Here is a 72089-nt window from a genome sequence, read left to right as displayed (position 1 = left end):
GTACTGATGGAACACTGCACTGTTAGTGGATCAGTACTGATGGAACACTGCACTGTCAGATGATCAGTACTGATGGAACACTGTACTGTTAGAGGATCAGTAATGATGGAACACTGCACTGTCAGAGGATCAGTACTGATGGAACACTGTACTGTCAGAGGATCAGTACTGATGGAACACTGCACTGGTAGAGGATCAGTACTGATGGAACACTGCACTGTGACAGGATCAGTACTGATGGAACACTGCACTGTCAGAGGATCAGTCCTGATGGAACACTGCACTGTGACAGGATCTGTACTGATGGAACACGGCACTATCAGAGGATCAGTACTGATGGAACACTGCATGGTGAGAGGATCAGTACTGATGGAACACTGCACGGTCAGAGGATTAGTACTGATAGAGCACTGCACTGTCAGAGGATCAGTACTGATAGAACACTGCACTGTCAGAGGATCAGTGCTGATGGAACACTGCTCTGTCAGAGGAACAGTACTGATAGAACACTGCACTGTCAGAGGATCAGTACTGATGGAACACTGCACTGTCAGAGGATCAGTACTGATAGAACACTGCACTGTCAGAGGATCAGTACTGATAGAACACTGCACTGTCAGAGGATCAGTACTGATGGAACACTGCACTGTCAGAGGATCAGTACTGATAGAACACTGCACTGTCAGAGGATCAGCACTGATGGAACACTGCACTGTCAGAGGATCAGTACTGATGGAACACTGCACTGTCAGAGGATCAGTACTGATGGAACACTGCACTGTCAGATGATCCGAAGTGATAGAACACTGCACTGTCAGAGGATCAGTACTGAAGGAGCACTGCAATGTCAGAAGATCAGTACTGATGGAACGCTGCACTGTTAGAGGATCAGTACTGATGGAACACTGCACTGTCAGAGGATCATTACTGATGGAACACTCCACTGTTACAGGATCAGTTCTGATGGAACACTGCACTGTCAGAGGATCAGTACTGATGGAACACTGCACTGTTAGAGGATCAGTACTGATGGAACACTGCACAGTTGGAGGATCAGTATTGATGGAACACTGCACTGTTAGAGGATCAGTACTGATGGAACACTGCACTGTTAGAGGATCAGTACTGATGGAACACTGCACTGTCAGAGGATCAGTACTGATGGAACATGGCACTATCAGAGGATCAGTACTGATGGAACACTGCACTGTCAGTGGATCAGTACTGATGGGAAACTGCATTGTCAGAGGATCAGTACTGATGGAACACTGCACTGTTGGAGGATCAGTACTGATGGAACACTGCACTGTCAGAGGGTCAGTCCTGATGGAACACTGCACTGTCAGAGGATCAGTATTGATGGAACACTGCACTGTCAGAGGATCAGTATTGATGGAACACTGCACTGTTAGAGGATCAGTACTGATGGAACACTTCACTGTTAGAGGATCAGTACTGATGGAACACTGCACTGTTAGAGGATCAGTACTGATGGGACACTGCACTGTCAGAGGATCTGTACTGATGGAAAACGGCACTATCAGAGGATCAGTACTGATTGAAAACTGCACTATCAGAGGATCAGTACTGATGGAAAACTGCACTGTCAGAGGATCAGTACTGATTGAAAACTGCACTATCAGAGGATCAGTACTGATGGAACACTGCACTGTAAGAGGATCAGTACTGATGGAACACTGCACTGTCAGAGGATCAGTAGTGATGGAACACTGCAATGTCAGAGGATCTGTACTGATGGAACACTGCACTGTCAGAGGATCAGTACTGATGGAACACTGCACTGTCAGAGGATCAGTAGTGATGGAACACTGCACAGTCAGAGGCTCAGTCCTGATGGAACAATGCACTGTCAGAGGATCTGTACTGATGGAACACTGCACTGTCAGATGATCAGTACTGATGGAACACTGTACTGTTCGAGGATCAGTAATGATGGAACACTGAACTTTCAGATGATCAGTACTGATGGAACACTGCACTGTCAGAGGATCAGCACTGATGGAACACTGTACTATCAGAGGATCAGTGCTGATGGAACACTGCACTGTTAGAGGATCAGTACTGATGAAACACTGCACTCACAGAGGATCAGTACTGATGGAACACTGCACTGTTAGAGGATCAGTACTGATGGACCACTGCACTGTTGGAGGATCAGTACTGAAGGAACACTGCACTGTCAGAGGTTCATTAATGATGGAACACTGCACTGTCAGAGGGTAAGTACTGATAGAACACTGCACTGTGAGAGGATCAGTACTGATAGAACACTGCACTGTCAGCGGATCATTACTGATGGAACAATGCACTGTCAGAGGATCAGTACTGATGGAACACTGCACTGTCAGAGGATCAGTACTGATGGAACACTGCACTGTTAGTGGATCAGTACTGATGGAACACTGCACTGTCAGATGATCAGTACTGATGGAACACTGTACTGTTCGAGGATCAGTAATGATGGAACACTGCACTGTCAGATGATCAGTACTGATGGAACACTGCACTGTCAGAGGATCAGCACTGATGGAACACTGTACTATCAGAGGATCAGTACTGATGGAACACTGCACTGTTAGAGGATCAGTACTGATGAAACACTGCACTCACAGAGGATCAGTACTGATGGAGCTATGCACTGTTAGAGGATCAGTACTGATGGACCACTGCACTGTTGGAGGTTCAGTAATGATGGAACACTGCACTGTCAGAGGGTAAGTACTGATAGAACACTGCACTGTGAGAGGATCAGTACTGATTGAACACTGCACTGTCAGAGGATCAGTACTGATGGAACACTGCACTGTTAGTGGATCAGTACTGATGGAACACTGCACTGTCAGATGATCAGTACTGATGGAACACTGTACTGTTAGAGGATCAGTAATGATGGAACACTGCACTGTCAGAGGATCAGTACTGATGGAACACTGTACTGTCAGAGGATCAGTACTGATGGAACACTGCACTGGTAGAGGATCAGTACTGATGGAACACTGCACTGTGACAGGATCAGTACTGATGGAACACTGCACTGTCAGAGGATCAGTCCTGATGGAACACTGCACTGTGACAGTATCTGTACTGATGGAACACGGCACTGTCAGAGGATCAGTACTGATGGAACACTGCATGGTGAGAGGATCAGTAATGATGGAACACTGCACTGTCAGATGATCAGTACAGATAGAACACTGCACTGTCACAGCATCAGTACTGATGGAACACTGCACTGTCAGATGATCAGTACTGATAGAACACTGCACTGTCAGAGGATCAGTACCGATGGAACACTGCACGGTCAGAGGATTAGTACTGATAGAACACTGCACTGTCAGAGGATCAGTACTGATAGAACACTGCACTGTCAGAGGATCAGTACTGATGGAACACTGCACTGTCAGAGGAACAGTACTGATAGAACACTGCACTGTCAGAGGATCAGTACTGATGGAACACTGCACTGTCAGAGGATCAGTACTGATGGAACACTGCACTGTCAGAGGATCAGTACTGATGGAACACTGCACTGTCATAAGATCAGTCCTGATGGAATACTGCACTGGTAGAGGATCAGTACTGATGGAACACTGCGCTGTCAGAGGCTCAGTACTGATGGAACACTGCACTATCATAGGATCAGTACTGATGAAAGGCGGCACTGTTAGAGGATCAGTACTGATGGAACACAGCACTGTCATAGGATCAGTCCTGATGGAATACTGCACTGGTAGAGGATCAGTACTGATGGAACACTGCACAGTCAGAGGCTCTGTACTGATGGAACACTGCACTGTCAGAGGATCAGTACTTATGCAGCACTGTTCTGTCAGAGGATCAGTACTGATGGAGCACTGCACTCTCAGAGGATCAGTACTGAAGGAGCACTGCACTGTTAGAGGATCAGTCCTGATGGAGCAATGCACTGTCAGAGGATCAGTACTGATGGACCACTGCACTGTTAGAGGATCAGTACTGATGGAACACTGCACTTTTGGATGTTCAGTACTGAAGGAACATTGCACTGTCAGAGGTTCAGTACTGATGGAACCCTGCACTGTTGGAGGATCAGTACTGACGGAACACAGCAATGTCAGAGGATCAGTCATGATGGAATACTGCACTGGTAGAGGATCAGTACTGATGGAACACTGCACAGTCAGAGGCTCCGTACTGATGGAACAATGCACTGTCAGAGGATCTGGACTGATGGAACACTGCACAGTCAGAGGATCAGTACTTATGGAGCACTGCACTCTCAGAGGATCAGTACTGATGGAGCACTGCACTCTCAGAGGATCAGTACTGATGGAGCACTGCACTGTTAGAGGATCAGTCCTGATGGAGCACTGCACTGTTAGAGGATCAGTACTGATGGAACGCTGCACTGTTAGAGGATCAGTACTGATGGAACACTGCACTGTCAGAGGATCATTACTGATGGAACACTCCACTGTTACAGGATCAGTTCTGATGGAACACTGCACTGTCAGAGGATCAGTACTGATGGAACACTGCACTGTTAGAGGATCAGTACTGATGGAACACTGCACAGTTGGAGGATCAGTATTGATGGAACACTGCACTGTTAGAGGATCAGTACTGATGGAACACTGCACTGTTAGAGGATCAGTACTGATGGAACACTGCACTGTCAGAGGATCAGTACTGATGGAACATGGCACTATCAGAGGATCAGTACTGATGGAACACTGCACTGTCAGTGGATCAGTACTGATGGGACACTGCACTGTCAGAGGATCAGTACTGATGGAACACTGCACTGTCGGAGGATCAGTACTGATGGAACACTGCACTGTCAGAGGATCAGTCCTGATGGAACACTGCACTGTCAGAGGATCAGTATTGATGGAACACTGCACTGTCAGAGGATCAGTATTGATGGAACACTGCACTGTTAGAGGATCAGTACAGATGGAACACTTCACTGTTAGTGGATCAGTACTGATGGAACACTGCAGTGTCAGAGGATCAGTATTGATGGAACACTGCACTGTTAGAGGATCAGTACTGATGGAACACTGCACTGTCAGAGGATCAGTATTGATGGAACACTGCACTGTTAGATGATCAGTATTGATGGAACACTGCACTGTTAGAGGATCAGTACTGATGGAACACTGCACTGTCAGAGGATCAGTATTGATGGAACACTGCACTGTCAGAGGATCAGTATTGATGGAACACTGCACTGTTAGAGGATCAGTACAGATGGAACACTGCACTGTTAGAGGATCAGTACTGATTGAAAACTGCACTATCAGAGGATCGGTACTGATGGAAAACTGCACTGTCAGAGGATCAGTACTGATGGAACACTGCACTGTCAGAGGATCAGTAGTGATGGAACACTGCACTGTCAGAGGCTCAGTCCTGATGGAACACAGCAATGTCAGAGGATCAGTACTGATGTAACACTGCACTGTTAGAGGATCAGTACTGATGGAACACAGCAATGTGACAGGATCAGTACTGATGGAAAACTGCACTGTCAGAGGATCAGTACTGATGGAACACTGCACTGTGACAGGATCAGTACTGATGGAACACTGCACTCTCAGAGGATCAGTACTGATGGAACATTGCACTGTTAGAGGATCAGTACTGATGGAACACTGCACAGTTGGAGGATCAGTATTGATGGAACACTGCACTGTTAGAGGATCAGTACTGATGGAACACTGCACTGTTAGAGGATCAGTAATGATGGAACACTGCACTGTTAGAGGATCAGTACTGATGGAACACTGCACTGTCAGTGGATCAGTACTGATGGGACACTGCACTGTCAGAGGATCAGTACTGATGGAACACTGCACTGTCGGAGGATCAGTACTGATGGAACACTGCACTGTCAGAGGATCAGTCCTGATGGAACACTGCACTGTCAGAGGATCAGTATTGATGGAACACTGCACTGTCAGAGGATCAGTATTGATGGAACACTGCACTGTTAGAGGATCAGTACAGATGGAACACTTCACTGTTAGTGGATCAGTACTGATGGAACACTGCACTGTCAGAGGATCAGTATTGATGGAACACTGCACTGTTAGAGGATCAGTACTGATGGAACACTGCACTGTCAGAGGATCAGTATTGATGGAACACTGCACTGTTAGATGATCAGTACTGATGGAACACTGCACTGTTAGAGGATCAGTACTGATGGAACACTGCACTGTCAGAGGATCATTACTGATGGAACACTCCACTGTTACAGGATCAGTTCTGATGGAACACTGCACTGTCAGAGGATCAGTACTGATGGAACACTGCACTGTTAGTGGATCAGTACTGATGGAACACTGCACAGTTGGAGGATCAGTATTGATGGAACACTGCACTGTTAGAGGATCAGTACTGATGGAACACTGCACTGTTAGAGGATCAGTACTGATGGAACACTGCACTGTCAGAGGATCAGTACTGATGGAACATGGCACTATCAGAGGATCAGTACTGATGGAACACTGCAATGTCAGTGGATCAGTACTGATGGGACACTGCACTGTCAGAGGATCAGTACTGATGGAACAATGCACTGTCGGAGGATCAGTACTGATGGAACACTGCACTGTCAGAGGATCAGTCCTGATGGAACACTGCACTGTCAGAGGATCAGTATTGATGGAACACTGCACTGTCAGAGGATCAGTATTGATGGAACACTGCACTGTTAGAGGATCAGTACAGATGGAACACTTCACTGTTAGTGGATCAGTATTGATGGAACACTGCACTGTTAGAGGATCAGTACTGATGGAACACTGCACTGTCAGAGGATCAGTATTGATGGAACACTGCACTGTTAGATGATCAGTACTGATGGAACACTGCACTGTCAGAGGATCAGTATTGATGGAACACTGCACTGTCAGAGGATCAGTATTGATGGAACACTGCACTGTTAGAGGATCAGTACAGATGGAACACTGCACTGTTAGAGGATCAGTGCTGATGGAAAACGGCACTGTTAGAGGATCAGTCCTGATGGAACACTGCACTGTCAGAGGATCAGTACTGATGGAACACTGCACTGTCAGAGGATCAGTACTGATGGAACACTGCACTGTCAGAGGATCAGTACTGATGGAACACTGCACTGTCAGAGGATCAGTACTGATAGAACACTGCACTGTCAGAGGATCAGTACTGATGGAACACTGCACTGTCAGAGGATCAGTACTGATGGAACACTGCACTGTCAGAGGATCAGTATTGATGGAACACTGCACTGTTAGATGATCAGTACTGATGGAACACTGCACTGTCAGAGGATCAGTATTGATGGAACACTGCACTGTCAGAGGATCAGTACTGATGGAACACTTCACTATCAGAGGATCGGTACTGATGGAAAACTGCACTGTCAGAGGATCAGTACTGATGGAACACTGCACTGTCAGAGGATCAGTAGTGATGGAACACTGCACTGTCAGAGGCTCAGTCCTGATGGAACACAGCAATGTCAGAGGATCAGTACTGATGGAACACAGCAATGTGACAGGATCAGTACTGATGGAAAACTGCACTGTCAGAGGATCAGTACTGATGGAACACTGCACTCTCAGAGGATCAGTACTGATGGAACACTGCACTGTCAGACAATCAGTACTGATGGAACACTGCACTGTTAGAGGATCAGTACTGATGGGACACTGCACTCACAGAGGATCAGTAATGATGGAACACTGCACTGTTAGAGGATCAGTACTGATGGAACACAGCAATGTCAGAGGATCAGTACTGATGGAACACAGCAATGTGACAGCATCAGTACTGATGGAAAACTGCACTGTCAGAGGATCAGTACTGATGGAACACTGCAGTGTGACAGGATCAGTACTGATGGAACACTGCACTCTCAGAGGATCAGTACTGATGGAACACTGCACTGTCAGAGGATCAGTACTGATGGAACACTGCACTGTTAGAGGATCAGTACTGATGGAACACTGCACTGTCAGAGGATCAGTACTGATGGAACACTGCACTGTCAGAGGATCATAACTGATGGAACACTGCACTGTTAGAGGATCAGTACTGATGGGACACTGCACTGTCAGAGGATAGGTACTGATGGAACACTACACTGGAAGAGGATCAGTACTGATGGAACATTGCACTGTTAGAGGATCAGTACTGATGGAACACTGCACTGTCAGAGGGTCAGTACTGATGGAACACTGCACTGGAAGATGATCAGTACTGATGGAACACTGCACTGTCAGATGATCTGTACTGATGGAACACTGCACTGTCAGATGATCAGTACTGATGGAACACTGCACTCAGAGGATAAGTACTGATGGAACACTGCACTGTCAGAGGATCAATACTGATGGAACACTGCACTTTCAGATAGTCAGTACTGATGGAACACTGCACTGTTAGATGATCAGTACTGATGGAACACTGCACTGTCAGAGGATCAGTACTGATGGAACACTGCACTTTCAGTGGATCAGTACTGATGGAGCACTGCACTGTCAGAAAATCAGTACTGATGGAACACTGCACTGTTAGAGGATCAGTACTGATGGGACACTGCACTCACAGAGGATCAGTAATGATGGAACACTGCACTGTTGGAGGATCAGTAATGATGGAACACTGCACTGTCAGAGGATCTGTACTGATGGAACACTGCACTGTCAGAGGATCAGTACTGATGGAACACTGCACTGTCAGATGATCAGTACTGATGGATCTCTGCACTGTTGGAGGATCAGTACTGAAGGAACGCTGCACTGTTAGAGGATCAGTACTGATGTAACACTGCACTGTCAGAGGATCAGTACTGATGGAACACTGCACTGTTAGAGGATCAGTACTGATGGATCTCTGCACTGTCAGAGGATCAGTACTGAAGGAACGCTGCACTGTTAGAGGATCAGTACTGATGTAACACTGCACTGTCAGAGGATCAGTACTGATGGAACACTGCACTGTTAGAGGATCAGTACTGATGTAACACTGCACTGTCAGAGGGTCAGTACTGATGGAACGCTGCACTGTTAGAGGATCAGTACTGATGTAACACTGCACTGTCAGAGGATCAGTACTGATGGAACACTGCACTGTTAGAGGATCAGTACTGATGGAACACTGCACTGTTAGAGGATCAGTACTGATGAAACACTGCACTCACAGAGGATCAGTACTGATGGAGCTATGCACTGTTAGAGGATCAGTACTGATGGACCTCTGCACTGTTGGAGGATCAGTACTGAAGGAACACTGCACTGTCAGAGGTTCAGTAAAGATGGAACACTGCACTGTCAGAGGGTATGTACTGATGGAACACTGTACTGTTCGAGGATCAGTAATGATGGAACACTGCACTGTCAGATGATCAGTACTGATGGAACACTGCACTGTCAGAGGATCTGCACTGATGGAACACTGCACTGTTAGAGGATCAGTACTGATTGAACACTGCACTGTCAGAGGATCAGTACTGATGGAACACTGCACTGTCAGATGATCAGTACTGATGGAACACTGCACTGTCAGAGGATCAGTAATGATGGAACACTGCACTGTCAGAGGATCAGTAAAGATGGAACACTGCACTGTCAGAGGGTAAGTACTGATAGAACACTGCACTGTGAGAGGATCAGTACTGAAGGAACACTGCACTGTCAGAGGTTCAGTAAAGATGGAACACTGCACTGTCAGAGGGTAAGTACTGATAGAACACTGCACTGTGAGAGGATCAGTAATGATGGAACACTGCACTGTTAGAGGATCAGTACTGATGGAACACTGCACTGTTAGTTGATCAGTACTGATGGAACACTGCACTGTCAGATGATCAGTACTGATGGAACACTGCACTGTCAGAGGATCAGTAATGATGGAACACTGCACTGTCAGAGGATCAGTACTGATGGAACACTGTACTGTCAGAGGATCAGTACTGATGGAACACTGCACTGGTAGAGGATCAGTACTGATGGAACACTGCACTGTGACAGGATCAGTACTGATGGAACACTGCACTGTCAGAGGATCAGTCCTGATGGAACACTGCACTGTGACAGGATCTGTACTGATGGAACACGGCACTATCAGAGGATCAGTACTGATGGAACACTGCATGGTGAGAGGATCAGTACTGATGGAACACTGCACTGTCAGAGGGTCTGTACTGATGGAGCACTGCACAGTCAGATGATCAGTACAGATAGAACACTGCACTGTCACAGCATCAGTACTGATGGAACACTGCACTGTCAGATGATCAGTACTGATAGAACACTGCACTGTCAGAGGATCAGTACCGATGGAACACTGCACGGTCAGAGGATAAGTACTGATAGAACAGTGCACTGTCAGAGGATCAGTACTGATAGAACACTGCACTGTCAGAGGATCAGTACTGATGGAACACTGCACTGTCAGAGGAACAGTACTGATAGAACACTGCACTGTCAGAGGATCAGTACTGATGGAACACTGCACTGTCAGAGGATCAGTACTGATAGAACACTGCACTGTCAGAGGATCAGTACTGATAGAACACTGCACTGTCAGAGGATCAGTACTGATGAAAGGCGGCACTGTTAGAGGATCAGTACTGATGGAACACGGCACTATCATAGGATCAGTACTGATGAAAGGCGGCACTGTTAGAGGATCAGTACTGATGGAACACAGCACTGTCATAGGATCAGTCCTGATGGAATACTGCACTGGTAGAGGATCAGTACTGATGGAACACTGCACAGTCAGAGGCTCTGTACTGATGGAACACTGCACTGTCAGAGGATCAGTACTTATGCAGCACTGTTCTGTCAGAGGATCAGTACTGATGGAGCCCTGCATTCTCAGAGGATCAGTACTGAAGGAGCACTGCACTGTTAGAGGATCAGTCCTGATGGAGCACTGCACTGTCAGAGGATCAGTACTGATGGACCACTGCACTGTTAGAGGATCAGTACTGATGGAACACTGCACTTTTGGATGTTCAGTACTGAAGGAACATTGCACTGTCAGAGGTTCAGTACTGATGGAACCCTGCACTGTTGGAGGATCAGTACTGACGGAACACAGCAATGTCAGAGGATCAGTCCTGATGGACCACTGCACTCTCAGAGGATGAGTACTGATGGAACACGGCTCTCTCAGAGGATCAGTACTGATGGTGCACTGCACTGTCAGAGGATCAGTACTGATAGAACACTGCACTGTCAGAGGATCAGTACTGATGGAACACTGCAATGTCAGAGGATCAGTACTGATGATACACTGCACTGTCAGAGGATCAGTACTGATGGAACACAGCAATGTCAGAGGATCAGTACTGATGATGCACTGCACTGTCAGAGGATCAGTACTGATGGAACACAGCAATGTCAGAGGATCAGTACTGATGGAACACTGCACTGTCAGAGGATCAGTACTGATGGAACACTGCACAGTCAGAGGATCAGTACTGATAGAACACTGCACTGTCAGAGGATCAGTACTGACGGAACACTGCACTGTTAGAGGATCAGTACTGATGGACCACTGCAATGTCAGAGGATCAGTACTGATGGTACACTGCACTGTCTGAGGATCAGTACTGATGTAACACGGCACTATCAGAGGATCAGTACTGATGGAACACTGCAATGTTAGAGGATCAGTACTGATGGAACACTGCAATGTCAGAGGATCAGTACTGATGGAACACTGCACTGTCATAGGATCAGTCCTGATGGAATAATGCACTGTCCGAGGATCAGTACTGATGGAGCACTGCAATGTCAGAGGATCAGTACTGATGGAACACTGCACTGTCATAGGATCAGTCCTGATGGAATAATGCACTGTCAGAGGATCAGTCCTGATGGACCACTGAACTGTTAGAGGATCAGTACTGATGGAACACTGCACATTTGGATGATCAATACTGAAGGAACACGGCACTATCAGAGGATCAGTACTGATGGAACACTGCACTGTTAGAGGATCAGTACTGATGGAACACAGCACTGTCATAGGATCAGTCCTGATGGAATACTGCACTGGTAGAGGATCAGTACTGATGGAAAACTGCACAGTCAGAGGCTCAGTACTGATGGAAAACTGCACAGTCAGAGGATAGAACATAGAACATAGAACATAGAAAAATACAGCACAGAACAGGCCCTTCGGCCCACGATGTTGTGCCGATCCTTTGTCCTCTGTCAAGGACAATTTAATCTTATCTTTCTTTTGGGCCTCCTTATCTCGAGAGACAATGGATACGCGCCTGGAGGTGGTCAGTGGTTTGTGAAGCAGCGCCTGGAGTGGCTATAAAGGCCAATTCTGGAGTGACAGGCTGTTCCACAGGTGCTGCAGAGAAATTTGTTTGTTGGGGCTGTTGCACAGTTGGCTCTCCCCTTGCGCCTCTGTCTTTTTTCCTGCCAACTACTAAGTCTCTTCGACTCGCCACAATTTAGCCCTGTCTCTATGGATGCCCGCCAGCTCTGGCGAATGCTGGCAACTGACTCCCACGACTTGTGATCAATGTCACACGATTTCATGTCGCGTTTGCAGACGTCTTTATAACGGAGACATGGACGGCCGGTGGGTCTGATACCAGTGGCGAGCTCGCTGTACAATGTGTCTTTGGGGATCCTGCCATCTTCCATGCGGCTCACATGGCCAAGCCATCTCAAGCGCCGCTGACTCAGTAGTGTGTATAAGCTGGGGATGTTGGCCGCTTCAAGGACTTCTGTGTTGGAGATATAGTCCTGCCACCTGATGCCAAGTATTCTCCGAAGGCAGCGAAGATGGAATGAATTGAGACGTCGCTCTTGGCTGGCATACGTTGTCCAGGCCTCGCTGCCGTAGAGCAAGGTACTGAGGACACAGGCCTGATACACTCGGACTTTTGTGTTCCGTGTCAGTGCGCCATTTTCCCACACTCTCTTGGCCAGTCTGAACATAGCAGTGGAAGCCTTACCCATGCGCTTGTTGATTTCTGCATCTAGAGACAGGTTACTGGTGATAGTTGAGCCTAGGTAGGTGAACTCTTGAACCACTTCCAGAGCGTGGTCGCCAATATTGATGGATGGAGCATTTCTGACATCCTGCCCCATGATGTTCGTTTTCTTGAGGCTGATGGTTAGGCCAAATTCATTGCAGGCAGACGCAAACCTGTCGATGAGACTCTGCAGGCATTCTTCAGTGTGAGATGTTAAAGCAGCATCGTCAGCAAAGAGGAGTTCTCTGATGAGGACTTTCCGTACTTTGGACTTCGCTCTTAGACGGGCAAGGTTGAACAACCTGCCCCCTGATCTTGTGTGGAGGAAAATTCCTTCTTCAGAGGATTTGAACGCATGTGAAAGCAGCAGGGAGAAGAAAATCCCAAAAAGTGTGGGTGCGAGAACACAGCCCTGTTTCACACCACTCAGGATAGGAAAGGGCTCTGATGAGGAGCCACCATGTTGAATTGTGCCTTTCATATTGTCATGGAATGAGGTGATGATACTTAGTAGCTTTGGTGGACATCCGATCTTTTCTAGTAGTCTGAAGAGACCACGTCTGCTGACGAGGTCAAAGGCTTTGGTGAGATCAATGAAAGCAATGTAGAGGGGCATCTGTTGTTCACGGCATTTCTCCTGTATCTGACGAAGGGAGAACAGCATGTCAATAGTCGATCTCTCTGCACGAAAGCCACACTGTGCCTCAGGGTAGACGCGCTCGGCCAGCTTCTGGAGCCTGTTCAGAGCGACTCGAGCAAAGACTTTCCCCACTATGCTGAGCAGGGAGATTCCACGGTAGTTGTTGCAGTCACCGCGGTCACCTTTGTTTTTATAGAGGGTGATGATGTTGGCATCGCGCATGTCCTGGGGTACTGCTCCCTCGTCCCAGCACAGGCATAGCAGTTCATGTAGTGCTGAGAGTATAGCAGGCTTGGCACTCTTGATTATTTCAGGGGTAATGCTGTCCTTCCCAGGGGCTTTTCCGCTGGCTAGGGAATCAATGGCATCACTGAGTTCCGATTTGGTTGGCTGTATGTCCAGCTCATCCATGACTGGTAGAGGCTGGGCTGCATTGAGGGCAGTCTCAGTGACAGCATTCTCCCTGGAGTACAGTTCTAGGTAGTGCTCAACCCAGCGGTCCATCTGTTTGCGTTGGTCAGTGATTATGTCCCCCGATTTAGATTTGAGGGGGGTGATCTTCTTGATGGTTGGCCCAAGAGCTCTCTTCATGCCATCATACATTCCTCTGATGTTTCCGGTGTCTGAGGCCAGCTGAATATGGCTGCATAGGTGTTGCCAGTAGTCGTTTGCGCAACGCCTAGCTGTTCTTTGTGCAGTACTTCTGGCTGCTTTAAGTGCTGCGGATGTTAAATCGCTGGGGGCTTTCTTGTAGTTCAAAAGTGCAATGCGCTTAGCGGCTATGACAGGTTCCAGCTCTTCATTATGAGATTGAAACCAGTCTGCATTTCTCTTCGCACTTTTGCCGTAGGTGGTCAAAGCTGACTCATAGATGGCGTCTCTGATGTGGGCCCACTTGGTCTCAGCATCCCCTGTGGGAGTGTTTTGAAGGGCTGTTACAAGTGAATTTAGAAATTTTTGTAACAGCTGTGGGTGAGAAATTCTGCTCGTGTTGATGCGCGGGTAGCCCTTCTGCTTGGAATGATGCAACTTCTTTGGTCTGAGTCTAACCTTGCTGCACACCAGGGAGTGGTCGGTGTCGCAGTCCGCACTGTGGAAGCTGCGTGTGATTTGAACACTGTTTAAGGCGGCTCGCCTTGTGACAATGAGGTCTAGCTGGTGCCAACGACGTGATCTTGGGTGCCTCCATGAAACCTGGTGACAGGGTTTAGTGTGAAAGAACGAGTTGGTGATGCAGAGGTTATGATAGGTACACAACTCAAGCAGTCTCTGCCCGTTCTCATTCATCCTTCCAATGCCATAGCGCCCAAGGCAGGAGGGCCATGAGTCATGGTCGGCCCCAACCCTGGCATTAAAGTCCCCCAGCAGGAATAGGTGTTCGGTGTTGGGGATGCTGCTAATGATGTCATGGAGTTGTTCATAGAACTGGTCTTTAGCTTCAGGTGCGGAACAGAGTGTTGGAGCATAGATGCTGAGTAGGTGTACTGGACCAGAGGTGGTGAGCAGTCGGATGGACAGTATGCGTTCCGAGCCATTTGAGGGAGGCTCTATCATGCTGAGCAAGGAGTTTCTGATGGCGAAGCCCACTCCATGCTGTCTTGGTTCTTCAGGATCCCTGCCCTGCCAGAAGAAGGTGTAGTCTTGCTCTGCTAGAGAGCCACTCGCGGGGAGGCGAGTCTCCTGAAGTGCTGCAATGTCCACATTGAGTCTACTGAGCTCGTTGTTAATGATGGCGGTCTTCCGAGAATCGTTGATTTGTGTAAGGTCTTCCGACAGGCCAGGACACATAGTTCTGACGTTCCAGCTTGCAAAGCGAAGGGCTGGTACCTTCTTTCCTTTTTTCATGTTGTTTGGTGCGGTGTATCAGTCCACCTTTCGGGCAATGACCCTGAGCTCCAAGCACCCATTGAAGCAGGCAGACTGTGGCGGGACAGAACCTTATTGACCGGGGGCTGCCCGGTTTGAGGCGGGCGGTAGCTGTCCAGTGAGGTGCAATGACCTCTCCCACCGACAAAGGCAACCCGTGGCGCCCAGTTTCTACGCCAATTTATCTGGACTTATAACCCGTAACTGCTGCCTTCCGTGTTGTTTCAGTCGCTGTGAGGCAACTATGGAGTGACCTCTCCATGGCGCATGCCTGGGCAAATTTATGGAGGTTGAGAGTTGCCCAGTCGTCAAAACCCCCCTCTCGGCCTTTCTGGTGGGGTCCAAAGGAGTGCAGGACACGACGTTTGGCACCAGTTTGGCTGCAGGAACTGCCGGAAACATGCCAAAGGTGACACATGACCGCCTACGGGGTTCCGCTCCGGATTTTCTGTTAGGGTTTACTCCCTTAGCCTTGGTCTCTCCCGAGACGCCCACAAGGCAGTGGGGTTGTTGGGGCCCCTACACAGGTGTAGGATGGTGCCGGTGGGAGGAGGGGATGCAAGGGGGAGGGGTAGAGGGAGGGGGTGGGGGGGGGGTGCAGGGGAAGGGGGTGCGGGGGGGGGGGCGGGCTGGGACGGGGTTGTGAGGGGGTGAGCTGAGAGGGTGGAGCAGGGAAGGGGACGGGGGTGGGGGGGGTGGAAGGGGGGTAAAGGGGGGGGGGAGGGGGGGTGGAATCTGGTGCAGGTAATAAGCCATTTCCTCAGTGCCCACCATCGACGTCCGGAAAGTTCATCTACGTCCTTCGGGAGGTGAAGCATCATTTGGCAGACTTAGAGGTGATTACATTTGCTAAGGGTTTTTTTTTTGCAGTGGTTTAAATAAAGGCATGCAGCATTGCCGACAGTGCGCTGCAGATGCTCTCCGAGCCATCTCCCGCGGGCGCTTTGAAGTTGCGGCCGGGGGGGCCGCTCGTGGATGTTTTGGGTGTTCGGGGCACCTTTTCACAGGACTTCTCTCGGGTCCCGCAGCTCCTTTTCACCTCAATGGACTTACCCCATCTATACCCCATCATTCTCCTTTATCCATATACCTATCTAAAAGCCGTTTGAAAGTCCCTAAAGTTTCTGACTCAACAACTTCCCCAGGCAAGGCATTCCATGCCCCGACCACTCTCTGGGTAAAGAACCTTCCCCTGACATCCCCCTTATATCTCCCACCCTTCACCTTAAATTTATGACCCCTTGTAACGCTTTGCTCCACCCGGGGAAAAAGTTTCTGACTGTCTACCCTATCTATTCCCCTGATCATCTTATAAAGCTCTATCATGTCACCCCTCATCCTTCTCCGTTCTAATGAGAAGAGGCCTAGAATGTTCAGCCTTTCCTCGTAAGACTTATTCTCCATTCCAGGCAACATCCTGGTAAATCTCCTCTGCACCCTCTCCAAGGCTTCCACATCCTTCCTAAAATGAGGCGACCAGAACTGCACACAGTACTCCAAATGAGGCCTTACCAAGGTCCTGTACAGCTGCATCATCACCTCACGGCTCTTAAATTCAATCCCTCTGCTAATGAACGCTAACACCCCATATGCCTTCTTCACAGCCCTATCCACTTGAGTTGCAACTTTCAACGATCTATGCACATAGACCCCAAGGTCTCTCTGCTCCTCCACATGCCCAAGAACCCTACCGTTAACCCAGTATTTTGCATTCGTGTTTGTCCTTCCAAAATGGACGACCTCACACTTTTCAGGGTTAAACTCCATCTGCCACTTTTCAGCCCAGCACTGCAACCTATCCAAGTCCCTTTGCAGACGACAATAGCCCTCCTCGGTATCCACAACTCCACCAACCTTTGTATCATCTGCAAATTTACTGACCCACCCTTCGACTTCCTCATCCAAGTCGTTAATAAAAATCACAAACAGGAGAGGACCCAGAACTGATCCCTGTGGCACGCCACTGGTAACTGGGCTCCAGGCTGAGTATTTACCATCTAAGACCACTCTCTGCCTTCTATCAGTTAGCCAATTCTTAATCCAACTGGCCACATTCCCCACTATCCCATGCCTCCTGACTTTCTCCATAAGTCTACCATGGGGGACCTTATCAAATGCCTTACTAAAATCCATGTACACCACATCCACTGGTTTACCCTCATCCACTTGCTTGGTCACCTGCTCAAAGAATTCAATCAGGCTTGTGAGGCAAGACCTACCCCTCACAAAACCGTGCTGACTGTCCCGAATCAAGCAGTGTCTTTCCAGATGCTCAGAAATCCTATCCCTCAGCACCTTTTCCATCAACTTGCCTACCACCGAAGTAAGACTAACTGGCCTGTAATTCCCAGGGTTGTTCCTATTCCCTTTCTTGAACAGGGGCACAACATTTGCCACCCTCCAATCACCTGGTACCACCCCCGTCAGCAGAGAAGATGAAAAGATCATTGCCAGCGGCTCTGCAATTTCATCCCTTGCTTCCCATAACATCCTTGGATATACCCCGTCAGGCCCGGGAGACTTGTCTATCTTCAAGTTATTCAAAAACCCCAACACATCTTCCCTCCTAACGAGCACTTCCTCGAGCTTACCAGTCTGTTTCACACCGTCCTCTTCAGTAATACACCCCTTCTCATTCGTAAATACCGAAGAGAAGTACTCATTCAAAACCTCACTTATCTCTTCCGGCTCAACACACAGTCTCCCGCTATTGTCCTTGACCGGACCTATGGTCCCCCTAGTCATCCTCATATTTCTGACATACGCGTAAAAGGCCTTGGGGTTTTCTTTTATCCTACCCGCCAAGCATTTTTCATGCCCTCTCTTAGCTCTCCTAATCCCTTTCTTCAGATCCTTCCTGGCCATCTTGTATCCCTCCAGAGCTATGCCTGTGCCCTTTTTCCTCAACTTTATATACGCATCCTTCTTCTTCCTAACAAGACTCTCAACCTCTCTTGTCAACCACGGTTCCCTCACATGACCATCCCTTCCCTGTCTGACAGGGACATGCTTATCAATGGCCCCTACTATCTGCTCCTTGAAAAAGTTCCACATTTCGACCGTGCCCTTCCCTGCCAGCATATGCTCCCAACTTATGCTCCTCAGTTCCTGCCTGACAGCATCATATCTACCCTTCCCCCAATTGTAAACCTTGCCCTGTTGCACATACCTATCCCTCTCCATTACCACAGTGAATGCTACAGAATTGTGATCACTATCTCCAAAGTGCTCGCCCACCAACAGCTCTATCACTTGCCCTGGTTCATTACCTAGTACCAAATCCAATATTGCCTCCCCTCTGGTCGGGCAGTCTACATACTGAGTCAGAAAAGCTTCCTGGACATACTGCACAAACACTACCCCATCCAAACTATTCGATCTAAAGAGTTGCCAATCAATATTTGGGAAGTTGAAATCCCCCATAATTACTACCCTGTGACTTCTGCTCCTTTCCAAAATCTGTTTCCCAATCTGCTCTTCCACCTCCCTGCTGCTATTGGGGGGCCTATAGAAAACTCCCATCAAGGTGACTGCTCCTTTCCTGTTCCTGACCTCAACCCACAGTGCCTCAGTCGGCAGATCCTCCTCGAAAATTCTTTCAGCAGTTGTTACACTATTTCTAACTAACAATGCCACCCCCCCACCTCTTTTACCACCATTCCTAATCTTATGAAAACATCTATAACCAGGTACCTCCAAAAACCATTCCTCCCCCTCACCTATCCACGTTTCAGTGATGGCCACAACATCGTAGTCCCAAGTGCCCATCCACGCCTTCAATTCACTCACCTTATTCCTGATGCTTCTTGCGTTGAAGTATACGCACTTTAACCCTTCTCCGTGCCCATCTGTCCTCTGTGACAGTGCTACCTTCCCCAATACCTCACTACACTCTTTGTCTTTCTGAGTGGACCCACTGGTCCCTGGATTACAAGTCCGGTTCCCATCCCCCTCCCAAACTAGTTTAAACCCTCCCGAACAGTACTAGCAAACCTCCCTCCCAGGATATTGGTGCCCCTCTGGTTCAGATGCAGCCCGTCCTGTTTGAACAGGTCCCATCTTCCCCAGAATGCAGTCCAATTATCCAAGAACTGGAAGCCCTCCCTCCTACACCATTCCTGCAGCCACGTGTTCAGCTGTGCTCTCTCCCTATTCCTAGCCTCACTATCACGTGGCGCCGGCAACAAACCAGAGATAACAACTCTGTCCGTCCGAGCTTTCAGCTTCCAGCCTAACTCCCTAAACTCACTTCTAACATCTGTGCCACCCTTCCTTCCTACGTCGTTGGTGCCAATGTGCACCACGACCTCTGGCTGCTCCCCCTCCCCTTTAAGGATCCTGAAGACGCGATCACAAACATCACGGACCCTGGCACCAGGGAGGCAACAAACCATCCGTGTGTCTCGCCTGCGCCCACAGAACCGCCTGTCCGTACTCCTCACCATCGAGTCCCCGATGACTAGTGCTCTCCCATTCTCCCTCCTTCCCTTCTGAGCCACAGTGCAGGACCCCGTGCCAGAGGCCCGGTCACTGCAGCCTGCCCCCGATAGGCCGTCCCCCCCAACAGTATCTAAAACTGTATACTTGTTGTTGAGGGGAACGACCACAGGAGATCCCTGCACTGACCTCTTCCCACCTCTAACTGTTACCCAGCTGCCTTTGATTTGTGGAGTAACGACCTCCGTGTAGCTTCTATCTATCAACCCCTCAGCTTCCCGAATGATCCTCAGTTCATCCAGCTCCAGCTCCAATTCCCTAACACGGTCTGATAGGAGCTGGAGACGGATGCACTTCCAGCAGGTGAAGTCGGCAGGGCCACCGGAGGTTTCCCTCACCTCGAACATTCTGCAGGAGGAGCAATACACTACACTGGCTGCCATTTCTTTTATTCAATTAACCCTTAGTTAAGTACAACTATAGATATTAACAAAAACAGTAAATAGCTTACCTGCTCAGTCCTTTTTGGTTAGAGGAGGAGGGTAAAAAGGGTCTTATTATTAGGTTAGAGGAGGAGGATGGGTGGGAGACACTACATGTGTAGTGGCTCGGGTTTACTCAGCTCCGCACCTTTAAGGAAAATACCTACCCAGGAGTCCTCGCTGCCGACCAGCTTCCGGTTCCTCCGGCGCCAAAAGAAACTCAAAGACAAGGAAAACAGTAAGTAAAACAGTAAGTACTTACTTTTAAAACACAGCTCCTGATGCCTTCACTCACCCACCGAAGAGTCGCTACCTTCTCCTGCTGCTCCGCCGGGAAATGAGGCCGAGTCCACGGAGCTCCGCACCTTTAAGGAAAATACCTACCCAGGAGTCCTCGCTGCCGACCAGCTTCCGGTTCCTCCGGCGCCAAAAGAAACTTCTCCTGCTGCTCCGCCGGGAAATGAGGATCTGTACTGATAGAACACTGCACTGTCAGATGATCAGTACTTATGCAGCACTGTTCTGTTAGAGGATCAGTACTGAAGGAACATTGCACTGTCAGAGGTTCAGTACTCATGGAGCACTGCACTGCCTGAGGATCAGTACTGATGGAACACTGCACTGTTGGAGGATCAGTACTGATGAAACACTGCACTCACAGAGGATCAGTACTGATGGAGCTATGCACTGTTTAGAGGATCAGTACTGATGGACCACTGCACTGTTACAGGAAAAGTACTGATGGAACACTGCACTGTGGGAGGATCAGTACTGAAGGAACACTGCACTGTCAGAGGTTCAGTACTGATGGAACACTGCACTGTCAGAGGATCAGTACTGATGGGACACTGCACTGTTAGAGGATCAGTACTGATGGAACACTGCACTGTCAGAGGATCAGTACTGATGGAACACTGCACTGTCAGAGGATCAGTACTGAAGGAATACTGCACTGTGACAGGATCTGTACTGATTGAACACGGCACTATCAGAGGATCAGTACTGATGGAACACTGCATGGTGAGAGGATCAGTAATGATGGAACACTGCACTGTCAGATGATCAGTACTGATAGAACACTGCACTGTCAGAGGATCAGTACTGATGGAACACTGCACTGTCAGAGGATCAGGACTGATGGAACACTGCACTGTCAAATGATCAGTACGGATAGAACACTGCACTGTCAGAGGATCATTACTGATCGAACACTGCACTGTCAGAGGATCAGTACTGATGGAACACTGCACTGTCAGATTATCAGTACTGATAGAAAACTGCACTGTCAGCGGATCAGTACTGATGGAACACTGCACTGTCATGGATCAGTACTGATAGAACACTGCACTGTCAGATTATCAGTACTGATAGAACACTGCACTGTCAGAGGATCAGTACTGATGGAACACTGTACTGTCAGAGGATCAGTACTGAAGGAACACGGCACTTTCAGAGGATCAGTACTGATAGAACACTGCACTGTCAGAGCATCAGTACTGATGGAACACTGCACTGTCAGATGATCAGTACTGATAGAACACTGCACTGTCAGAGGATCAGTACTGATGGAACACTGCACTGTCAGAGGATCAGGACTGATGGACCACTGCAATGTCAGAGGATCAGTACTGATGGAACACTGCACTGTCAGATGATCAGTACTGATGTAACACGGCACTATCAGAGGATCAGTACTGATGGAACACTGCAATGTTAGAGGATCAGTACTGATGGAACACTGCACTGTCATAGGATCAGTCCTGATGGAATAATGCACTGTCCGAGGATCAGTACTGATGGAGCACTGCACTGTCAGAGGATCAGTCCTGATGGACCACTGAACTGTTAGAGGATCAGTACTGATGGAACACTGCACATTTGGATGATCAATACTGAAGGAACACGGCACTATCAGAGGATCAGTACTGATGGAATACTGCACTGATAGAGGATCAGTACTGATGGAATACTGCACTGGTAGAGGATCAGTACTGATGGAAAACTGCACAGTCAGAGGCTCAGTACTGATGGAAAACTGCACAGTCAGAGGATCTGTACTGATGGAACACTGCACTGTCAGAGGATCAGTACTTATGCAGCACTGTTCTGTTAGAGGATCAGTACTGAAGGAACATTGCACTGTCAGAGGTTCAGTACTCATGGAGCACTGCACTGCCAGAGGATCAGTACTGATGGAACACTGCACTGTTGGAGGATCAGTACTGATGAAACACTGCACTCACAGAGGATCAGTACTGATGGAGCCATGCACTGTTTAGAGGATCAGTACTGATGGACCACTGCACTGTTAGAGGAAAAGTACTGATGGAACACTGCACTGTGGGAGGATCAGTACTGAAGGAACACTGCACTGTCAGAGGTTCAGTACTGATGGAACACTGCACTGTCAGAGGATCAGTACTGATGGGACACTGCACTGTTAGAGGATCAGTACTGATGGAACACTGCACTGTCAGAGGATCAGTACTGATGGAACACTGCACTGTCAGAGGATCAGTACTGAAGGAATACTGCACTGTGACAGGATCTGAACTGATTGAACACGGCACTATCAGAAGATCAGTACTGATGGAACACTGCATGGTGAGAGGATCAGTACTGATGGAACACTGCACTGTCAGAGGATCAGGACTGATGGAACACTGCACTGTCAGATGATCAGTACGGATAGAACACTGCACTGTCAGAGGATCAGTACTGATCGAACACTGCACTGTCAGAGGATCAGTACTGATGGAACACTGCACTGTCAGATGATCAGTACTGATAGAACACTGCACTGTCAGAGGATCAGTACTGATGGAACACTGCACTGTCAGAGGATCAGGACTGATGGACCACTGCAATGTCAGAGGATCAGTACTGATGGAACACTGCACTGTCATAGGATCAGTCCTGATGGAATAATGCACTGTCCGAGGATCAGTACTGATGGAGCACTGCACTGTCAGAGGATCAGTCCTGATGGACCACTGAACTGTTAGAGGATCAGTACTGATGGAACACTGCACATTTGGATGATCAATACTGAAGGAACACGGCACTATCAGAGGATCAGTACTGATGGAATACTGCACTGATAGAGGATCAGTACTGATGGAATACTGCACTGGTAGAGGATCAGTACTGATGGAAAACTGCACAGTCAGAGGCTCAGTACTGATGGAAAACTGCACAGTCAGAGGATCTGTACTGATGGAACACTGCACTGTCAGAGGATCAGTACTTATGCAGCACTGTTCTGTTAGAGGATCAGTACTGAAGGAACATTGCACTGTCAGAGGTTCAGTACTCATGGAGCACTGCACTGCCAGAGGATCAGTACTGATGGAACACTGCACTGTTGGAGGATCAGTACTGATGAAACACTGCACTCACAGAGGATCAGTACTGATGGAGCCATGCACTGTTTAGAGGATCAGTACTGATGGACCACTGCACTGTTAGAGGAAAAGTACTGATGGAACACTGCACTGTGGGAGGATCAGTACTGAAGGAACACTGCACTGTCAGAGGTTCAGTACTGATGGAACACTGCACTGTCAGAGGATCAGTACTGATGGGACACTGCACTGTTAGAGGATCAGTACTGATGGAACACTGCACTGTCAGAGGATCAGTACTGATGGAACACTGCACTGTCAGAGGATCAGTACTGAAGGAATACTGCACTGTGACAGGATCTGAACTGATTGAACACGGCACTATCAGAAGATCAGTACTGATGGAACACTGCATGGTGAGAGGATCAGTACTGATGGAACACTGCACTGTCAGAGGATCAGGACTGATGGAACACTGCACTGTCAGATGATCAGTACGGATAGAACACTGCACTGTCAGAGGATCAGTACTGATCGAACACTGCACTGTCAGAGGATCAGTACTGATGGAACACTGCACTGTCAGATTAACAGTACTGATAGAAAACTGCACTGTCAGCGGATCAGTACTGATGCAACAATGCACTGTCATGGATCAGTACTGATAGAACACTGCACTGTCAGATGATCAGTACTGATAGAACACTGCACTGTCAGAGGATCAGTACTGATAGAACACTGCACTGTCAGAGGATCAGTACTGATGGAACACTGCACTGTCAGATTATCAGTACTGATAGAAAACTGCACTGTCAGCGGATCAGTACTGATGGAACACTGCACTGTCAGAGGATCAGTACTGATGGAACACTGCACTGTCAGATTATCAGTACTGATAGAAAACTGCACTGTCAGCGGATCAGTACTGATGGAACACTGCACTGTCATGGATAAGTACTGATAGAACACTGCACTGTCAGAGGATCAGTACTGATGGAACACTGCACTGTCAGATTATCAGTACTGATAGAACACTGCACTGTCAGAGTATCAGTACTGATGGAAGATTGCACTGTCAGAGGATCAGTACTGAAGGAACACGGCCCTTTCAGAGGATCAGTACTGATGGAACACTGCACTGTCAGAGGATGAGTGCTGATGGAACACTGCACTGTCAGAGGATCAGTACTGAAGGAACACGGCACTTTCAGAGGATCAGTTCTGATGGAACACTGCACTGTCAGAGGATCAGTACTTATGCAGCACTGTTCTGTTAGAGGATCAGTACTGATGGAGCACTGCACTGTCAGAGGATCAGTACTGATGGACCACTGCACTGTTAGAGGATCAGTACTGATGGAACACTGCACTTTTGGATGATCAGTACTGAAGGAACACTGCACTGTCAGAAGTTCAGTACTGATGGAACACTGCTCTGTCAGAGGATCAGTACTGATGGAACACTGCACTGTTAGAGGATCAGTACCAACGGAACACAGCAATGACAGAGGATCAGTCCTGATGGACCAATGCACTCTCAGAGGATGAGTACTGATGGAACACTGCTCTCTCAGAGGATCAGGACTGATGGAGCACTGCACTGATAGAGGATCAGTACTGATGGAACACTGCACTCTCAAAGGAACAGTACTGATAGAACACTGCACTGTCAGAGGATCAGTACTGATGGAACACTGCACTGTCAGAGGTTCAGTACTGATGGAACACTGCACTGTCAGAGGTTCAGTACTGGTGGAACACTGCACTGTCAGATGATCAGTACTGATAGAACACTGCACTGTCAGATGATCAGTACTGATGGAACACTGCACTGTCAGAGGATCAGTACTGATGGAACACTGCACTGTCAGAGGATCAGTACTGATGGAACACTGCAATGTCAGATCATCATTACTGATAGAACACTGCACTGTCAGAGGATCAGAACTGATGGAACACTGCTCTGTCAGAGGATCAGTACTGATGGGACACTGCACTGTTAGAGGATCAGTACTGATGGAACACTGCACTGTCAGAGGATCAGTACTGATAGAACACTGCACTGTCAGAGCATCAGTACTGATAGAAAACTGCACTGTCAGAGGATCAGTACTGATGGAACACTGCACTGTCATGGATCAGTAATGATAGAAAACTGCACTGTCAGAGGATCAGTACTGATGGAACACTGCACTGTCAGAGGATCAGTACTGATGGAACACTGCACTGTCAGAGGATCAGTACTGAAGGAACACTGCATGGTGAGAGGATCAGTAATGATGGAACACTGCACTGTCAGATGATCAGTATTGATAGAACACTGCACTGTCAGAGCATCAGTACTGATAGAAAACTGCACTGTCAGAGGATCAGTACTGATGGAACACTGCACTGTCATGGATCAGTACTGATAGAAAACTGCACTGTCAGAGGATCAGTACTGATGGAACACTGCACTGTCAGAGGATCAGTACTGATGGTACACTGCACTGTCAGAGGGTCAGTACTGAAGGAACACGGCACTTTCAGAGGATCAGTACTGATGGAACACTGCACTGTCAGAGGATCAGTACTGATGGAACACTGCACTGTCAGAGGATCAGTGCTGATGGAACAATGCACTGTCAGAGGATCAGTACTGATGGAACACTGCACTGTCAGATTATCAGTACTGATCGAACACTGCACTGTCAGCGGATCAGTACTGATGGAACACTGCAGTGTCATGGATCAGTACTGATAGAAAACTGCACTGTCAGAGGATCAGTACTGAAGGAACACGGCACTTTCAGAGGATCAGTTCTGATGGAACACTGCACTGTCAGAGGATCAGTACTGAAGGAACACGACACTTTCAGAGGATCAGTTCTGATGGAACACTGCACTGTCAGAGGCTCAGTACTGATGGAGCACTGCACTCTCAGAGGATCAGTACTGATGGAGCACTGCACTGTCAGAGGATCAGTACTGATGGACCACTGGACTGTTGGAGGATCAGTACTGATGGAACACTGCACTTTTGGATGATCAGTACTGAAGGAACACTGCACTGTCAGAGGTTCAGTACTGATGGAACACTGCACTGTCAGAGGATCAGTACTGATGGAACAATGCACTGTTAGAGGATCAGTACTGATGGAACAATGCACTGTTAGAGGATCAGTACCAACAGAACACAGCAATGTCAGAGGATCAGTCCTGATGGACCACTGCACTCTCAGAGGATGAGTACTGATGGAACACTGCACTGTCAGAGGATCAGTACTGAAGGAACACGGCACTATCAGAGGATCAGTTCTGATGGAACACTGCACTGTCAGAGGATCAGTACTTATGCAGCACTGTTCTGTTAGAGGATCAGTACTGATGGAGCACTGCACTGTCAGAGGATCAGTACTTATGGAACACTGCACTTTTGGATGATCAGTACTGAAGGAACACTGCACTGTCAGAAGTTCAGTACTGATGGAACACTGCACTGTCAGAGGATCAGTACTGAAGGAACACTGCACTGTCAGAAGTTCAGTACTGATGGAACACAGCAATGTCAGAGGATCAGTCCTGATGGACCAATGCACTCTCAGAGGATGAGTACTGATGGAACACTGCTCTCTCAGAGGATCAGGACTGATGGAGCACTGCACTGATAGAGGATCAGTACTGATGGAACACTGCACTCTCAAAGGATCAGTACTGATAGAACACTGCACTGTCAGAGGATCAGTACTGATGGAACACTGCACTGTCAGAGGTTCAGTACTGATGGAACACTGCACTGTCAGAGGTTCAGTACTGGTGGAAGACTGCACTGTCAGCTGATCAGTACTGATAGAACACTGCACTGTCAGATGATCAGTACTGATGGAACACTGCACTGTCAGAAGATCAGTACTGATGGAACACTGCACTGTCAGAGGATCAGTACTGATGGAACACTGCACTGTCAGATCATCAGTACTGATAGAACACTGCACTGTCAGAGGATCAGTACTGATGGAACACTGCTCTGTCAGAGGATCAGTACTGATTGGACACTGCACTGTTAGAGGATCAGTACTGATGGAACACTGCACTGTCAGAGGATCAGTACTGATAGAACACTGCACTGTCAGTGGATCAGTACTGAAGGAACACTGCACTGTGACAGGATCTGTACATATGGAACACGGCACTATCAGAGGATCAGTACTGAAGGAACACTGCATGGTGAGAGGATCAGTAATGATGGAACACTGCACTGTCAGATGATCAGTACTGATAGAACACTGCACTGTCAGAGCATCAGTACAGATAGAAAAATGCACTGTCAGCGGATCAGTACTGATGGAACACTGCACTGTAATGGATCAGTACTGATAGAAAACTGCACTGTCAGAGGATCAGTACTGATGGAACACTGCACTGTCAGATTATCAGTACTGATAGAACACTGCACTGTCAGAGGATCAGTACTGATTGAACACTGCACTGTCAGAGGATCAGTACTGAAGGAACACGGCACTTTCAGAGGATCAGTACTGATGGAACACTGCACTGTCAGAGGATCAGTACTGATGGAACACTGCACTGTCAGATTATCAGTACTGATGGAACACTGCACTGTCAGATTATCAGTACTGATAGAACACTGCACTGTCAGAGGATCAGTACTGAAGGAACACGACACTTTCAGAGGATCAGTTCTGATGGAACACTGCACTGTCAGAGGCTCAGTACTGATGGAGCACTGCACTCTCAGAGGATCAGTACTGATGGAGCACTGCACTGTCAGAGGATCAGTACTGAAGGAACACGGCACTTTCAGAGGATCAGTTCTGATGGAACACTGCACTGTCAGAGGATCAGTACTGAAGGAACACGACACTTTCAGAGGATCAGTTCTGATGGAACACTGCACTGTCAGAGGCTCAGTACTGATGGAGCACTGCACTCTCAGAGGATCAGTACTGATGGAGCACTGCACTGTCAGAGGATCAGTACTGATGGACCACTGCAATGTTGGAGGATCGGTACTGATGGAACACTGCACTTTTGGATGATCAGTACTGAAGGAACACTGCACTGTCAGAGGTTCAGTACTGATGGAACACTGCACTGTCAGAGGATCAGTACTGATGGAACAATGCACTGTTAGAGGATCAGTACCAACAGAACACAGCAATGTCAGAGGATCAGTCCTGATGGACCACTGCACTCTCAGAGGATGAGTACTGATGGAACACTGCTCTCTCAGAGGATCAGGACTGATGGAGCACTGCACAGATAGAGGATCAGTACTGATGGAACACTGCACTCTCAAAGGATCAGTACTGATAGAACACTGCACTGTCAGAGGATCAGTACTGACGGAACACTGCACTGTCAGAGGATCAGTACTGATAGAACACTGCACTGTCAGAGGATCAGTACTGATGGAACACTGCACTGTCAGAGGATCAGGACTGATGGAACACTGCACTGTCAGAGGATCAGTACTGATAGAACACTGCACTGTCAGAGGATCAGTACTGATGGAACACTGCACTGTCAGAGGATCAGGACTGATGGAACACTGCACTGTCAGAGGATCAGTACTGATAGAACACTGCACTGTCAGATTATCAGTACTGATAGAAAACTGCACTGTCAGAGGATCAGTACTGATGGATCACGGCAATGTCAGAGGATCAGTACTGATGGAACACTGCACTGTCAGAGGATCAGGACTGATGGAACACTGCACTGTCAGAGGATCAGGACTGATGGAACACTGCACTGTCAGAGGATCAGTACTGATAGAACACTGCACTGTCAGATTATCAGTACTGATAGAAAACTGCACTGTCAGAGGATCAGTACTGATGGAACACGGCAATGTCAGAGGATCAGTACTGATGGAACACGGCACTATCAGAGGATCAGTACTGATGGAACACTGCAATGTCAGAGGATCAGTACTGATGGAACACTGCAATGTCAGAGGATCAGTACTGATGGAACACTGCACTGTCAGAGGATCAGTACTGATGGAACACTGCACTGTTAGATGATCCGTACTGATGGAACACTGCTCTGTCAGATGATCAGTACTGAAGGGACACTGCACTTTTAGAGGATCAGTACTGATGGAACACTGCACTGTCAGAGGATCATTACTGATAGAACACTGCACTGTCAGAGGATCAGTACTGATAGAACACTGCACTGTGAGAGGATCAGTACTGATGGAACACTGCATGGTGAGAGGATCAGTAATGATGGAACACTGCACTGTCAGATGATCAGTACTGATAGAACACTGCACTGTCAGAGTATCAGTACTGATGGAACACTGCACTGTCAGATGATCAGTACTGATGGAACACTGCACTGTCAGAGGATCAGTACTGATGGAACACTGCACTGTCAGAGGTTCAGGACTGATGGAACACTGCACTGTCATGGATCAGTAATGATAGAAAACTGCACTGTCAGAGGATCAGTACTGATGGAACACTGCACTGTCAGAGGATCAGTACTGATGGAACACTGCACTGTCAGAGGATCAGTACTGAAGGAACACTGCATGGTGAGAGGATCAGTAATGATGGAACACTGCACTGTCAGATGATCAGTATTGATAGAACACTGCACTGTCAGAGCATCAGTACTGATAGAAAACTGCACTGTCAGAGGATCAGTACTGATGGAACACTGCACTGTCATGGATCAGTACTGATAGAAAACTGCACTGTCAGAGGATCAGTACTGATGGAACACTGCACTGTCAGAGGATCAGTACTGATGGAACACTGCACTGTCAGAGGGTCAGTACTGAAGGAACACGGCACTTTCAGAGGATCAGTACTGATGGAACACTGCACTGTCAGAGGATCAGTACTGATGGAACACTGCACTGTCAGAGGATCAGTGCTGATGGAACAATGCACTGTCAGAGGATCAGTACTGATGGAACACTGCACTGTCAGATTATCAGTACTGATCGAACACTGCACTGTCAGCGGATCAGTACTGATGGAACACTGCAGTGTCATGGATCAGTACTGATAGAAAACTGCACTGTCAGAGGATCAGTACTGAAGGAACACGGCACTTTCAGAGGATCAGTTCTGATGGAACACTGCACTGTCAGAGGATCAGTACTGAAGGAACACGACACTTTCAGAGGATCAGTTCTGATGGAACACTGCACTGTCAGAGGCTCAGTACTGATGGAGCACTGCACTCTCAGAGGATCAGTACTGATGGAGCACTGCACTGTCAGAGGATCAGTACTGATGGACCACTGGACTGTTGGAGGATCAGTACTGATGGAACACTGCACTTTTGGATGATCAGTACTGAAGGAACACTGCACTGTCAGAGGTTCAGTACTGATGGAACACTGCACTGTCAGAGGATCAGTACTGATGGAACAATGCACTGTTAGAGGATCAGTACTGATGGAACAATGCACTGTTAGAGGATCAGTACCAACAGAACACAGCAATGTCAGAGGATCAGTCCTGATGGACCACTGCACTCTCAGAGGATGAGTACTGATGGAACACTGCACTGTCAGAGGATCAGTACTGAAGGAACACGGCACTATCAGAGGATCAGTTCTGATGGAACACTGCACTGTCAGAGGATCAGTACTTATGCAGCACTGTTCTGTTAGAGGATCAGTACTGATGGAGCACTGCACTGTCAGAGGATCAGTACTTATGGAACACTGCACTTTTGGATGATCAGTACTGAAGGAACACTGCACTGTCAGAAGTTCAGTACTGATGGAACACTGCACTGTCAGAGGATCAGTACTGAAGGAACACTGCACTGTCAGAAGTTCAGTACTGATGGAACACAGCAATGTCAGAGGATCAGTCCTGATGGACCAATGCACTCTCAGAGGATGAGTACTGATGGAACACTGCTCTCTCAGAGGATCAGGACTGATGGAGCACTGCACTGATAGAGGATCAGTACTGATGGAACACTGCACTCTCAAAGGATCAGTACTGATAGAACACTGCACTGTCAGAGGATCAGTACTGATGGAACACTGCACTGTCAGAGGTTCAGTACTGATGGAACACTGCACTGTCAGAGGTTCAGTACTGGTGGAAGACTGCACTGTCAGCTGATCAGTACTGATAGAACACTGCACTGTCAGATGATCAGTACTGATGGAACACTGCACTGTCAGAAGATCAGTACTGATGGAACACTGCACTGTCAGAGGATCAGTACTGATGGAACACTGCACTGTCAGATCATCAGTACTGATAGAACACTGCACTGTCAGAGGATCAGTACTGATGGAACACTGCTCTGTCAGAGGATCAGTACTGATTGGACACTGCACTGTTAGAGGATCAGTACTGATGGAACACTGCACTGTCAGAGGATCAGTACTGATAGAACACTGCACTGTCAGTGGATCAGTACTGAAGGAACACTGCACTGTGACAGGATCTGTACATATGGAACACGGCACTATCAGAGGATCAGTACTGAAGGAACACTGCATGGTGAGAGGATCAGTAATGATGGAACACTGCACTGTCAGATGATCAGTACTGATAGAACACTGCACTGTCAGAGCATCAGTACAGATAGAAAAATGCACTGTCAGCGGATCAGTACTGATGGAACACTGCACTGTAATGGATCAGTACTGATAGAAAACTGCACTGTCAGAGGATCAGTACTGATGGAACACTGCACTGTCAGATTATCAGTACTGATAGAACACTGCACTGTCAGAGGATCAGTACTGATTGAACACTGCACTGTCAGAGGATCAGTACTGAAGGAACACGGCACTTTCAGAGGATCAGTACTGATGGAACACTGCACTGTCAGAGGATCAGTGCTGATGGAACAATGCACTGTCAGAGGATCAGTACTGATGGAACACTGCACTGTCAGATTATCAGTACTGATGGAACACTGCACTGTCAGATTATCAGTACTGATAGAACACTGCACTGTCAGAGGATCAGTACTGAAGGAACACGACACTTTCAGAGGATCAGTTCTGATGGAACACTGCACTGTCAGAGGCTCAGTACTGATGGAGCACTGCACTCTCAGAGGATCAGTACTGATGGAGCACTGCACTGTCAGAGGATCAGTACTGAAGGAACACGGCACTTTCAGAGGATCAGTTCTGATGGAACACTGCACTGTCAGAGGATCAGTACTGAAGGAACACGACACTTTCAGAGGATCAGTTCTGATGGAACACTGCACTGTCAGAGGCTCAGTACTGATGGAGCACTGCACTCTCAGAGGATCAGTACTGATGGAGCACTGCACTGTCAGAGGATCAGTACTGATGGACCACTGCAATGTTGGAGGATCGGTACTGATGGAACACTGCACTGTCAGAGGTTCAGTACTGATGGAACACTGCACTGTCAGAGGATCAGTACTGATGGAACAATGCACTGTTAGAGGATCAGTACCAACAGAACACACCAATGTCAGATTATCAGTCCTGATGGACCACTGCACTCTCAGAGGATGAGTACTGATGGAACACTGCTCTCTCAGAGGATCAGGACTGATGGAGCACTGCACAGATAGAGGATCAGTACTGATGGAACACTGCACTCTCAAAGGATCAGTACTGATAGAACACTGCACTGTCAGAGGATCAGTACTGACGGAACACTGCACTGTCAGAGGATCAGTACTGATAGAACACTGCACTGTCAGAGGATCAGTACTGATGGAACACTGCACTGTCAGAGGATCAGGACTGATGGAACACTGCACTGTCAGAGGATCAGTACTGATAGAACACTGCACTGTCAGAGGATCAGTACTGATGGAACACTGCACTGTCAGAGGATCAGGACTGATGGAACACTGCACTGTCAGAGGATCAGTACTGATAGAACACTGCACTGTCAGATTATCAGTACTGATAGAAAACTGCACTGTCAGAGGATCAGTACTGATGGATCACGGCAATGTCAGAGGATCAGTACTGATGGAACACTGCACTGTCAGAGGATCAGGACTGATGGAACACTGCACTGTCAGAGGATCAGGACTGATGGAACACTGCACTGTCAGAGGATCAGTACTGATAGAACACTGCACTGTCAGATTATCAGTACTGATAGAAAACTGCACTGTCAGAGGATCAGTACTGATGGAACACGGCAATGTCAGAGGATCAGTACTGATGGAACACGGCACTATCAGAGGATCAGTACTGATGGAACACTGCAATGTCAGAGGATCAGTACTGATGGAACACTGCAATGTCAGAGGATCAGTACTGATGGAACACTGCACTGTCAGAGGATCAGTACTGATGGAACACTGCACTGTTAGATGATCCGTACTGATGGAACACTGCTCTGTCAGATGATCAGTACTGAAGGGACACTGCACTTTTAGAGGATCAGTACTGATGGAACACTGCACTGTCAGAGGATCATTACTGATAGAACACTGCACTGTCAGAGGATCAGTACTGATAGAACACTGCACTGTGAGAGGATCAGTACTGATGGAACACTGCATGGTGAGAGGATCAGTAATGATGGAACACTGCACTGTCAGATGATCAGTACTGATAGAACACTGCACTGTCAGAGTATCAGTACTGATGGAACACTGCACTGTCAGATGATCAGTACTGATGGAACACTGCACTGTCAGAGGATCAGTACTGATGGAACACTGCACTGTCAGAGGTTCAGGACTGATGGAACACTGCACTGTCAGATGATCAGTACTGATAGAACACTGCACTGTCAGAGGATCAGTACTGATGGAACACTGCACTGTCAGAGGATCAGTACTGATGGAACAATGCACTGTTAGAGGATCAGTACCAACAGAACACAGCAATGTCAGAGGATCAGTCCTGATGGACCACTGCACTCTCAGAGGATGAGTACTGATGGAACACTGCTCTCTCAGAGGATCAGGACTGATGGAGCACTGCACAGATAGAGGATCAGTACTGATGGAACACTGCACTCTCAAAGGATCAGTACTGATAGAACACTGCACTGTCAGAGGATCAGTACTGACGGAACACTGCACTGTCAGAGGATCAGTACTGATAGAACACTGCACTGTCAGAGGATCAGTACTGATGGAACACTGCACTGTCAGAGGATCAGGACTGATGGAACACTGCACTGTCAGAGGATCAGTACTGATAGAACACTGCACTGTCAGAGGATCAGTACTGATGGAACACTGCACTGTCAGAGGATCAGGACTGATGGAACACTGCACTGTCAGAGGATCAGTACTGATAGAACACTGCACTGTCAGATTATCAGTACTGATAGAAAACTGCACTGTCAGAGGATCAGTACTGATGGATCACGGCAATGTCAGAGGATCAGTACTGATGGAACACTGCACTGTCAGAGGATCAGGACTGATGGAACACTGCACTGTCAGAGGATCAGGACTGATGGAACACTGCACTGTCAGAGGATCAGTACTGATAGAACACTGCACTGTCAGATTATCAGTACTGATAGAAAACTGCACTGTCAGAGGATCAGTACTGATGGAACACGGCAATGTCAGAGGATCAGTACTGATGGAACACGGCACTATCAGAGGATCAGTACTGATGGAACACTGCAATGTCAGAGGATCAGTACTGATGGAACACTGCAATGTCAGAGGATCAGTACTGATGGAACACTGCACTGTCAGAGGATCAGTACTGATGGAACACTGCACTGTTAGATGATCCGTACTGATGGAACACTGCTCTGTCAGATGATCAGTACTGAAGGGACACTGCACTTTTAGAGGATCAGTACTGATGGAACACTGCACTGTCAGAGGATCATTACTGATAGAACACTGCACTGTCAGAGGATCAGTACTGATAGAACACTGCACTGTGAGAGGATCAGTACTGATGGAACACTGCATGGTGAGAGGATCAGTAATGATGTAACACTGCACTGTCAGATGATCAGTACTGATAGAACACTGCACTGTCAGAGTATCAGTACTGATGGAACACTGCACTGTCAGATGATCAGTACTGATGGAACACTGCACTGTCAGAGGATCAGTACTGATGGAACACTGCACTGTCAGAGGTTCAGGACTGATGGAACACTGCACTGTCAGATGATCAGTACTGATAGAACACTGCACTGTCAGAGGATCAATACTGATGGACCAATGCACTCTCAGAGGATGAGTACTGATGGAACACTGCTCTCTCAGAGGATCAGGACTGATGGAGCACTGCACTGATAGAGGATCAGTACTGATGGAACACTGCACTCTCAAAGGATCAGTACTGATAGAACACTGCACTGTCAGAGGATCAGTACTGATGGAACACTGCACTGTCAGAGGTTCAGTACTGATGGAACACTGCACTGTCAGAGGTTCAGTACTGGTGGAACACTGCACTGTCAGATGATCAGTACTGATAGAACACTGCACTGTCAGATGATCAGTACTGATGGAACACTGCACTGTCAGAGGATCAGTACTGATGGAACACTGCACTGTCAGAGGATCAGTACTGATGGAACACTGCACTGTCAGAGGATCAGTACTGATAGAACACTGCACTGTCAGTGGATCAGTACTAAAGGAACACTGCACTGTGACAGGATCTGTACTGATGGAACACGGCACTATCAGAGGATCAGTACTGAAGGAACACTGCATGGTGAGAGGATCAGTAATGATGGAACACTGCACTGTCAGATGATCAGTACTGATAGAACACTGCACTGTCAGAGCATCAGTACTGATGGAACACTGCACTGTCAGCGGATCAGTACTGATGGAACACTGCACTGTAATGGATCAGTACTGATAGAAAACTGCACTGTCAGAGGATCAGTACTGATGGAAAACTGCACTGTCAGATTATCAGTACTGATAGAACACTGCACTGTCAGAGGATCAGTACTGATTGAACACTGCACTGTCAGAGGGTCAGTACTGAAGGAACACGGCACTTTCAGAGGATCAGTACTGATGGAAAACTGCCCTGTCAGAGGATCAGTGATGATGGAACAATGCACTGTTAGAGGATCAGTACTGATGGAACACTGCAATGTCAGATTATCAGTACTGATGGAACACTGCACTGTCAGATTATCAGTACTGATAGAACACTGCACTGTCAGAGGATCAGTACTGAAGGAACACGACACTTTCAGAGGATCAGTTCTGATGGAACACTGCACTGTCAGAGGCTCAGTACTGATGGAGCACTGCACTCTCAGAGGATCAGTACTGATGGAGCACTGCACTGTCAGAGGATCAGTACTGAAGGAACACGGCACTTTCAGAGGATCAGTTCTGATGGAACACTGCACTGTCAGAGGATCAGTACTGAAGGAACACGACACTTTCAGAGGATCAGTTCTGATGGAACACTGCACTGTCAGAGGCTCAGTACTGATGGAGCACTGCACTCTCAGAGGATCAGTACTGATGGAGCACTGCACTGTCAGAGGATCAGCACTGATGGACCACTGCACTGTTGGAGGATCGGTACTGATGGAGCACTGCACTGTCAGAGGATCAGTACTGAAGGAACACGGCACTTTCAGAGGATCAGTTCTGATGGAACACTGCACTGTCAGAGGATCAGTACTGAAGGAACACGACACTTTCAGAGGATCAGTTCTGATGGAACACTGCACTGTCAGAGGCTCAGTACTGATGGAGCACTGCACTCCCAGAGGATCAGTACTGATGGAGCACTGCACTGTCAGAGGATCAGTACTGATGGACCACTGCACTGTTGGAGGATCGGTACTGATGGAACACTGCACTTTTGGATGATCAGTACTGAAGGAACACTGCACTGTCAGAGGATCAGTACTGATGGAACAATGCACTGTTAGAGGATCAGTACAAACAGAACACAGCAATGTCAGAGGATCAGTCCTGATGGACCACTGCACTCTCAGAGGATGAGTACTGATGGAACACTGCTCTCTCAGAGGATCAGGACTGATGGAGCAATGCACTGATAGAGGATCAGTACTGATGGAACACTGCACTCTCAAAGGATCAGTACTGATAGAACACTGCACTGTCAGAGGATCAGTACTGACGGAACACTGCACTGTCAGAGGATCAGTACTGATAGAACACTGCACTGTCAGAGGATCAGTACTGATGGAACACTGCACTGTCAGAGGATCAGGACTGATGGAACACTGCACTGTCAGAGGATCAGTACTGATAGAACACTGCACTGTCAGAGGATCAGTACTGATGGAACACTGCACTGTCAGAGGATCAGGACTGATGGAACACTGCACTGTCAGAGGATCAGTACTGATAGAACACTGCACTGTCAGAGGATCAGTACTGATGGAACACTGCACTGTCAGAGGATCAGGACTGATGGAACACTGCACTGTCAGAGGATCAGTACTGATAGAACACTGCACTGTCAGATTATCAGTACTGATAGAAAACTGCACTGTCAGAGGATCAGTACTGATGGAACACGGCAATGTCAGAGGATCAGTACTGATGGAACACTGCAATGTCAGAGGATCAGTACGGATGGAACACTGCACTGTCAGAGGATCAGGACTGATGGAACACTGCACTGTCAGAGGATCAGGACTGATGGAACACTGCACTGTCAGAGGATCAGTACTGATAGAACACTGCACTGTCAGATTATCAGTACTGATAGAAAACTGCACTGTCAGAGGATCAGTACTGATGGAACACGGCAATGTCAGAGGATCAGTACTGATGGAACACGGCACTATCAGAGGATCAGTACTGATGGAACACTGCAATGTCAGAGGATCAGTACTGATGGAACACTGCAATGTCAGAGGATCAGTACTGATGGAACACTGCACTGTCAGAGGATCAGTACTGATGGAACACTGCACTGTTAGATGATCCGTACTGATGGAACACTGCTCTGTCAGATGATCAGTACTGAAGGGACACTGCACTTTTAGAGGATCAGCACTGATGGAACACTGCTCTCTCAGAGGATCAGGACTGATGGAGCACTGCACAGATAGAGGATCAGTACTGATGGAACACTGCACTCTCAAAGGATCAGTACTGATAGAACACTGCACTGTCAGAGGATCAGTACTGACGGAACACTGCACTGTCAGAGGATCAGTACTGATAGAACACTGCACTGTCAGAGGATCAGTACTGATGGAACACTGCACTGTCAGAGGATCAGGACTGATGGAACACTGCACTGTCAGATTATCAGTACTGATAGAAAACTGCACTGTCAGAGGATCAGTACTGATGGAACACGGCAATGTCAGAGGATCAGTACTGATGGAACACGGCACTATCAGAGGATCAGTACTGATGGAACACTGCAATGTCAGAGGATCAGTACTGATGGAACACTGCAATGTCAGAGGATCAGTACTGATGGAACACTGCACTGTCAGAGGATCAGTACTGATGGAACACTGCACTGTTAGATGATCCGTACTGATGGAACACTGCTCTGTCAGATGATCAGTACTGAAGGGACACTGCACTTTTAGAGGATCAGCACTGATGGAACACTGCACTGTCAGAGGATCAGTACTGATAGAACACTGCACTGTCAGAGGATCAGTACTGATAGAACACTGCACTGTCAGAGGATCAGTACTGATGGAACACTGCATGGTGAGAGGATCAGTAATGATGGAACACTGCACTGTCAGATGATCAGTACTGATAGAACACTGCACTGTCAGAGTATCAGTACTGATGGAACACTGCACTGTCAGATGATCAGTACTGATGGAACACTGCACTGTCAGAGGATCAGTACTGATGGAACACTGCACTGTCAGAGGTTCAGGACTGATGGAACACTGCACTGTCAGATGATCAGTACTGATAGAACACTGCACTGTCAGAGGATCAGTACTGATGGAACACTGCACTCTCAGAAGATCACTACTGATAGAACACTGCACTGTCAGAGGATCAGTACTGATGGAACACTGCACTGTCAGAGGATCAGTACTGATGGAACACTGCACTGTCAGATGATCAGTACTGATGGAACACTGCACTGTCAGAGGATAAGTACTGATGGAACACTGCACTGTCAGAGGATCAGTACTGATGGAACACAGCAATGTCAGAGGATCAGTACTGATGGAACACTGCACTGTCAGAGGATCAGTACTGATGGAACACTGTACAGTCAGATGATCAGTACTGTTAGAACACTGCACTGTCAGAGGATCAGTACTGATGGAACATTGCACTGTTAGAGGATCAGTACTGATGGAACACGGCACTTTCAGAGGATCTGTACTGATGCAACACTGCACTGTCAGAGGATCAGTACTGATGGAACACTGCACTGTCAGAGGATCATTACTGATGGAACACAGCAATGTCAGAGTTTCAGTACTGATGGAACACTGCACTGTTAGAGGATCAGTACTGATGGAACACTGCACTGTCAGAGGATCAGTACTGATGGAACACGGCACTGTCAGAGGATCTGCACTGATGTAACACTGCACTGTCAGAGGATCAGTACTGATGGAACACGGCACTGTCAGAGGATCAGTACTGATGGAACACTGCACTGTCAGATTATCAGTACTGATAGAACACTGCACTGTCAGAGTATCAGTACTGATGGAAGACTGCACTGTCAGAGGATCAGCACTGAAGGAACACGGCCCTTTCAGAGGATCAGTACTGATGGAACACTGCACTGTCAGAGGATCAGTACTGATAGAACACTGCACTGTCAGAGGATCAGTACTGATGGAACACTGCATGGTGAGAGGATCAGTAATGATGGAACACTGCACTGTCAGATGATCAGTACTGATAGAACACTGCACTGTCAGAGTATCAGTACTGATGGAACACTGCACTGTCAGATGATCAGTACTGATGGAACACTGCACTGTCAGAGGATCAGTACTGATGGAACACTGCACTGTCAGAGGTTCAGGACTGATGGAACACTGCACTGTCAGATGATCAGTACTGATAGAACACTGCACTGTCAGAGGATCAGTACTGATGGAACACTGCACTCTCAGAAGATCACTACTGATAGAACACTGCACTGTCAGAGGATCAGTACTGATGGAACACTGCACTGTCAGAGGATCAGTACTGATGGAACACTGCACTGTCAGATGATCAGTACTGATGGAACACTGCACTGTCAGAGGATAAGTACTGATGGAACACTGCACTGTCAGAGGATCAGTACTGATGGAACACAGCAATGTCAGAGGATCAGTACTGATGGAACACTGCACTGTCAGAGGATCAGTACTGATGGAACACTGTACAGTCAGATGATCAGTACTGTTAGAACACTGCACTGTCAGAGGATCAGTACTGATGGAACACTGCACTGTTAGAGGATCAGTACTGATGGAACACGGCACTTTCAGAGGATCTGTACTGATGCAACACTGCACTGTCAGAGGATCAGTACTGATGGAACACTGCACTGTCAGAGGATCATTACTGATGGAACACAGCAATGTCAGAGTTTCAGTACTGATGGAACACTGCACTGTTAGAGGATCAGTACTGATGGAACACTGCACTGTCAGAGGATCAGTACTGATGGAACACGGCACTGTCAGAGGATCTGCACTGATGCAACACTGCACTGTCAGAGGATCAGTACTGATGGAACACGGCACTGTCAGAGGATCAGTACTGATGGAACACTGCACTGTCAGATTATCAGTACTGATAGAACACTGCACTGTCAGAGTATCAGTACTGATGGAAGACTGCACTGTCAGAGGATCAGCACTGAAGGAACACGGCCCTTTCAGAGGATCAGTACTGATGGAACACTGCACTGTCAGAGGATGAGTGATGATGGAACACTGCACTGTCAGAGGATCAGTACTGAAGGATCATGGCACTTTCAGAGGATCAGTTCTGATGGAACACTGCACTGTCAGAGGATCAGTACATATGCAGCACTGTTCTGTTAGAGGATCAGTACTGATGGAGCACTGCACTGTCAGAGGATCAGTACTGATGGACCACTGCACTGTTAGAGGATCAGAACTGATGGAACACTGCACTTTTGGATGATCAGTACTGAAGGAACACTGCACTGTCAGAAGTTCAGTACTGATGGAACACTGCACTGTCAGAGGATCAGTACTGATGGAACAATGCACTGTTAGAGGATCAGTACCAACGGAACACAGCAATGTCAGAGGATCAGTCCTGATGGACCAATGCACTCTCAGAGGATGAGTACTGATGGAACACTGCTCTCTCAGAGGATCAGGACTGATGGAGCACTGCACTGATAGAGGATCAGTACTGATGGAACACTGCACTCTCAAAGGATCAGTACTGATAGAACACTGCACTGTCAGAGGATCAGTACTGATGGAACACTGCACTGTCAGAGGTTCAGTACTGATGGAACACTGCACTGTCAGAGGTTCAGTACTGGGGGAACACTGCACTGTCAGATGATCAGTACTGATAGAACACTGCACTGTCAGATGTTCAGTACTGATGGAACACTGCACTGTCAGAGGATCAGTACTGATGGAACACTGCACTGTCAGAGGATCAGTACTGATGGAACACTGCACTGTCAGATGATCAGTACTGATAGAACACTGCACTGTCAGAGGATAAGTACTGATGGAACACTGCACTGTCAGAGGATCAGTACTGATGGAACACAGCAATGTCAGAGGATCAGTACTGATCGAACACTGTACAGTCAGAGGATCAGTACTGATCGAACACTGTACAGTCAGATGATCAGTACTGTTAGAACACTGCACTGTCAGAGGATCAGTACTGATGGAACACTGCACTGTTAGAGGATCAGTACTGATGGAACACGGCACTTTCAGAGGATCTGTACTGATGCAACACTGCACTGTCAGAGGATCAGTACTGATGGAACACTGCACTGTCAGAGGATCATTACTGATGGAACACAGCAATGTCAGAGTTTCAGTACTGATGGAACACTGCACTGTTAGAGGATCAGTACTGATGGAACACTGCACTGTCAGAGGATCAGTACTGATGGAACACGGCACTGTCAGAGGATCTGCACTGATGCAACACTGCACTGTCAGAGGATCAGTACTGATGGAACACGGCACTGTCAGAGGATCAGTACTGATGGAACACTGCACTGTCAGATTATCAGTACTGATAGAACACTGCACTGTCAGAGTATCAGTACTGATGGAAGACTGCACTGTCAGAGGATCAGTACTGAAGGAACACGGCCCTTTCAGAGGATCAGTACTGATGGAACACTGCACTGTCAGAGGATGACTGATGATGGAACACTGCACTGTCAGAGGATCAGTACTGAAGGATCATGGCACTTTCAGAGGATCAGTTCTGATGGAACACTGCACTGTCAGAGGTTCAGTACTGATAGAACACTGCACTGTCAGATGTTCAGTACTGATGGAACACTGCACTGTCAGAGGATCAGTACTGATGGAACACTGCACTGTCAGAGGATCAGTACTGATGGAACACTGCACTGTCAGATGATCAGTACTGATAGAACACTGCACTGTCAGAGGATAAGTACTGATGGAACACTGCTCTCTCAGAGGATCAGGACTGATGGAGCACTGCACTGATAGAGGATCAGTACTGATGGAACACTGCACTCTCAAAGGATCAGTACTGATAGAACACTGCACTGTCAGAGGATCAGTACTGATGGAACACTGCACTGTCAGAGGTTCAGTACTGATGGAACACTGCACTGTCAGAGGTTCAGTACTGGGGGAACACTGCACTGTCAGATGATCAGTACTGATAGAACACTGCACTGTCAGATGTTCAGTACTGATGGAACACTGCACTGTCAGAGGATCAGTACTGATGGAACACTGCACTGTCAGAGGATCAGTACTGATGGAACACTGCACTGTCAGATGATCAGTACTGATAGAACACTGCACTGTCAGAGGATAAGTACTGATGGAACACTGCACTGTCAGAGGATCAGTACTGATGGAACACAGCAATGTCAGAGGATCAGTACTGATCGAACACTGTACAGTCAGAGGATCAGTACTGATCGAACACTGTACAGTCAGATGATCAGTACTGTTAGAACACTGCACTGTCAGAGGATCAGTACTGATGGAACACTGCACTGTTAGAGGATCAGTACTGATGGAACACGGCACTTTCAGAGGATCTGTACTGATGCAACACTGCACTGTCAGAGGATCAGTACTGATGGAACACTGCACTGTCAGAGGATCATTACTGATGGAACACAGCAATGTCAGAGTTTCAGTACTGATGGAACACTGCACTGTTAGAGGATCAGTACTGATGGAACACTGCACTGTCAGAGGATCAGTACTGATGGAACACGGCACTGTCAGAGGATCTGCACTGATGCAACACTGCACTGTCAGAGGATCAGTACTGATGGAACACGGCACTGTCAGAGGATCAGTACTGATGGAACACTGCACTGTCAGATTATCAGTACTGATAGAACACTGCACTGTCAGAGTATCAGTACTGATGGAAGACTGCACTGTCAGAGGATCAGTACTGAAGGAACACGGCCCTTTCAGAGGATCAGTACTGATGGAACACTGCACTGTCAGAGGATGACTGATGATGGAACACTGCACTGTCAGAGGATCAGTACTGAAGGATCATGGCACTTTCAGAGGATCAGTTCTGATGGAACACTGCACTGTCAGAGGATCAGTACTTATGCAGCACTGTTCTGTTAGAGGATCAGTACTGATGGAGCACTGCACTGTCAGAGGATCAGTACTGATGGACCACTGCACTGTTAGAGGATCAGAACTGATGGAACACTGCACTTTTGGATGATCAGTACTGAAGGAACACTGCACTGTCAGAAGTTCAGTACTGATGGAACACTGCACTGTCAGAGGATCAGTACTGATGGAACAATGCACTGTTAGAGGATCAGTACCAACGGAACACAGCAATGTCAGAGGATCAGTCCTGATGGACCAATGCACTCTCAGAGGATGAGTACTGATGGAACACTGCTCTCTCAGAGGATCAGGACTGATGGAGCACTGCACTGATAGAGGATCAGTACTGATGGAACACTGCACTCTCAAAGGATCAGTACTGATAGAACACTGCACTGTCAGAGGATCAGTACTGATGGAACACTGCACTGTCAGAGGTTCAGTACTGATGGAACACTGCACTGTCAGAGGTTCAGTACTGGGGGAACACTGCACTGTCAGATGATCAGTACTGATAGAACACTGCACTGTCAGATGATCAGTACTGATGGAACACTGCACTGTCAGAGGATCAGTACTGATGGAACACTGCACTGTCAGAGGATCAGTACTGATGGAACACTGCACTGTCAGATCATCAGTACTGATAGAACACTGCACTGTCAGAGGATCAGTACTGATGGAACACTGCTCTGTCAGAGGATCAGTACTGATGGGACACTGCACTGTTAGAGGATCAGTACTGATGGAACACTGCACTGTCAGAGGATCAGTACTGATAGAACACTGCACTGTCAGTGGATCAGTACTGAAGGAACACTGCACTGTGACAGGATCTGTACATATGGAACACGGCACTATCAGAGGATCAGTACTGAAGGAACACTGCATGGTGAGAGGATCAGTAATGATGGAACACTGCACTGTCAGAGGATCAGGACTGATGGAACACTGCACTGTCAGATGATCAGTACTGATAGTACACTGCACTGTCAGATTATCAGTACTGATAGAAAACTGCACTGTCAGAGGATCAGTACTGATGGAACACGGCAATGTCAGAGGATCAGTACTGATGGAACACTGCAATGTCAGAGGATCAGTACTGATGGAACACTGCAATGTCAGAGGATCAGTACTGATGGAACACTGCACTGTCAGAGGATCAGTACTGATGGAACACTGCACTGTTAGAGGATCCGTACTGATGGAACTCTGCTCTGTCAGATGATCAGTACTGAAGGGACACTGCACTTTTAGAGGATCAGTACTGATGGAACACTGCACTGTCAGAGGATCAGTACTGATAGAACACTGCACTGTCAGAGGATCAGTACTGATAGAACACTGCAATGTCAGAGGATCAGTACTGAAGGAACACTGCACGGTGACAGGATCTGTACTGATGGAACACGGCAATATCAGAGGATCAGTACTGATGGAACACTGCATGGTGAGAGGATCAGTAATGATGGAACATTGCACTGTCAGATGATCAGTACTGATAGAACACTGCACTGTCAGAGGATCAGTACTGATGGAACACTGCACTGTCAGATGATCAGTACTGATAGAACACTGCACTGTCAGAGGTTCAGGACTGATGGAACACTGCACTGTCAGATGATCAGTACTGATAGAACACTGCACTGTCAGAGGATCAGTACTGATGGAACACTGCACTCTCAGAAGTTCACTACTGATAGAACACTGCACTGTCAGAGGATCATTACTGATGGAACACTGCACTGTCAGAGGATCAGTACTGATGGAACACTGCACTGTCAGATGATCAGTACTGATGGAACACTGCACTGTCAGAGGATAAGTACTGATGGAGCACTGCACTGTCAGAGGATCAGTACTGATGGAACACAGCAATGTCAGAGGATCAGTACTGATGGAACACTGCACTGTCAGAGGATCAGTACTGATGGAACACTGTACAGTCAGATGAACAGTACTGTTAGAACACTGCACTGTCAGAGGATCAGTACTGATGGAACACTGCACTGTTAGAGGATCAGTACTGATGGAACACGGCACTTTCAGAGGATCTGTACTGATGCAACACTGCACTGTCAGAGGATCAGTACTGATGGAACACTGCACTGTCAGAGGATCATTACTGATGGAACACAGCAATGTCAGAGTTTCAGTACTGATGGAACACTGCACTGTTAGAGGATCAGTACAGATGGAACACTGCACTGTCAGAGGATCAGTACTGATGGAACACGGCACTGTCAGAGGATCTGCACTGATGCAACACTGCACTGTCAGAGGATCAGGACTGATGGAACACGGCACTGTCAGAGGATCAGTACTGATGGAACACTGCACTGTCAGATTATCAGTACTGATAGAACACTCCACTGTCAGAGGATCAGTACTGAAGGAACACGGCCCTTTCAGAGGATTTTTACTGATGGAACACTGCACTGTCAGAGGATGAGTGCTGATGGAACACTGCACTGTCAGAGGATCAGTACTGAAGGAACACGGCACTTTCAGAGGATCAGTTCTGATGGAACACTGCACTGTCAGAGGATCAGTACTTATGCAGCACTGTTCTGTTAGAGGATCAGTACTGATGGAGCACTGCACTGTCAGAGGATCAGTACTGATGGACCACTGCACTGTTAGAGGATCAGTACTGATGGAACACTGCACCTTTGGATGATCAGTACTGAAGGAACACTGCACTGTCAGAAGTTCAGTACTGATGGAACACTGCACTGTCAGAGGATCAGTACTGATGGAACAATGCACTGTTAGAGGATCAGTACCAACGGAACACAGCAATGTCAGAGGATCAGTCCTGATGGACCAATGCAATCTCAGAGGATGAGTACTGATGGAACACTGCTCTCTCAGATGATCAGGACTGATGGAGCACTGCACTGATAGAGGATCAGTACTGATGGAACACTGCACTCTCAAAGGATCAGTACTGATAGAACACTGCACTGTCAGAGGATCAGTACTGATGGAACACTGCACTGTCAGAGGTTCAGTACTGATGGAACACTGCACTGTCAGAGGTTCAGTACTGGTGGAACACTGCACTGTCAGATGATAAGTACTGATAGAACACTGCACTGTCAGATGATCAGTACTGATGGAACACTGCACTGTCAGAGGATCAGTACTGATGGAACACTGCACTGTCAGAGGATCAGTACTGATGGAACACTGCACTGTCAGATCATCAGTACTGATAGAACACTGCACTGTCAGAGGATCAGTACTGATGGAACACTGCTCTGTCAGAGGATCAGTACTGATGGGACACTGCACTGTCAGAGGATCAGTACTGATGGAACACTGTACAGTCAGATGATCAGTACTGTTAGAACACTGCACTGTCAGAGGATCAGTACTGATGGAACACTGCACTGTTAGAGGATCAGTACTGATGGAACACAGCACTTTCAGAGGATCTGTACTGATGCAACACTGCACTGTCAGAGGATCAGTACTGATGGAACACTGCACTGTCAGAGGATCATTACTGATGGAACACAGCAATGTCAGAGTTTCAGTACTGATGGAACACTGCACTGTTAGAGGATCAGTACTGATGGAACACTGCACTGTCAGAGGATCAGTACTGATGGAACACGGCACTGTCAGAGGATCTGCACTGATGCAACACTGCACTGTCAGAGGATCAGTACTGATGGAACACGGCACTGTCAGAGGATCAGTACTGATGGAACACTGCACTGTCAGATTATCAGTACTGATAGAACACTGCACTGTCAGAGTATCAGTACTGATGGAAGACTGCACTGTCAGAGGATCAGTACTGAAGGAACACGGCCCTTTCAGAGGATCAGTACTGATGGAACACTGCACTGTCAGAGGATGAGTGATGATGGAACACTGCACTGTCAGAGGATCAGTACTGAAGGATCATGGCACTTTCAGAGGATCAGTTCTGATGGAACACTGCACTGTCAGAGGATCAGTACTTATGCAGCACTGTTCTGTTAGAGGATCAGTACTGATGGAGCACTGCACTGTCAGAGGATCAGTACTGATGGACCACTGCACTGTTAGAGGATCAGAACTGATGGAACACTGCACTTTTGGATGATCAGTACTGAAGGAACACTGCACTGTCAGAAGTTCAGTACTGATGGAACACTGCACTGTCAGAGGATCAGTACTGATGGAACAATGCACTGTTAGAGGATCAGTACCAACGGAACACAGCAATGTCAGAGGATCAGTCCTGATGGACCAATGCACTCTCAGAGGATGAGTACTGATGGAACACTGCTCTCTCAGAGGATCAGGACTGATGGAGCACTGCACTGATAGAGGATCAGTACTGATGGAACACTGCACTCTCAAAGGATCAGTACTGATAGAACACTGCACTGTCAGAGGATCAGTACTGATGGAACACTGCACTGTCAGAGGTTCAGTACTGATGGAACACTGCACTGTCAGAGGTTCAGTACTGGGGGAACACTGCACTGTCAGATGATCAGTACTGATAGAACACTGCACTGTCAGATGATCAGTACTGATGGAACACTGCACTGTCAGAGGATCAGTACTGATGGAACACTGCACTGTCAGAGGATCAGTACTGATGGAACACTGCACTGTCAGATCATCAGTACTGATAGAACACTGCACTGTCAGAGGATCAGTACTGATGGAACACTGCTCTGTCAGAGGATCAGTACTGATGGGACACTGCACTGTTAGAGGATCAGTACTGATGGAACACTGCACTGTCAGAGGATCAGTACTGATAGAACACTGCACTGTCAGTGGATCAGTACTGAAGGAACACTGCACTGTGACAGGATCTGTACATATGGAACACGGCACTATCAGAGGATCAGTACTGAAGGAACACTGCATGGTGAGAGGATCAGTAATGATGGAACACTGCACTGTCAGATGATCAGTACTGATAGAACACTGCACTGTCAGAGCATCAGTACTGATAGAAAACTGCACTGTCAGAGGATCAGCACTGATGGAACACTGCACTGTCAGAGGATCAGGACTGATGGAACACTGCACTGTCAGATGATCAGTACTGATAGTACACTGCACTGTCAGATTATCAGTACTGATAGAAAACTGCACTGTCAGAGGATCAGTACTGATGGAACACGGCAATGTCAGAGGATCAGTACTGATGGAACACGGCACTATCAGAGGATCAGTACTGATGGAACACTGCAATGTCAGAGGATCAGTACTGATGGAACACTGCAATGTCAGAGGATCAGTACTGATGGAACACTGCACTGTCAGAGGATCAGTACTGATGGAACACTGCACTGTTAGAGGATCCGTACTGATGGAACACTGCTCTGTCAGATGATCAGTACTGAAGGGACACTGCACTTTTAGAGGATCAGTACTGATGGAACACTGCACTGTCAGAGGATCAGTACTGATAGAACACTGCACTGTCAGAGGATCGGTACTGATAGAACACTGCACTGTCAGAGGATCAGTACTGAAGGAACACTGCACGGTGACAGGATCTGTACTGATGGAACACGGCAATATCAGAGGATCAGTACTGATGGAACACTGCATGGTGAGAGGATCAGTAATGATGGAACACTGCACTGTCAGATGATCAGTACTGATAGAACACTGCACTGTCAGAGGATCAGTACTGATGGAACACTGCACTGTCAGATGATCAGTACTGATAGAACACTGCACTGTCAGAGGATCAGTACTGATGGAACACTGCACTGTCAGAGGTTCAGGACTGATGGAACACTGCACTGTCAGATGATCAGTACTGATAGAACACTGCACTGTCAGAGGATCAGTACTGATGGAACACTGCACTCTCAGAAGTTCACTACTGATAGAACACTGCACTGTCAGAGGATCAGTACTGATGGAACACTGCACTGTCAGAGGATCAGTACTGATGGAACACTGCACTGTCAGATGATCAGTACTGATGGAACACTGCACTGTCAGAGGATAAGTACTGATGGAACACTGCACTGTCAGAGGATCAGTACTGACGGAACACAGCAATGTCAGAGGATCAGTACTGATGGAACACTGCACTGTCAGAGGATCAGTACTGATGGAACACTGTACAGTCAGATGAACAGTACTGTTAGAACACTGCACTGTCAGAGGATCAGTACTGATGGAACACTGCACTGTTAGAGGATCAGTACTGATGGAACACGGCACTTTCAGAGGATCTGTACTGATGCAACACTGCACTGTCAGAGGATCAGTACTGATGGAACACTGCACTGTCAGAGGATCATTACTGATGGAACACAGCAATGTCAGAGTTTCAGTACTGATGGAACACTGCACTGTTAGAGGATCAGTACAGATGGAACACTGCACTGTCAGAGGATCAGTACTGATGGAACACGGCACTGTCAGAGGATCTGCACTGATGCAACACTGCACTGTCAGAGGATCAGTACTGATGGAACACGGCACTGTCAGAGGATCAGTACTGATGGAACACTGCACTGTCAGATTATCAGTACTGATAGAACACTCCACTGTCAGAGGATCAGTACTGAAGGAACACGGCCCTTTCAGAGGATCAGTACTGATGGAACACTGCACTGTCAGAGGATGAGTGCTGATGGAACACTGCACAGTCTGAGGATCAGTACTGAAGGAACACGGCACTTTCAGAGGATCAGTTCTGATGGAACACTGCACTGTCAGAGGATCAGTACTTATGCAGCACTGTTCTGTTAGAGGATCAGTACTGATGGAGCACTGCACTGTCAGAGGATCAGTACTGATGGACCACTGCACTGTTAGAGGATCAGTACTGATGGAACACTGCACCTTTGGATGATCAGTACTGAAGGAACACTGCACTGTCAGAAGTTCAGTACTGATGGAACACTGCACTGTCAGAGGATCAGTACTGATGGAACAATGCACTGTTAGAGGATCAGTACCAACGGAACACAGCAATGTCAGAGGATCAGTCCTGATGGACCAATGCAATCTCAGAGGATGAGTACTGATGGAACACTGCTCTCTCAGAGGCTCAGGACTGATGGAGCACTGCACTGATAGAGGATCAGTACTGATGGAACACTGCACTCTCAAAGGATCAGTACTGATAGAACACTGCACTGTCAGAGGATCAGTACTGATGGAACACTGCACTGTCAGAGGTTCAGTACTGATGGAACACTGCACTGTCAGAGGTTCAGTACTGGTGGAACACTGCACTGTCAGATGATCAGTACTGATAGAACACTGCACTGTCAGATGATCAGTACTGATGGAACACTGCACTGTCAGAGGATCAGTACTGATGGACCACTGCACTGTTGGAGGATCAGTACTGATGGAACACTGCACTTTTGGATGATCAGTACTGAAGGAACACTGCACTGTCAGAGGTTCAGTACTGATGGAACACTGCACTGTCAGAGGATCAGTACTGATGGAACAATGCACTGTTAGAGGATCAGTACAAACAGAACACAGCAATGTCAGAGGATCAGTCCTGATGGACCACTGCACTCTCAGAGAATGAGTACTGATGGAACACTGCTCTCTCAGAGGATCAGGACTGATGGAGCACTGCACTGATAGAGGATCAGTACTGATGGAACACTGCACTCTCAAAGGATCAGTACTGATAGAACACTGCACTGTCAGAGGATCAGTACTGACGGAACACTGCACTGTCAGAGGATCAGTACTGATAGAACACTGCACTGTCAGAGGATCAGTACTGATGGAACACTGCACTTTCAGAGGATCAGGACTGATGGAACACTGCACTGTCAGAGGATCAGTACTGATAGAACACTGCACTGTCAGAGGATCAGTACTGATGGAACACTGCACTGTCAGAGGATCAGGACTGATGGAACACTGCACTGTCAGAGGATCAGTACTGATAGAACACTGCATGTCAGATTATCAGTACTGATAGAAAACTGCACTGTCAGAGGATCAGTACTGATGGAACACGGCAATGTCAGAGGATCAGTACTGATGGAACACTGCAATGTCAGAGGATCAGTACTGATGGAACACTGCACTGTCAGAGGATCAGGACTGATGGAACACTGCACTGTCAGAGGATCAGGACTGATGGAACACTGCACTGTCAGAGGATCAGTACTGATAGAACACTGCACTGTCAGATTATCAGTACTGATAGAAAACTGCACTGTCAGAGGATCAGTACTGATGGAACACGGCAATGTCAGAGGATCAGTACTGATGGAACACGGCACCAGCAGAGGATCAGTACTGATGGAACACTGCAATGTCAGAGGATCAGTACTGATGGAACACTGCAATGTCAGAGGATCAGTACTGATGGAACACTGCACTGTCAGAGGATCAGTACTGATGGAACACTGCACTGTTAGAGGATCCGTACTGATGGAAAACTGCTCAGTCAGATGATCAGTACTGAAGGGACACTGCACTTTTAGAGGATCAGTACTGATGGAACACTGCACTGTCAGAGGATCAGTACTGATAGAACACTGCACTGTCAGAGGATCAGTACTGATGGAACACTGCACTGTCAGAGGATCAGTACTGATAGAACACTGCACTGTCAGAGGATCAGTACTGATGGAACACTGCAATATCAGAGGATCAGTACTGATGGAACACTGCATGGTGAGAGGATCAGTAATGATGGAACACTGCACTGTCAGATGATCAGTACTGATAGAACACTGCACTGTCAGAGCATCAGTACTGATGGAACAATGCACTGTCAGAGGATCAGTACTGATAGAACACTGCACTGTCAGAGGATCAGTACTGATAGAACACTGCACTGTCAGAGGATCAGTACTGAAGGAACACTGCACGGTGACAGGATCTGTACTGATGGAACACGGCAATATCAGAGGATCAGTACTGATGGAACACTGCATGGTGAGAGGATCAGTAATGATGGAACACTGCACTGTCAGAGGATCAGTACTGATGGAACACTGCACTGTCAGATGTTCAGGACTGATGGAACACTGCACTGTCAGATGATCAGTACTGATAGAACACTGCACTGTCAGAGGATCAGTACTGATGGAACACTGCACTCTCAGAAGATCACTACTGATAGAACACTGCACTGTCAGCGGATCAGTACTGATGGAACACTGCACTGTCAGAGGATCAGTACTGATGGAACACTGCACTGTCAGATGATCAGTACTGATGGAACACTGCACTGTCAGAGGATAAGTGCTGATGGAACAATGCACTGTCAGAGGATCAGTACTGATGGAACACAGCAATGTCAGAGGATCAGTACTGATGGAACACTGTACAGTCAGATGATCAGTACTGTTAGAACACTGCACTGTCAGAGGATCAGTACTGATGGAACACTGCACTGTTGGAGGATCAGTACTGATGGAACACGGCACTTTCAGAGGATCTGTACTGATGCAACACTGCACTGTCAGAGGATCAGTACTGATGGAACACTGCACTGTCAGAGGATCATTACTGATGGAACACAGCAATGTCAGAGTTTCAGTACTGATGGAACACTGCACTGTTAGAGGATCAGTACTGATGGAACACTGCACTGTCAGAGGATCAGTACTGATGGAACACGGCACTGTCAGAGGATCTGCACTGATGCAACACTGCACTGTCAGAGGATCAGTACTGATGGAACACTGCACTGTCAGAGGATCATTACTGATGGAACACAGCAATGTCAGGGTTTCAGTACTGATGGAACACTGCACTGTTAGAGGATCAGTACTGATGGAACACTGCACTGTCAGAGGATCAGTACTGATGGAACACTGCACTGTCAGAGGATCAGTACTGATGGAACACTGCACTGTCAGAGCATCAGTACTGATAGAACACTGCACTGTCAGAGCATCAGTACTGATAGAACACTGCACTGTCAGAGCATCAGTACTGATAGAACACTGCACTGTCAGAGGATCAGTACTGATGGAACACTGTACAGTCAGAGGATCAGTACTGATGCAACACTGCACTGTCAGAGGATCAGTACTGATGGAACTCTGCACTGTCAGAGGATCAGTACTGATGGAACACTGCACTGTCAGAGGATCAGTACTGATAGAACACTGCACTGTCAGATGATCAGTACTGATAGAACACTGCACTGTCAGACCATCAGTCCTGATAGAACACTGCACTGTCTGAGGATCTGTACTGATGGAACAATGCACTGTCAGAGGATCAGTACTGATGGAACACGGCACTTTCAGAGGATCAGTACTGATGGAACACTGCACTGTCAGAGGATCAGTACTGATAGAACACTGCACTGTCAGAGGATCAGTACTGATGGAACACTGCACTGTCAGATTATCAGTACTGATAGAACACTGCACTGTCAGAGGATCAGTACTGATGGAACACTGCACTATCAGAGGATCAGTACTGATGGAACACGGCACTTTCAGAGGATCAGTACTGATGGAACACTGCACTGTCAGAGGATCAGTTCTGATGGAACACGGCACTTTCAGAGGATCAGTACTGATGGAACACTGCACTGTTGGAGGATCAGTACTGAAGGAACACTGCACTGTCAGAGGTTCTGTACTGATGGAACACTGCACTGTCAGAGGATCAGTACTGATGGAACACGGCAATGTCAGAGGATCAGTACTGATGGAACACTGCAATGTCAGAGGATCAGTACTGATGGAACACAGCACTGTCAGAGGATCAGGACTGATGGAACACTGCACTGTCAGAGGATCAGGACTGATGGAACACTGCACTGTCAGAGGATCAGTACTGATAGAACACTGCACTGTCAGATTATCAGTACTGATAGAAAACTGCACTGTCAGAGGATCAGTACTGATGGAACACGGCAATGTCAGAGGATCAGTACTGATGGAACACGGCACTATCAGAGGATCAGTACTGATGGAACACTGCAATGTCAGAGGATCAGTACTGATGGAACACTGCAATGTCAGAGGATCAGTACTGATGGAACACTGCACTGTCAGAGGATCAGTACTGATGGAACACTGCACTGTTAGAGGATCCGTACTGATGGAATACTGCTCTGTCAGATGATCAGTACTGAAGGGACACTGCACTTTTAGAGGATCAGTACTGATGGAACACTGCACTGTCAGACGATCAGTACTGATAGAACACTGCACTGTCAGAGGATCAGTACTGATAGAACACTGCACTGTCAGAGGATCAGTACTGAAGGAACACTGCACGGTGACAGGATCTGTACTGATGGAACACGGCAATATCAGAGGATCAGTACTGATGGAACACTGCATGGTGAGAGGATCAGTAATGATGGAACACTGCACTGTCAGATGATCAGTACTGATGGAACACTGCACTGTCAGATGATCAGTACTGATAGAACACTGCACTGTCAGAGGATCAGTCCTGATGGAACACTGCATGGTGAGAGGATCAGTAATGATGGAACACTGCACTGTCAGATGATCAGTACTGATGGAACACTGCACTGTCAGATGATCAGTACTGATAGAACACTGCACTGTCAGAGCATCAGTACTGATGGAACACTGCACTGTCAGATGATCAGTACTGATAGAACACAGCACTGTCAGAGGATCAGTCCTGATGGAACACTGCACTGTCAGAGGTTCAGGACTGATGGAACACTGCACTGTCAGATGATCAGTACTGATAGAACACTGCACTGTCAGAGGATCAGTACTGATGGAACACTGCACTCTCAGAAGATCACTACTGATAGAACACTGCACTGTCAGAGGATCAGTACTGATGGAACACTGCACTGTCAGAGGATCAGTACTGATGGAACACTGCACTGTCAGATGATCAGTACTGATGGAACACTGCACTGTCAGAGGATAAGTACTGATGGAACACTGCACTGTCAGAGGATCAGTACTGATGGAACACAGCAATGTCAGAGGATCAGTACTGATGGAACACTGCACTGTCAGAGGATCAGTACTGATGGAACACTGTACAGTCAGATGATCAGTACTGTTAGAACACTGCACTGTCAGAGGATCAGTACTGATGGAACACTGCACTGTTAGAGGATCAGTACTGATGGAACACGGCACTTTCAGAGGATCTGTACTGATGCAACACTGCACTGTCAGAGGATCAGTACTGATGGAACACTGCACTGTCAGAGGATCAGTACTGATGGAACACAGCAATGTCAGAGGATCAGTACTGATGGAACACTGCACTGTTAGAGGATCAGTACTGATGGAACACTGCACTGTCAGAGGATCAGTACTGATGGAACACGGCACTGTCAGAGGATCTGCACTGATGCAACACTGCACTGTCAGAGGATCAGTACTGATGGAACACTGCACTGTCAGAGGATCATTACTGATGGAACACAGCAATGTCAGGGTTTCAGTACTGATGGAACACTGCACTGTTAGAGGATCAGTACTGATGGAACACTGCACTGTCAGAGGATCAGTACTGATGGAACACTGCACTGTCAGAGGATCAGTTCTGATGGAACACTGCACTGTCAGAGCATCAGTACTGATAGAACACTGCACTGTCAGAGCATCAGTACTGATAGAACACTGCACTGTCAGAGCATCAGTACTGATAGAACACTGCACTGTTAGAGGATCAGTACTGATGGAACACTGTACAGTCAGAGGATCAGTACTGATGCAACACTGCACTGTCAGGGGATCAGTACTGATAGAACACTGCACTGTCAGATGATCAGTACTGATAGAACACTGCACTGTCAGAGCATCAGTCCTGATAGAACACTGCACTGTCTGAGGATCTGTACTGATGGAACAATGCACTGTCAGAGGATCAGTACTGATGGAACACGGCACTTTCAGAGGATCAGTACTGATGGAACACTGCACTGTCAGAGGATCAGTACTGATAGAACACTGCACTGTCAGAGGATCAGTACTGATGGAACACTGCAATATCAGAGGATCAGTACTGATGGAACACTGCATGGTGAGAGGATCAGTAATGATGGAACACTGCACTGTCAGATGATCAGTACTGATAGAACACTGCACTGTCAGAGCATCAGTACTGATGGAACAATGCACTGTCAGAGGATCAGTACTGATAGAACACTGCACTGTCAGAGGATCAGTACTGATAGAACACTGCACTGTCAGAGGATCAGTACTGAAGGAACACTGCACGGTGACAGGATCTGTACTGATGGAACACGGCAATATCAGAGGATCAGTACTGATGGAACACTGCATGGTGAGAGGATCAGTAATGATGGAACACTGCACTGTCAGAGGATCAGTACTGATGGAACACTGCACTGTCAGAGGTTCAGGACTGATGGAACACTGCACTGTCAGATGATCAGTACTGATAGAACACTGCACTGTCAGAGGATCAGTACTGATGGAACACTGCACTCTCAGAAGATCACTACTGATAGAACACTGCACTGTCAGCGGATCAGTACTGATGGAACACTGCACTGTCAGAGGATCAGTACTGATGGAACACTGCACTGTCAGATGATCAGTACTGATGGAACACTGCACTGTCAGAGGATAAGTGCTGATGGAACAATGCACTGTCAGAGGATCAGTACTGATGGAACACAGCAATGTCAGAGGATCAGTACTGATGGAACACTGCACTGTCAGAGGATCAGTACTGATGGAACACTGTACAGTCAGATGATCAGTACTGTTAGAACACTGCACTGTCAGAGGATCAGTACTGATGGAACACTGCACTGTTAGAGGATCAGTACTGATGGAACACGGCACTTTCAGAGGATCTGTACTGATGCAACACTGCACTGTCAGAGGATCAGTACTGATGGAACACTGCACTGTCAGAGGATCATTACTGATGGAACACAGCAATGTCAGAGTTTCAGTACTGATGGAACACTGCACTGTTAGAGGATCAGTACTGATGGAACACTGCACTGTCAGAGGATCAGTACTGATGGAACACGGCACTGTCAGAGGATCTGCACTGATGCAACACTGCACTGTCAGAGGATCAGTACTGATGGAACACTGCACTGTCAGAGGATCATTACTGATGGAACACAGCAATGTCAGGGTTTCAGTACTGATGGAACACTGCACTGTTAGAGGATCAGTACTGATGGAACACTGCACTGTCAGAGGATCAGTACTGATGGAACACTGCACTGTCAGAGGATCAGTACTGATGGAACACTGCACTGTCAGAGCATCAGTACTGATAGAACACTGCACTGTCAGAGCATCAGTACTGATAGAACACTGCACTGTCAGTGCATCAGTACTGATAGAACACTGCACTGTCAGAGGATCAGTACTGATGGAATACTGTACAGTCAGAGGATCAGTACTGATGCAACACTGCACTGTCAGAGGATCAGTACTGATGGAACTCTGCACTGTCAGAGGATCAGTACTGATGGAACACTGCACTGTCAGAGGATCAGTACTGATAGAACACTGCACTGTCAGATGATCAGTACTGATAGAACACTGCACTGTCAGAGCATCAGTCCTGATAGAACACTGCACTGTCTGAGGATCTGTACTGATGGAACAATGCACTGTCAGATTATCAGTACTGATAGAACACTGCACTGTCAGAGGATCAGTACTGATGGAACACTGCACTATCAGAGGATCAGTACTGATGGAACACGGCACTTTCAGAGGATCAGTACTGATGGAACACTGCACTGTCAGAGGATCAGTTCTGATGGAACACGGCACTTTCAGAGGATCAGTACTGATGGAACACTGCACTGTTGGAGGATCAGTACTGAAGGAACACTGCACTGTCAGAGGTTCTGTACTGATGGAACACTGCACTGTCAGAGGATCAGTACTGATGGAACACGGCAATGTCAGAGGATCAGTACTGATGGAACACTGCAATGTCAGAGGATCAGTACTGATGGAACACTGCACTGTCAGAGGATCAGGACTGATGGAACACTGCACTGTCAGAGGATCAGGACTGATGGAACACTGCACTGTCAGAGGATCAGTACTGATAGAACACTGCACTGTCAGATTATCAGTACTGATAGAAATCTGCACTGTCAGAGGATCAGTACTGATGGAACACGGCAATGTCAGAGGATCAGTACTGATGGAACACGGCACTATCAGAGGATCAGTACTGATGGAACACTGCAATGTCAGAGGATCAGTACTGATGGAACACTGCAATGTCAGAGGATCAGTACTGATGGAACACTGCACTGTCAGAGGATCAGTACTGATGGAACACTGCACTGTTAGAGGATCCGTACTGATGGAATACTGCTCTGTCAGATGATCAGTACTGAAGGGACACTGCACTTTTAGAGGATCAGTACTGATGGAACACTGCACTGTCAGAGGATCAGTACTGATAGAACACTGCACTGTCAGAGGATCAGTACTGATAGAACACTGCACTGTCAGAGGATCAGTACTGAAGGAACACTGCACGGTGACAGGATCTGTACTGATGGAACACGGCAATATCAGATAATCAGTACTGATGGAACACTGCATGGTGAGAGGATCAGTAATGATGGAACACTGCACTGTCAGATGATCAGTACTGATGGAACACTGCACTGTCAGATGATCAGTACTGATAGAACACTGCACTGTCAGAGGATCAGTCCTGATGGAACACTGCATGGTGAGAGGATCAGTAATGATGGAACACTGCACTGTCAGATGATCAGTACTGATGGAACACTGCACTGTCAGATGATCAGTACTGATAGAACACTGCACTGTCAGAGCATCAGTACTGATGGAACACTGCACTGTCAGATGATCAGTACTGATAGAACACTGCACTGTCAGAGGATCAGTCCTGATGGAACACTGCACTGTCAGAGGTTCAGGACTGATGGAACACTGCACTGTCAGATGATCAGTACTGATAGAACACTGCACTGTCAGAGGATCAGTACTGATGGAACACTGCACTCTCAGAAGATCACTACTGATAGAACACTGCACTGTCAGAGGATCAGTACTGATGGAACACTGCACTGTCAGAGGATCAGTACTGATGGAACACTGCACTGTCAGATGATCAGTACTGATGGAACACTGCACTGTCAGAGGATAAGTACTGATGGAACACTGCACTGTCAGAGGATCAGTACTGATGGAACACAGCAATGTCAGAGGATCAGTACTGATGGAACACTGCACTGTCAGAGGATCAGTACTGATGGAACACTGTACAGTCAGATGATCAGTACTGTTAGAACACTGCACTGTCAGAGGATCAGTACTGATGGAACACTGCACTGTTAGAGGATCAGTACTGATGGAACACGGCACTTTCAGAGGATCTGTACTGATGCAACACTGCACTGTCAGAGGATCAGTACTGATGGAACACTGCACTGTCAGAGGATCAGTACTGATGGAACACAGCAATGTCAGAGGATCAGTACTGATGGAACACTGCACTGTTAGAGGATCAGTACTGATGGAACACTGCACTGTCAGAGGATCAGTACTGATGGAACACGGCACTGTCAGAGGATCTGCACTGATGCAACACTGCACTGTCAGAGGATCAGTACTGATGGAACACTGCACTGTCAGAGGATCATTACTGATGGAACACAGCAATGTCAGGGTTTCAGTACTGATGGAACACTGCACTGTTAGAGGATCAGTACTGATGGAACACTGCACTGTCAGAGGATCAGTACTGATGGAACACTGCACTGTCAGAGGATCAGTACTGATGGAACACTGCACTGTCAGAGCATCAGTACTGATAGAACACTGCACTGTCAGAGCATCAGTACAGATAGAACACTGCACTGTCAGAGCATCAGTACTGATAGAACACTGCACTGTTAGAGGATCAGTACTGATGGAACACTGTACAGTCAGAGGATCAGTACTGATGCAACACTGCACTGTCAGAGGATCAGTACTGATGGAACTCTGCACTGTCAGAGGAGCAGTACTGATGGAACACTGCACTGTCAGGGGATCAGTACTGATAGAACACTGCACTGTCAGATGATCAGTACTGATAGAACACTGCACTGTCAGAGCATCAGTCCTGATAGAACACTGCACTGTCTGAGGATCTGTACTGATGGAACAATGCACTGTCAGAGGATCAGTACTGATGGAACACGGCACTTTCAGAGGATCAGTACTGATGGAACACTGCACTGTCAGAGGATCAGTACTGATAGAACACTGCACTGTCAGAGGATCAGTACTGATGGAACACTGCACTGTCAGATTATCAGTACTGATAGAACACTGCACTGTCAGAGGATCAGTACTGATGGAACACTGCACTTTCAGAGGATCAGTACTGATGGAACACTGCACTGTCAGAGGATCAGTGCTGATGGAACACGGCACTTTCAGAGGATCAGTACTGATGGAACACTGCACTGTTGGAGGATCAGTACTGAAGGAACACTGCACTGTCAGAGGTTCTGTACTGATGGAAAACTGCACTGTCAGAGGATCAGTACTGATAGAACACTGCACTGTCAGAGGATCAGTACTGATAGAACACTGCACTTTCAGAGGATCAGTACTGAGGAAAACTGCACTGTTAGAGGATCGGTACTGATGGAACACTGCACTGTCAGAGGATCAGTACTGATGGAACACTGCACTGTTAGAGGATCAGTACTGATAGAACACTGCACTGTCAGAGGATCAGTACTGATAGAACACTGCACTGTTAGAGGATAAGTACTGAAGGAACACTGCACTGTGACAGGATCTGTACTGATTGAACACGGCACTATCAGAGGATCAGTACTGATGGAACACTGCACTGTCAGAGCATCAGTACTGATGGAACACTGCACTGTCAGATGATCAGTACTGATGGAACACTGCACTGTCAGAGGATCAGTACTGATGGAACACTGCACTGTCAGAGGATCAGTGCTGATGGAACACTGCACTGTCAGATGATCAGTACTGATGGAACACTGCACTGTTAGAGGATCAACACTGATGGACCACTGCACTCTCAGAGGATGAGTACTAATGGAACACAGCTCTCTCAGAGTATCAGGACTGATGGAGCACTGCACTGATAGAGGATCAGTACTGATGGAACACTGCACTCTCAGAGGATCAGTACTGATAGAACACTGCATTGGCAGAGGATCAGTACTGATGGAACACTGCACTGTCAGAGGATCATTATTGATGGAACACTGCACTCTCAGAGGATCATTACTGATAGAACACTGCACTGACCGAGGATCAGTACTGATGGAACACTGCACTGTCAGAGCATCATTACTGATGGAACACTGCACTGTCAGAGGATCAGTACTGATGGAATAATGCACTGTCAGAGGATCAGTACTGATGTAACACTGCTCTGTCAGAGGATCAGTACTGATGGAACACAGCAATGTCTGAGGATCAGTACTGATGGAACACTGCACTGCTAGAGGATCAGCACTGAAGGACCACTGCACTGTCAGAGGATCAGTACTGATGGACCACTGCACTGTCAGAGGATCAGTACTGATGGAACACTGCACTGTCAGAGGATCAGTACCGATGGAACACTGCACTTTCAGAGGATCAGTACTGATAGAACACTGCACTGTCAGAGGATCAGTACTGATGGAACACTGCACTGTCAGAGGATCAGTACTGATGGAACACTGCACTGTCAGAGGATCAGTACTGATGGAACACTGTACAGTCAGATGATCAGTACTGTTAGAACACTGCACTGTCAGAGGATCAGTACTGATGGAACACTGCACTGTTAGAGGATCAGTACTGATGGAACACGGCACTTTCAGAGGATCTGTACTGATGCAACACTGCACTGTCAGAGGATCAGTACTGATGGAACACTGCACTGTCAGAGGATCAGTACTGATGGAACACAGCAATGTCAGAGGATCAGTACTGATGGAACACTGCACTGTTAGAGGATCAGTACTGATGGAACACTGCACTGTCAGAGGATCAGTACTGATGGAACACGGCACTGTCAGAGGATCTGCACTGATGCAACACTGCACTGTCAGAGGATCAGTACTGATGGAACACTGCACTGTCAGAGGATCAGTACTGATGGAACACAGCAATGTCAGAGGATCAGTACTGATGGAACACTGCACTGTTAGAGGATCAGTACTGATGGAACACTGCACTGTCAGAGGATCAGTACTGATGGAACACGGCACTGTCAGAGGATCTGCACTGATGCAACACTGCACTGTCAGAGGATCAGTACTGATGGAACACTGCACTGTCAGAGGATCATTACTGATGGAACACAGCAATGTCAGGGTTTCAGTACTGATGGAACACTGCACTGTTAGAGGATCAGTACTGATGGAACACTGCACTGTCAGAGGATCAGTACTGATGGAACACTGCACTGTCAGAGGATCAGTACTGATGGAACACTGCACTGTCAGAGCATCAGTACTGATAGAACACTGCACTGTCAGAGCATCAGTACAGATAGAACACTGCACTGTCAGAGCATCAGTACTGATAGAACACTGCACTGTTAGAGGATCAGTACTGATGGAACACTGTACAGTCAGAGGATCAGTACTGATGCAACACTGCACTGTCAGAGGATCAGTACTGATGGAACTCTGCACTGTCAGAGGAGCAGTACTGATGGAACACTGCACTGTCAGGGGATCAGTACTGATAGAACACTGCACTGTCAGATGATCAGTACTGATAGAACACTGCACTGTCAGAGCATCAGTCCTGATAGAACACTGCACTGTCTGAGGATCTGTACTGATGGAACAATGCACTGTCAGAGGATCAGTACTGATGGAACACGGCACTTTCAGAGGATCAGTACTGATGGAACACTGCACTGTCAGAGGATCAGTACTGATAGAACACTGCACTGTCAGAGGATCAGTACTGATGGAACACTGCACTGTCAGATTATCAGTACTGATAGAACACTGCACTGTCAGAGGATCAGTACTGATGGAACACTGCACTTTCAGAGGATCAGTACTGATGGAACACTGCACTGTCAGAGGATCAGTGCTGATGGAACACGGCACTTTCAGAGGATCAGTACTGATGGAACACTGCACTGTTGGAGGATCAGTACTGAAGGAACACTGCACTGTCAGAGGTTCTGTACTGATGGAAAACTGCACTGTCAGAGGATCAGTACTGATAGAACACTGCACTGTCAGAGGATCAGTACTGATAGAACACTGCACTGTCAGAGGATCAGTACTGAGGAAAACTGCACTGTTAGAGGATCGGTACTGATGGAACACTGCACTGTCAGAGGATCAGTACTGATGGAACACTGCACTGTTAGAGGATCAGTACTGATAGAACACTGCACTGTCAGAGGATCAGTACTGATAGAACACTGCACTGTTAGAGGATAAGTACTGAAGGAACACTGCACTGTGACAGGATCTGTACTGATTGAACACGGCACTATCAGAGGATCAGTACTGATGGAACACTGCACTGTCAGAGCATCAGTACTGATGGAACACTGCACTGTCAGATGATCAGTACTGATGGAACACTGCACTGTCAGAGGATCAGTACTGATGGAACACTGCACTGTCAGAGGATCAGTGCTGATGGAACACTGCACTGTCAGATGATCAGTACTGATGGAACACTGCACTGTTAGAGGATCAACACTGATGGACCACTGCACTCTCAGAGGATGAGTACTAATGGAACACAGCTCTCTCAGAGTATCAGGACTGATGGAGCACTGCACTGATAGAGGATCAGTACTGATGGAACACTGCACTCTCAGAGGATCAGTACTGATAGAACACTGCATTGGCAGAGGATCAGTACTGATGGAACACTGCACTGTCAGAGGATCATTATTGATGGAACACTGCACTCTCAGAGGATCATTACTGATAGAACACTGCACTGACCGAGGATCAGTACTGATGGAACACTGCACTGTCAGAGCATCATTACTGATGGAACACTGCACTGTCAGAGGATCAGTACTGATGGAATAATGCACTGTCAGAGGATCAGTACTGATGTAACACTGCACTGTCAGAGGATCAGTACTGATGGAACACAGCAATGTCTGAGGATCAGTACTGATGGAACACTGCACTGCTAGAGGATCAGCACTGAAGGACCACTGCACTGTCAGAGGATCAGTACTGATGGACCACTGCACTGTCAGAGGATCAGTACTGATGGAACACTGCACTGTCAGAGGATCAGTACCGATGGAACACTGCACTTTCAGAGGATCAGTACTGATAGAACACTGCACTGTCAGAGGATCAGTACTGATGGAACACTGCACTGTCAGAGGATCAGTACTGATGGAACACTGCACTGTCAGATGATCAGTACTGATGGAACACTGCACTGTCAGAGGATCAGTACTAATGTAACACTGCACTGTCAGAGGATCAGTACTGATGGAACACAGCAATGTCAGAGGATCAGTACTGATGGAACACTGCACTGTTAGAGGATCAATACTGATGGACCACTGCACTGTGACAGGATCAGTACTGATGGAACACTGCACTGTGACAGGATCTGTACTGATGGAACACGGCACTATCAGCGGATCAGTACTGATGGAACACTGCACTGTCAGAGGATCAGTATTGATGGAACACTGTACAGTCAGATGATCAGTACTGATGGAACAATGCACTGTCAGATGATCAGTACTGATAGAACACTGCAGTGTCAGAGGATCAGTACTGATGGAACACTGCACTGTCAGAGGATCAGTACTGATGGAACAATGCACTGTCAGATGATCAGTACTGATAGAACACTGCACTGTCAGAGGATCAGTACTGATAGAACACTGCACTGTCAGAGGATCAGTACTGATGGAACACGGCACTGTCAGAGGATCAGTACTGATAGAATACAGCACTGTCAGAGGATCAGTACTGATGGAACACGGCACTTTCAGAGGATCAGTACTGATGCAACACTGCACTGTCAGAGGATCAGTACTGATGGAACACTGCACTGTCAGATGATCAGTACTGATGGAACAATGCACTGTCAGATGATCAGTACTGAGGAACAATGCACGGTCAGATGATCAGTACTGATAGAACACTGCACTGTCAGAGCATCAGTACTGATAGAACACTGCACTGATAGAGGATCAGTACTGATGGAACACTGCACTCTCAGAGGATCAGTACTGATAGAACACTGCATTGGCAGAGGATCAGTACTGATGGAACACTGCACTGTCAGAGGATCATTATTGATGGAACACTGCACTCTCAGAGGATCATTACTGATAGAACACTGCACTGACCGAGGATCAGTACTGATGGAACACTGCACTGTCAGAGCATCATTACTGATGGAACACTGCACTGTCAGAGGATCAGTACTGATGGAATAATGCACTGTCAGAGGATCAGTACTGATGTAACACTGCACTGTCAGAGGATCAGTACTGATGGAACACAGCAATGTCTGAGGATCAGTACTGATGGAACACTGCACTGCTAGAGGATCAGCACTGAAGGACCACTGCACTGTCAGAGGATCAGTACTAATGTAACACTGCACTGTCAGAGGATCAGTACTGATGGAACACAGCAATGTCAGAGGATCAGTACTGATGGAACACTGCACTGTTAGAGGATCAATACTGATGGACCACTGCACTGTGACAGGATCAGTACTGATGGAACACTGCACTGTGACAGGATCTGTACTGATGGAACACGGCACTATCAGCGGATCAGTACTGATGGAACACTGCACTGTCAGAGGATCAGTATTGATGGAACACTGTACAGTCAGATGATCAGTACTGATGGAACAATGCACTGTCAGATGATCAGTACTGATAGAACACTGCAGTGTCAGAGGATCAGTACTGATGGAACACTGCACTGTCAGAGGATCAGTACTGATGGAACAATGCACTGTCAGATGATCAGTACTGATAGAACACTGCACTGTCAGAGGATCAGTACTGATAGAACACTGCACTGTCAGAGGATCAGTACTGATGGAACACGGCACTGTCAGAGGATCAGTACTGATAGAATACAGCACTGTCAGAGGATCAGTACTGATGGAACACGGCACTTTCAGAGGATCAGTACTGATGCAACACTGCACTGTCAGAGGATCAGTACTGATGGAACACTGCACTGTCAGATGATCAGTACTGATGGAACAATGCACTGTCAGATGATCAGTACTGAGGAACAATGCACGGTCAGATGATCAGTACTGATAGAACACTGCACTGTCAGAGGATCAGTACTGATGGAACACTGCAATGTCAGATGATCAGTACTGATGGAACAATGCACTGTCAGATGATCAGTACTGATGGAACACTGCACTGTCAGAGGATCAGTACTGATGGAACACTGCACTGTCAGAGGATCAGTACTGATAGAACACTGCACTGTCAGAGGATCAGTACCGATGGAACACTGCACTATCAGGGGATCAGTACTGATGGAACACGGCACTTTCAGAGGATCAGTACTGATGGAACACTGCACTGTCAGAGGATCAGTGCTGATGGAACACTGCACTCTCAGAGGATCATTACTGATAGAACACTGCACTGACAGAGGATCAGTACTGATGGAACACTGCACTGTCAGAGGATCAGTACTGATGTAACACTGCACTGTCAGAGGATCAGTACTGATGGAACACAGCAATGTCTGAGGATCAGTACTGATGGAACACTGCACTGCTAGAGGATCAGCACTGATGGACCACTGCACTGTCAGAGGATCAGTACTGATGGACCACTGCACTGTCAGAGGATCAGTACTGATGGAACACTGCACTGTCAGAGGATCAGTACCGATGGAACACTGCACTTTCAGAGGATCAGTACTGATAGAACACTGCACTGTCAGAGGATCAGTACTGATGGAACACTGCACTGTCAGAGGATCAGTACTGATGGAACACTGCACTGTCAGATGATCAGTACTGATGGAACACTGCACTGTCAGAGGATCAGTACTAATGTAACACTGCACTGTCAGAGGATCAGTACTGATGGAACACAGCAATGTCAGAGGATCAGTACTGATGGAACACTGCACTGTTAGAGGATCAATACTGATGGACCACTGCAGTGTGACAGGATCAGTACTGATGGAACACGGCACTATCAGCGGATCAGTACTGATGGAACACTGCACTGTCAGAGCATCAGTACTGATAGAACACTGCACTGTCAGAGCATCAGTACTGATAGAACACTGCACTGTCAGAGCATCAGTACTGATAGAACACTGCACTGTCAGAGGATCAGTATTGATGGAACACTGTACAGTCAGATGATCAGTACTGATGGAACAATGCACTGTCAGATGATCAGTACTGATAGAACACTGCACTGTCAGAGGATCAGTACTGATGGAACACTGCACTGTCAGAGGATCAGTACTGATGGAACAATGCACTGTCAGATGATCAGTACTGATAGAACACTGCACTGTCAGAGGATCAGTACTGATAGAACACTGCACTGTCAGAGGATCAGTACTGATGGAACACGGCACTGTCAGAGGATCAGTACTGATAGAATACAGCACTGTCAGAGGATCAGTACTGATGGAACACGGCACTTTCAGAGGATCAGTACTGATGCAACACTGCACTGTCAGAGGATCAGTACTGATGGAACACTGCACTGTCAGATGATCAGTACTGATGGAACAATGCACTGTCAGATGATCAGTACTGATGGAACACTGCACTGTCAGAGGATCAGTACTGATGGAACACTGCACTGTCAGAGGATCAGTACTGATAGAACACTGCACTGTCAGAGGATCAGTACTGATGGAACACTGCACTGTCAGATGATCAGTACTGATGGAACAATGCACTGTCAGATGATCAGTACTGATGGAACACTGCACTGTCAGAGGATCAGTACTGATGGAACACTGCACTGTCAGAGGATCAGTACTGATAGAACACTGCACTGTCAGAGGATCAGTACCGATGGAACACTGCACTATCAGGGGATCAGTACTGATGGAACACGGCACTTTCAGAGGATCAGTACTGATGGAACACTGCACTGTCAGAGGATCAGTGCTGATGGAACACTGCACTGTCAGAGGATCAGTACTGATGGAACACGGCATCTATCAGACGATCAGTACTGATGGAACACTGCACTGTCATAGGATCAGTCCTGATGGAATACTGCACTGGTTGAGGATCAGCACTGATGGAACACTGCACTGTCAGAGGCTCAGCACTGATGGAACAATGCACTGTCAGAGGATCAGTACTTATGCAGCACTGTTCTGTTAGAGGATCAGTACTGATGGACCACTGCACTGTCAGATGATCAGTGCTGATTGAACACTGCACTGTCAGACAATCAGTACTGATGGAACACTGCACTGTCAGAGGATCAGTACTGATGGAACACTGCACTGTCAGAGGAACTGTACTGATGGAACACAGCAATGTCAGATGATCAGTACTGATGGAACACTGCACTGTTAGAGGATCAGTACTGATGGACCACTGCACTGTGACAGGATCAGTACTGATGGAACACTGCACTGTCAGAGGATCAGTCCTGATGGAACACTGCACTGTTAGAGGATCAGTACTGATAGAACACTGCACTGTCAGATGATCAGTACTGATAGAACACTGCACTGTCAGAGGATCAGTACTGATGGAACACTGCACTGTCAGAGGATCAGTCCTCATGGAACACGGCACTGTCAGAGCATCAGTACTGATAGAACACTGCACTGTCAGATCATCAGTACTGATGGAACACTGCACTGTCAGAGCATCAGTACTGATAGAACACTGCACTGTCAGATGATCAGTACTGATAGAACACTGCACTGTCAGAGCATCAGTACTGATAGAACACTGCACTGTCAGATGATCAGTACTGATAGAACACTGCACTGTCAGAGGATCAGTACTGATGGAACACTGCACTGTCAGAGGATCAGTCCTCATGGAACACGGCACTGTCAGAGCATCAGTACTGATAGAACACTGCACTGTCAGATCATCAGTACTGATGGAACACTGCACTGTCAGATGATCAGTACTGATAGAACACTGCACTGTCAGAGGATCAGTACTGATAGAACACTGCACTGTCAGAGGATCAGTACTGATGGAACACTGCACTGTCAGAGGGTCAGTACTGATGGAACACGGCACTTTCAGAGGATCAGTACTGATGCAACACTGCACTGTCAGAGGATCAGTACTGATGGAACACTGCACTGTCAGAGGATCAGTACTGATGGAACACTGCACTGTCAGAGGATCAGTACTGATAGAACACTGCACTGTCAGAAAATCAGTACTGATGGAACACCGCACTGTCAGATTATCAGTACTGATGGAACACGGCACTTTTAGAGGATCAGTACTGATGGAACACTGCACTGTCAGAGGCTCAGTACTGATGGAACAATGCACTGTCAGAGGATCTGTACTGATGGAACACTGCACTGTCAGAGGATCAGTACTTATGCAGCACTCGTCTGTTAGAGGATCAGTACTGATGGAGCACTGCACTCTCAGAGGATCAGTACTGATGGAGCACTGCACTGTTCGAGGATCAGTACTGATGGAACACTGCACTGTCAGAGGATCAGTACTGATGGAACACTGCACTGTCAGAGGATCAGTACTGATGGAACACTGCACTGTCAGAACATCAGTACTGATAGAACACTGCACTGTCAGAGCATCAGTACTGATAGAACACTGCACTGTCAGAGCATCAGTACTGATAGAACACTGCACTGTCAGAGCATCAGTACTGATAGAACACTGCACTGTCAGAGGATCAGTACTGATGGAACACTGTACAGTCAGAGGATCAGAACTGATGCAACACTGCACTGTCAGAGGATCAGTACTGATGGAACTCTGCACTGTCAGAGGATCAGTACTGATGGAAGACTGCACTGTCAGATGATCAGTACTGATAGAACACTGCACTGTCAGAGCATCAGTCCTGATAGAACACTGCACTGTCTGAGGATCTGTACTGATGGAACAATGCACTGTCAGAGGATCAGTACTGATGGAACACGGCACTTTCAGAGGATCAGTACTGATGGAACACTGCACTGTCAGAGGATCAGTACTGAAAGAACACTGCACTGTCAGAGGATCAGTACTGATGGAACACTGCACTGTCAGATTATCAGTACTGATAGAACACTGCACTGTCAGAGGATCAGTACTGATGGAACACTGCACTATCAGAGGATCAGTACTGATGGAACACGGCACTTTCAGAGGATCAGTACTGATGGAACACTGCACTGTCAGAGGATCAGTGCTGATGGAACACTTCACTGTCAGAGGATCAGTACTGATGGAACACGGCATATATCAGAGGATCAGTACTGATGGAACACTGCACTGTCAGAGGATCAGTATTTATGCAGCATTGTTCTTTTAGAGGATCAGTGCTGCTGGACCACTGCACTGTCAGATGATCAGTACTGATGGAACACTGCACTGTCAGAGGATCTGTACTGATGGAACACTGCACTGTCAGAGGATCAGTACTGATGCAACACTGCACTGTCAGAGGATCAGTACTGATGGAACACTGCACTGTCAGAGGATCAGTACTGATGGAACACAG

Source organism: Heterodontus francisci, chromosome 5, assembly GCF_036365525.1.
Source record: "Heterodontus francisci isolate sHetFra1 chromosome 5, sHetFra1.hap1, whole genome shotgun sequence".
In the NCBI taxonomy this organism is placed as follows: domain Eukaryota; kingdom Metazoa; phylum Chordata; class Chondrichthyes; order Heterodontiformes; family Heterodontidae; genus Heterodontus; species Heterodontus francisci.
This window is presented reverse-complemented; position numbering follows the sequence as displayed.